At 42.5% G+C, this 60,948-nt stretch overlaps 2 protein-coding genes and 1 pseudogene across 4 annotated transcripts in view; 2 read left to right on the top strand and 1 right to left on the bottom strand.

Annotated features, from left to right (window-relative positions):
- Positions 1–541: 541 nt before the first annotated feature.
- LOC100719528 (large ribosomal subunit protein uL30-like) lies at positions 542–2,194 on the bottom strand (annotated as a pseudogene).
- Positions 2,195–12,354: 10,160 nt separating this feature from the next.
- On the top strand, positions 12,355–44,430 carry Smo (smoothened, frizzled class receptor). 2 transcript variants are annotated; one of them, XM_003475187.4, is made up of 12 exons: positions 12,355–13,211; positions 35,187–35,392; positions 37,258–37,467; positions 37,623–37,795; positions 38,068–38,287; positions 38,376–38,499; positions 39,783–39,875; positions 40,229–40,337; positions 41,385–41,570; positions 42,074–42,222; positions 42,580–42,714; positions 42,987–44,430. In XM_003475187.4, exons 1-12 carry the CDS (start codon positions 12,884–12,886, stop codon positions 43,421–43,423), a joined length of 2,370 nt encoding a protein of 789 aa, XP_003475235.2. In that variant the 5' UTR covers positions 12,355–12,883; the 3' UTR covers positions 43,424–44,430. The 2 variants fall into 2 exon arrangements, with proteins under 2 accessions (XP_003475235.2, XP_013013842.1); XM_013158388.3 differs by lacking the exon at positions 12,355–13,211 and adding an exon at positions 32,723–34,358.
- A 6,247-nt stretch (positions 44,431–50,677) lies between these two features.
- The window catches only part of Ahcyl2 (adenosylhomocysteinase like 2), a 208,659-nt gene continuing 198,388 nt past the window's right edge, over positions 50,678–60,948 (top strand). For both annotated transcript variants that reach the window (XM_063240862.1, XM_063240860.1), the window contains exon 1: positions 50,678–51,117. In XM_063240862.1, the coding sequence (XP_063096932.1) occupies positions 50,755–51,117 (363 nt within the window). In that variant the 5' untranslated portion in view covers positions 50,678–50,754. The remainder of the gene's footprint in view (positions 51,118–60,948) is intronic.

The raw sequence follows: 60,948 nt of genomic DNA, 5'->3' as shown, positions 1-60,948 counted from the left end.
ACCATTGTTGATTTTGCATTGTTTTGAAGTCCTGTATCACACTGGTTTGTTTTGATTGGCTTTGTTCTGTTTTATTTTGCTTGATTTTATTTTATTTAAAATAAAATAAATCAATAAAGCAAAACAAAATAAAACAGAACAGCTGGGAATGATGGCTTACACCTGTAATCCCAGCACTCGGGAGGCTGAGGCAGAAGGATTGTTGCAAGTTCAAGACCAGCCTGGGCTACAAAGTAAGCTCAAGGCCAGGCTGAACTGCATAATGAGACCTTGTCTCAAAAAGACAAAAATAAATAAATAAATAAGTTTAAAAAACAGAACAAATATCTTCTAGCATGTAATTTCTCATTTCATTCTTTTAATGGTATCATTTGCAGAGCAAAAGTTTTTTATTCTGATTAGGTCCAACTTATCAGCTTTCTCTCTTCTGGTTGTGCTTTTGAAGTCAAATCTAAGTATGTTGCCCACTATAAGTCTAAAGATTTTCTCCTGTGCATTTTTCCGTGAGAATGGGGGGAGCAAGCACTTTCTGTTGACCAGATTAGTTCACCCTCCTTACAAGCCTATTGATCTGGTCTTCTCTATTTCCAGTGTCTCCACCTGCTACAAAATGGGTGATCCTTTTCTTAATTCTGCCTCAAGGGGAAGATAATTTGAAGGGCCACAGGAAGTTATTTTCCTCTTTGAAGCATTTTCCAACTGTATCAATCTCATGAATCAGCTCCCCATGCAGAAGATGCCATATTTCCCAAGGGATCACATAATCACTGAGTCACCCACCCAGACAGTTCAATTCTTATTGATTTCACCATAGTCACACTGGTAGATTAGTTTGTTTGCTGACTTCAGGTTTGGGCACCCCATACAATATACATATAGTTCCATATTCTTCAGCATGCTAAGGCCTTATTGAGCTTAACAAAGGTGCCATTGAGGATCTGGTGGAGGCAAGTGATAGGATTTTTGGTGTGGTAAAGGAGAGAATATAAAGTAAAAATGGCCTTTATTCTAAGAATGTGGAGAGAACCCCATGGCCACTGTGGCGGTCTGGCTTTTTATGCTGGAAACGTGGCGTGGGAATAATCATCTCTTATAACTTCACTCCTCCTAACCCCACACTTGCTTTTCAGAATTCTACCTCACCATGGTAATGATTCTACCTTACCGTGGTCCTATCTAAATCAAAGGCATCTTTCCTTCTACCTCACCTGGGTCCTTAAATATGATAGTGGCCTGCCTCCTCATAGCACCTTGTCTCTTTGTTTTCCAGTCTAATGTGCAGGCATTCACCAATGATAAAGTTGTCCTGGCTAAAACACCTGGCACCAGCTTCAGCATGGGCATCAACCGTCACCCCGTCAACCTTCCTAAACCCAATACAATGCCCCCTTTCAGCAGGAAGTAGTAAGAGATAGACTTCACCCTTTTCCTAACAATGAAAAGATGGGAATGAAAGGATTTGCCCTAGATAGGATATTACGACAGTGGGAGGTGGAGCCAGGAGGACATTTACCTTGGGCAACTTACATGTGGCGCGAAGAGTCCCAATCAGCTACTCACGCAATAGCAATGCCAACCTTTAAGCACCACCCCACTCGAAAACTACATGTGTGCCTCACACACCATGTTTCCAGCAGAAAATGCCAGGCCCCCAGTGGCCATGGGATTCTCTCCGTGTTCTTAGAATAAAGACCATTTTTACTTCATATTCTCTCTTTTACTGTGCCAAAAATCCCATCAGCAAGAAAGCTGCAAGTCTTTGCAGACCTTCTGGGCTCAGGTCATGATGTTCCTGGTTCTCATGACAAACACCACTATGGGCTCTGCAGGTACAGACAGAAGCAGCCAGCTTGGGACTGGGGATTTAGCTCAATGGCATATGCACCTGCCTTGCAAGTGTTTGGTCATGAGTCCAATCCCTGGTACCGATAAAAAAAGAAGACCAAAAAAAAAAAAGAAGCAGCCAGCTTTTCTCATCATCCCTAGCATTTGAGTTCAGTGCTGTGTATCTGTCTATATTTCTTGAGACAGCACCTAACTTTTTCACAGATGAGCTTTCTCCTCATCTTTCAAAGTATCTTGGGCAAACTTCCTTCCCAAATACTCTACCTTAAGCTCTGTGAAATGTCTTCATTTTGTCTTAAGGGTTTCTGGCAGAGCAGGAGCCTTTTTTTTTCTCTTTGTTACCCTCCATGGTTCCAGTTGGAAATTAGTTTTAAATTTGCACTTAAATCCATGATTTTTTACTTTTTTTTTTCAAGATCTTTTTACAAGATCTTGCTATGTCGTACAGGTTGCTCTTGAACTCACTATGTAGTCCAGAATGCTTCAAATTCATGGTGATCCACCTGTCTCAGCCTCCCAAATGCTGAGATTACAGGGAAGCACCACCACACCCAGCTATGTTTTTCATTGTTTTTGTTTGAAATATGAGATTTAGAATGATTTTTTTTTTCCTGCTGCTCCAGGAGCATTTAGTAAAGATTGTCCTTCTACCACTGTTTTTGCTATTTCGGCAAAAACTAATTAGCATATTTGTGGGTATTTTTATGAGTTCTCTATTTTTTGTTTTCATTTTTGTTTTTCAGACAAGGTCTCACTATGTAGTCTAAGTTGGCTTTGAACTTGCAACCTTCCTACCTCAGTGTTTTGTTGTTGTTTTGTTTTGTTTTTGTTTGTCTTTTTGAGATAGGGTCTGGCTATGCAGTGCAGGCTGGCCTTGAGCTCACATAGTATTCCAGGCTGGACCCAAATTTGCAATGATCCTCCTGCCTCCCACATGCTGTTATTACAGATGTGTGCCACCACCACTGTCTTAATTACTATAACTACCTAGTCAGTCTTAATACTGGAAAGCAATTCCTCTTCAATTAAAAATTGTTTAGATTATTCCTTTCCATACAAATTTTAGACAAACTTGTCTATGTCTACAGAGCAATTTGCTAAAATTTTAGTTTTGTTTTTGTTTTTTGAGACAGGGTTCATTAGTAAGTTCAGGTTGTCCTTAAACTTATTATATAACCCAGGCTAGGCTCAAACTTATGGGGCTCTTCCTGCCTCAGCCTCGTGAGTGCTAGAATTACAGGTGTGCACTGTCACACCCAGCCAATTTTTTTTTTGTCTTTTTCATTTTTATCAGTACCAGGGATGGAACTCACAACCGCCTGCTTGCAAGGCAAGTGCTTATACCGCTGAGCTAAATCCCCAGCCCCTAGCCAATTTTTTTTTAATGGAGAACAATCTGTCATTAAAAAAATCTATTTACAAGAATATCATTAGAGTTGGGGATGTAGCTCAGTGGCACAGCACCTGCCTGGCAAGTGCAAGGCCCTGAGTTCGATTTCTAGTACCAAAAAAAGAATATCTACTTGCAATATCTTGACTTTTTTTTACTGGTACCAGGGATTGAACTCATGACCACACGCTTGCAAGGCAGGCACTTATGCCGCTAAGCTAAATCCCCAGCCCCAATATCTTGATTTTTTGCAGTAAATCGAAATAGGTCCTGGTTTTGCAACTTTGGACAGACTCCGATTTTCTAAATTTGTATCCATCATAAATGCTTACCTGAGATACAATTCATCCTCCTGAGCACCGTGGTCTTCTGATGACATTAAATTATCTGGTGAACTATTACTAACAAGCAAAGGAAAGGATATTATCCCTGCAGGCTGGATTTCAGTTCAGCTTGGACTTTGTGCAAATCCTATTCATTTTGCACCCAGTGGAGCTGAACTACTGATGCTGGATAAGAGCTGATCTGCGAGATTCACCCTCAGTATGCTGTGAATTCCGCCATTGCCACACACTAGAGACACCAAGCTCAGCCACCCCTGGAGCTGTCATCTCCTTGCTAAGAATTCTGATAGGAGCTGTGTTAAAATGTGAGGTTTGGGCAACCAGTTTAGGGGAAGTTGACATCTTTGTTACACTGAATTTTCTGGACCACAGTGTGTCTCCCCAGGGATTTAGGTTGCCTTTGATCTCTTTCATCAGTGTTTCTAAGTATTTTTTTTTTTTTTGTCTTTTTCATTTTTATCGGTACCGGGGATCGAACTCACGACCACCTGCTTGCAAGGCAGGTACTTATGCCGCTGAGCTAAACCCCCAGCTCCAGTGTTTATAAGTTTTTCATCATAGAGATCTTGCATATGTAATAATGGATTTATGTCTAAGTATTTTTCCTTTGGAACAATTTGAAAGGAATACCTTTTTGAGGAAGGCTTTTGAATGGACCCCAGAGAAGTGAGAATGTAAGAGGAAGCATGGGTGCCAAGGTCTTGGGAAAAGTGTTTGCTTAGTAGTTGCAAGGCCAATGAAAATACTTGTCTGGTGGCCTGTGACAGACAGACAGACACACACACACACATACACACCCCACACAAGAGCAGCAAGATCCAGGCAGTTATCAAGAGCCAGTAGTGCTGTGGTAAAGTTCTGATAGTGAAATTGGAATTTTACTCTAAGTATGATGAGATGCTATCAGAGCACAAGAATGATGTGAGCCTTTTAAAAAGATGACCCTGGTGCCTGGGTGGAGACCTGGCAGGTTGTAGGACATTAAGGAGGAATAGGACGTTCTGCCATGAAGCCCCAAGTGACAGCGATAGTAGCTAAGGTGAGGTGGCTGTTGTGGAGGAGATGAGGAGCACAGTCCAAAGTATATTTTGAAGATAGGCCTGTCAACACTTGCTGGTGACTGGTTGTGGGATGGTAAAGAGGTCAAGGATGACATCAAGATTGTTGGCCTATGCACCTGGGTGAATGGTGGTGCCATTTAAGAAAAGATGTAGCTACATTATTAAAACCAGAACTGTCAGCTGTGTGTAGCGGTGCATGCCTATAATCCTAGCACTCGGGAGGCTGAGGCAGGAGGACTGCCATGAGTTTGAGGCCAGTCTGAAGTACATAGAGGAACCTTATCTCAAAAAAACAAAACAAAATAACAGTGAAATAGAATTGTCCCTATCCAGAAAAGACCTGAAATTTGATACAGTGTGCAGTCACAGTCTGGCATGAGGTAAGATTACCCTTCCTCAAACCCATCACGCTTCTAGCATGTTCATGACTAGTCAGTCTCCCAGAAACCATTGAAGTGGCTCCAGAAGGATGCCAGAGATTAAAGAGAGAGAGAGAGAGAGAGAGAGAGAGAGAGAGAGAGAGACAGAGAGAGAGACAGAGACAGAGACAGAGAGACAGAGAGACAGAGACAGAGACAGAGACAGAGACAGAGGAAACCAACAGTGTAAAAGGATCAAGCTTTCCCATATCACTTTGTTTAATCTCATTAGATTCCTTACAGCTTTTTCATTTTTCTTTTCAACTGTAGTTATACATAGTTTTTAAACAATTTGTACATTTAAAATCCAATGACACCAAGTATGTAACGTTGTATAGCCATCAGCACTATATATACCCAAAAGTCTTTTATTGTACCCATTAAACTCCTTTTTCCACCCCCCTACCACCAGCCCTGGAAACCTCTATTCTACTTTCTCGGTCTGTGGATTTGCCTATTTTGGTGCCTCACATGAGTGGAGGCATACAGTGCCCATTTGTATCTGTCTTTTTTGTTTGTTTGTGTTTTTTTTCCTGTATTTGTCTTATTTCACTAAACATAATGTTTTCATGTCCATGCTATACCATTATATCTTTTGCTTTCTGTGAGATAAATTTTGTTCCTTCCTGAATCCATCAGTGAATGTCTGTGGATTATCTCTACCTTTTGGCCACTGTGAGTAATGCTGCTATGAATAATTTTGTATAAATATCTGTTCGAGTCCATGTTTTTATTTCTTGCAGATTATATATCTTGGAGTGGAAATGCTAGGCTATATGTTAATTCTCTGTTTCCATAGGACCTACACTATTTTACATATTCATTGCAGTGCACTGCAGTTCCAGTTTTCTACACCTTTGCCAATATTAGTTATTTTCTCTTTATTTGTTTGAATTATGGTCAATATAATGGATATGAACAGGTATCTCACTGTAGTTTTGACCTGTATTTTCCTGATGGCTAATGACATCGAGCTCCTTTTAATGTGCTTAGTGACTGTCTGTGTTATCTTTGGAGATGCATCCATTCAAGTCTTTGCCTTCTTTTTAATTAGGGTGTTTGATTGACATTATTGAGTTTTAGGAGTTTTTTTTAATATGTTCTGAATATTAGTACCTTATCAGATGTCAGTTTTGAAAATATTTTCTCCCATTCTATTGGTTGTCTTTTGCTTTACTGACACAAAATTAATATTTTAAAAACGTTTGTGTTCTTGGTACTAGGGATTGAGTCTAGGACCTTGTACACACTAAGCAAACACTCCACAACTGAGATACACTCCCAGCACTGAAAGTTTTTATTTTTGATGAACCCATTTATCTGGGTTTTTTTATTGCTTACACTTTTAGTATCATATCCATGAAACCCAATGTCATGCAAACTTTTTCCAATATTTTTGTTTAAGCATGTTACAGTTTTAGCTCTCAAGTTTAGATCTTTGATCTATTTTGAGTTAATGTTTGTATACTGTGTGTTTTCATTTGTTTTGTGTTGCTATAAAAAAGACTTGAGGCTGGGAAAGTCATAAAGAACAGAAATTTATCTTGGCGGATAGCTCTGTCCATGATCCGGTCACTGCACCGTGCTGCACCGTGACGTAGTGGGTGGCATCACATGGCAGGAGCACTTGCCAGATGGAGAAGGGCAGTGTCGCATGATGATGTGACGAGAGCGAAAGCAAGAGAGCAAGCTGAGGAAGCAGAACTTGTTTTATAACAGCCTTCTCAATCCAGTTCCACAATACCTCATCCAAGCTCAGAGAACTAACCCAGCCTGAAAACAACTATTTATTAATCTATTGCTGAGGGTGGATCACACACGTCCTTGAATGCCACTTCAGGGTCCAAATACCTGAATACTGGTAGGTTAAAGAATGAAGTCTCAACAAGAGTTTTGGTAGGGACAAAACACGAAACTATAGCATCCTGTAAGGTAACAGTCTAATTTCACTTCTTTGCTTGTGGATAGTTTTCCCAGCATGACTTGTTGAAGACTGTTTTCCTTCCTTAAATGGTATTGGCACCTTTGTTGAAAACTCACTGGTTACTGGGTGTGGTGCCACAGGCCTGTAATCCCAGCTACTTGGGAAGCTGAGGCAAGAGGATTACAAGTTTCACCCAGCCTGGGCAGTTTAATGAAATTCTGTCTTTAAAAAGGGGAGAACTTGAAGAGTTAGGGGTTGTAGCTCAGTGGTAAAGCACTTGCCTAGCATGTTAGGCCCTGAGTCCAATCCCCAGGATCACAAAAGAAAAATGAAAAAAAAAAAAAAACCAATTGATCATATATATGAGATTTTCTAGGCATTCTATTCTGTTCCATTCTATTATACTCTATCTTCCTATAGTCTATCCTTGGGTCAGTACCATAGTATTTTAATTACTATGGCTTTATGGCACATTGTGAAGTTAAATGTGAATCTTCCAATTTTATTCTTCCTTTTCAAGATTTTGATTATTCAGGGCTCCTTATAATCCTGTATGAATTGGAGGATTGGTCTTTCCCCTTTATGTAAAAGAGACTATTGGATTTTTGATAGGGATTACGTTGAATCTGTAGTTCTATTTATGTGGTATTGACATGTTTTTAAGGAAAGGTACTGGAAATGAAACCCAGAGGTACTGTGCCACTGATCACATCCTCAGCCCCTTTTATTTTTTATTTTGAGCGAGGTCTTGCTAGGTTTCCCAGGCAGTATCTGAATTTGTGATCCTACTGCCTCAGTCTCTCAAACTGCTGGCATTATAGATAGTCATCACCATGCCCAGTTTTGATAACTTTACAATGTTTTTTTTTAATCAGTCCTGTTATCCTGGCACTCAGGAGACTGAGATAAGAGGATCACTGTGAGTTCAAGGGAAATCCTATATCAAAAAAATTAATTAGAAATTAAATAAAAATTTAATGCTATTTTTAACAGGAATGTCTTTTTATTGATTTAGACGTTTAATTTCAGCAACATTTTATAGTTTTCAGCATACAAAATCTTTAATCTTTCTAGGTTAAATTTATTCCTAAGTATTTAATTCTATCTTAATTTCCTTTTTTGGATTCTTCATTGATGATGTATAGAAACATAAGCAAGGGGGCTGGGGATTTAGCTCAGCGGCATAAGCGCCTGCCTTGCAAGCAGGCAGTCGCGAGTTCGATCCCCGGTACCGATAAAAAGACAAAAAAAAAAAAAGAAAAAGAAACACAAGCGATAATTTCTTCACTTTTGGAAAGGAAGAAATGGAAGCTTAACCTACATTGCTCAGTGATGCTGGGCGACTATGGCTACAGTCTCTTAACTCCAAATCTATCCTGCTGCCTCTCTGTGGCTGCTAATCTAGTTCCTTCCCCATTTTCTTTTTCCCTTTGGCTCAACACTCTTAGTTGCAAAGCAAGAAATACATAAAAATGAAAGCACTACAGCATTGCCACAGTTGTTCGTTAGATTCTGGCCAGTGCAGCGTTGAACCATTAGAAGGTACCAGAGTCTCAAGAATACTCATGGAGCTCCAGTAGTTAGTCGTCTTGAAGTAGAGGGCTCAAAGGCAAATAACAGAGTCAACAGTGAGTATGTGACCTCAAAATGCTAAGATGTTTGATGAGAATGACTCAGAAATCAAGAAGCTACTTGTAGCAAATCAAGTACAGTAATGCCTTGTCAACATAGGATGCGTTCTCATGGTCCTGACAAAGGACTGTGTTATGACATGTAGATAGGGTTAGGATTCTTCAGGAACTGTGCAGAGGCTGGCTCATACTCAGAAGAGGAACATTTGTAACCTACCACCAGCTTGGAGGCTAGAGGTATGTCAGGTCACACTGAGAAGTCTCTGACAGATGTTGACAGGGACCAGCAGGAAAGTCTCTCCTCTAGTTCCACTGACTACTATCCTCCCAAACCTGCTGTCAGACAGGATTCTTAAACTTCTTTCTACTTCCTTCTGCATCCAGGGAACAGCACGGTTGTATTTCTATCTCTGAGGAGAATCTGGGCTGGTAATGGTGGACAACACTCTGAGAAATTTCTCAGCCTGCCTTCCTGCAGTCCCCTGCTAGGCCAGTGGAATCCCTGAAACAGGATAGTGAAGGGCTGGTGAATAGGACTACATGGGCGCCCATGCACTCACACATGCATGCACACACATGCAACTGAGAAATTAGAATGCATTACCCTTTGTAGACTGCCTCCTCCCCACAAGAAAAGAGTGCTCTGGCTGAAGAACCATTTCAGGATCTTTTAAATTCCCCTGCCCTTCCATCTCCAATGTAAAGGAGTATACTATATCCCAACAATATGACTCTTCCTCATACCTTTTAAGAAATCCTAGACAAGGAAGAAATTACCAGCTGATATTTTTTTAGGCAGAGACCAAGGGCTGCCTCATCACATGCATAGGCTTCTCCCTAGTATGTGGAATACTGGGTACTCTGTGACAAGGTGCCACAGTAGCTACCAGGGAGAAAAAAAGGTGGAAAAAGTTTACAAAAGACAGTGTCAGTATGATTTCAGGTTCCAAAGCAACTTTCTCTATGGCTCAGACATGGGCATGTTAAAACAGCCATTTCATTTCTATTGCAGAAGGAAAATCTACAGTAGGTTATGATGTTTAAAACTATTTTTTCCCCAGGGGGATTATTATGCCCTGATGATATAATCTATTTCTACTTCTTCCATATATACCAGCAACTTCCCTCAAAACAGTGCCTTGCCTCCAGCCTCTTGCTCTTCATATCATTTTTTTATTTTATTAAAAAAATTAAAAGAAAGAAGGAGATTAAGATAAAAGAGGATATAACAACATAATAACACAGGTCAGAACAGAACAATTTAAGCAATATAGTGTTTCACCACAAGATAACCCAACGTAACAGCTACCATAGTGTCTCTTTCTTTGAAATATTTGAGTATAACTTCATATATTATAGCACCAAATGCAACATGACAGTGTAAAACCATTCAAGATAATGAAAGTATTACAGGGTATTTAGAACCAACTAACAGAAAATGAACAATGGTTTCTATATTATCCCCTTGTTTATAAAAAATTTTGTTTATACTATCACATATAATAAAATCCAATAAGATACAACATGATAAATCGATGGAGACAGAACAAAACCTCCATGGGACTTCAAAATAAGATAATATTATATCAGTACTAGCTATTATATTATCTTGTTTTCTTCAAAATAACTGTTCATACCATCACAGACAATAGAACCAAACAACCCAGAATAGAATCATTCCAATTAATGAAAACATTATAAGGCTTAAAAGCAATATAATGGGGAATCATGTTTACCGCATACTTTTATGTATTCTTAACATTTCTTACACTAGGGAAACTATTCAGTATTTATACATGTGAGTTTGATTTATTTTGCTTATGAGTATGATCTCAAGCTGCCCCCATTTATTTATAAATATCTCAATGTGATCATTCTTTATAGCTGAGTAGTACTCCATTGTATAAAAGTACCACAACTTTTTTAATCCTCAGCTGATGGACACTTCCAAGATCTGGCTATTACTCTTCATATCATTTTTACATCACCTTGTTACTTATGAATGAGTAACATCACTCCCATGATGAAAAACTTTCCTACTGCAAGTAGACTTAAACTTTAAACTGGGCATGGTGGCACACACCCGTAATCCCAGCATTCGGGACATGAGGCAGAGAATTGTTGCAAGTTGGAGACCAGCCTGAACTGTACAATGAAACTCTGTCTCCAAAAAAAAGACTTTAGCTTTAAGGTCTCTGTATGTCATTTGCAGCTTCTTTCCAATCAATTTCCTTCCTTATTTTACCATGTAATATGTCCTGATTGCCAGGCTAGAGCTGTGTGTCATGATTAAAGATCTCCACATGTAGGTCTTTTTTTTTCACCAGGGATCGAGTTTTTGACTTTGTGCTTGCCAGGGAGGCCCTTACACCACCAAGTTAAATCCCTGGTCCAGTTTTACTCCTTTTTCACTTTTCTGACTCCCATTTTCAGTCCAGGTTCAAATCGTAGTTCCTTTGCTTCTATGCACACTGATGTCCTTTGGTGAATATTGGACAAAGTCATAAAGTTCCTGGTTTGGTGCAAATGCTGAAGGATGCTAAAAATTACAAGAGCACACCCACAGTATATCTCATTTTGATAGCTAATCAAATGATTAATCTGCATATCTAATTGAATTAGATGCTTTGTGGATACAAAGGGAATAAAGTCTATGCCTTGGAGGAGAAAATTTTGCTGCTTTGTCTTAATCTATGTTTCTTGAAGACAAGCCTTGCCTCCACAGTAAAATGCAAATTCTCAGGGGATGTTGCTACAATAAGTGCATCCTATGATTTCACACTCTCCTCTGGAGCTCAGGTACCAATTAACAAGGTGGTTGAAGTGTAACAGCTAATTTGCTCCTAAACGATCAAAGGTTTCAGAAATACTGGTTTCAGAAATACTGTAGTCCACTTTTGCAAAGCTACGAACTAGTCTTCCAAGAGAAAAGAAATGCCACTTCAAGGAGCTCTTTAGTAACATAGTAGAAGTTACTGGAGGATATTGTAGTCCATTCTCCTGTCTAGAACCAGGTGCATAAAGGAGTGAGGAAAGCAAAAGGCGTGGAACGAGGAAGGAAGCAGCAGAACTTTCTTCCAGCATACAAGCCATAAGTGCCATTGAAGGTGGATTGGCTTCCTTCAGACTTACAGCCAAAGATGCACCCGAGCCAGTCGGTGAAAATTACAGTTCAGACTTCACATGTTTGTTGTAATACAGGCTGATGTTGAGACTCTGGGTTCCAGACACCTGTTCTCACAGGTGACAGCAGCTGGGAAAGCTGCCTTGAGTGACTCTGAGGTTATCTTCAGTTAGGTCCCAAGATGGGAGGATTTGGAGTGGCAACCCCACACCTACATTCCTCTGTATGGCGCTCCGGGATAACCGAAAGATCTAACCCAAAGCAGAAAAGACTGGCCGGTGCTAGGGAAGTGGGCAGGTATGGCGTGGAACTCTCAATGACTTTAGGCATCCTTTGTATCTCCCTCGGTAAACCGGAGAACAGTCTTCTCCTGTAAATGAGGAGGTCGAACACCCTCACATCCGTCACGGCGCCCACTAACTGGTCGCGGCTCTGGGCCACCACTTTCCCCGCCTCTTCCCGGGCTGCGGGCCGGTGTCCCGCCCCCGCCCCCAGCCCGGCCCTCCGGGCGCCTGGGCCGTCTAAGCTCGCGCTCCTCCTCTCCGGCCTCCACTCCCCTCCTTCTCTCCCCAGCCCAGTCCCTCCCCTAGCCTCGGCGGAGGGGGGCCGGGCTTGGCTCCGCACGGCTTGTGCATTCCAGAGAGCCGGGCCAGCCCGAGCAACAAAGGAGCCGGGCCGTCGGCCGGGAGAGCGCTCCGGGCTGCGCCGCTCGCTGGCGCGGAGGTGGCTGCGGAGTCGCTGGCTGGCGCGGGGGCGGAGCCGGGTCCCGTAACCCCCGCGGGCATCTGGCCTCGTCTGCGGGCCGGGACCTGGTTTTAGTAGTGGGAGAGGGGATGGGGCCAGGGCTTGGGGGCCAAGAGGACTCCCGGGGCTGAAGACAACTCGGATTGTCAGAGGAGCGAGTGGGGAGCTGCGCATCCCGGCCCCGGCCTCCGCCGCCCATCATGGGCCCCGGGTCCCAAAGTTTGCAAAGTTGGGAGCCGAGGCCCCGGGGCGCGCGGAGCGTCCGGGGGAAGCCGGCCCCCGACCCGCGGGTCGCACAGGTCGCCTGAGCCGCTCCGGCGCCCCCGGGGTTGAGAGCACGGCAGGGGCTCCGGGGGACTGGCGGGGGCGCCCCGGCGTCTGCTGAGTTGGCGGGTTTAGCCATGGCCGCTGCCCGCCCTGCGCGGGGGCCCGAGCTGCCGTTCCTGGGGTTGTTGCTGCTCGTGCTAGGGGTCCCGGGCCGGGGGGCGGCCTTGAGCGGGAACGCGACGGGGCCTGGGCCGCGAGGCGCAGGCGGGAACGCCAGAAGGAGCGCGGCGGGGACCGGCCCTCCTCCGCTGCTGAGCCACTGCGGCCGCGCTGCCCCGTGCGAGCCGCTGCGCTACAACGTGTGTCTGGGCTCGGCGCTGCCCTACGGCGCCACCTCCACGCTGCTGGCGGGGGACTCGGACTCCCAGGAGGAAGCGCACGGCAAGCTCGTGCTGTGGTCCGGTAAGAGGGCTCGAGCCGGGTCTGGGGGTGTGGGCTGGTGGTGTGGGGGCACTGTCGTAAGGGTTAGGCCCAGGCTGAGCTTCGGAGAGGCTGTGGCCGCACCCGGGAGGGGTGGAGAATTGAGTCTGAACTTTGGGGGTCAGGTTACGTGCTGGAAGGGGACACTTGGTAATAGGACAGGAGGGTGAGGAAATTGAGGAAGCCAGTCACAAAGGGCCTGAGCAGGGGTGAGCAAGACGTGGGGGGTGGGAGGGAGGGATGAGGGGCTCTGAGGACGGGGCTGTGAGGCACGGGAAAGGACTTTTGCAGGGAGAGGATCTGCTCTTTCTGCTCTGGAAGCTGGATTCGGGAATTCAATGGTTTTCAGATGTCTGGGAAATCGGATTTGGAGAGAAAAAAGGGATGGATGGGGTAGAAGGGATTTAGGCATTTGGAGAGAAAAGGTGGGAGCAAATTTGTGAAGCAAAAGAAACCCTCTGGTGATGAATAATTAAAAAGCAACCAGAACTATCAGGAAATCTTGATTTAGGAGATAAGTAGCCCAGAGTACTATGATTTTTGTCTTTCACAGTTCTCTTACCTGGAAAATGAGAACTCAGATCCACACTGAGGGGCTTAGAAGGAAAGCGATGATTCTAACAATTACTTGTGTATTCTTGGAAATTTGGATCCTCAGGCTGATCAGGATAGAGGAAGAACACTGACCTCTGGAATGTTAAGAGCCTGTGGGTTCTTCCATGTGATTTGAAGCTCCAGAGCCCTCTCCTTGGGGATGGTGACAGAGCCTGAAAACTGGAGACTGAACTCAAGTCTTTCCTTGACAGTGTAGAGGGGATAATCTCCCATCTGGCACACTTCTAAGCCAGAGCCCTATAGGCTGCCAGGGAAGGAACTGGTCTTGTCACCCCTTGCTTCCCTGAAGTATGATTCGAAAACTGTCTTTAACTGGAAAAGAAAAGAAAATCAGGAGCCAAGAGCAGACTTGAGAACACCCTTCTTTGACAGACCTGAGGAGTTCCATCTCTTAACTCTGCTCCCCATCCTAATGAGGGCAGTGTTTGAAGGCTGACTGTCATTGTCAACCTGGCCACTGGAGCTCTTAGCTTTTACTGCATGTTGGACAAGGCCATAGGGTTCCTGCCTCCGCGCAGATGCTGGAGGAGGAACTTGGAAGATGGTGTCCCTGAGATGGAGCTGCATCCTATGTAGGGATCCAGCTGTAAGTCAGTACAGAAGACAGAAGCCATGTGTAGCCAACAGCAGCTCTGAAAAGTCCATATTACTATAATGCAGTGATGGTGAACCTTCTAGAGACCAACTGCCCAAATTGCAACCCAAAACCCACTTATTTATTGCAAAATACCAACACTGTAATTAAACTTGAATACTGAGGTTTTAGTCTTAAAAAAACCCCAAACAAACAGCTGTTTTCCAATGCTTGGCTTGAGTGCCAGCAGAGAAGGCTGTATGTACCTGCTCCGTTATGTGTGCCATAGGTTTGCCTCCACTGTTGGTTAGTTACCATCAGATTAAGGAGGAAGGGGATGACCTTTTTCTAGCCATTACTCACTCTTGTGAGCAGTTACTGAGCTAACAAAAGTGGTTTTGGCGGGAATTTAGCTCAGTGGCACAAGTGCTTGCCTGGCAAGCGCGAGGTCATGAGTTTGATCTCTGGTACTCCCCCCCCCCAAAAAAAAAGTGGTTTTGGCAGGAGGGTGCATGAGTTAGAACCATCTGTTGGTTTTGCAGGTTCAAATCTCACAAGATGGCAGGGCAGCGTACAGAAGAGCTGTGAGTGCTGAGCCCAGGACTACTCTTACTGTGGACTATATGTGCCAATCACATAGAGCTCACATTATAGTAACTTAGGGGTTTTCTAGAGCCGGTTACACATGGCTTCTGTCTTATGTACTGACTTTAGAACCTGATCCCTACAGGATGCAGCTGTGTCTCATTGATAGCATCTTCCAAGTTCCTCCTCCTGCACTCTGAGCTCTTTTTACTGTCTGCCATCTCTGACTTAGTCCTGTACCCTTGTGTGTCTGGTCACACACTCTGCTTTGGGCTTGCTACTTGATGTTCTGTGAAGTGTTGGTGTGAGCTGGATCAGTAGGTGGGAAGACTGAACACAGGTCACTTAGAATCACAGGTGGGTGGGAGAATCACATTAGTGGGAGCCTCTGACTAGTGGTTTTGTTTTTGTTTCTGTTTTTTTCCTGAGTTGATGGTTTTGATTTGGTGTTAGATATGGCCGTTGTCACTTGGCTCTTGAAGATGATTTTGTTGGTGAAAGGTGAAGATGATTTAGGTTATGTTTCTTATAAACTTTGGAGAATAGAAACTTGGTCTTCATTTTTTTTTCCCCAGAGCCTCGGTGTTGAGTATACAGTGAACTCACTCATTCATTCAGTTAGTGCTTCTGTATGTCGTATCTTGGAACAGATTCTGGGGCACATAAAAATAAGAATACAAACATCCATCAAGAGGAACACAGACAATTTAGCAAGCTTTCGCAAAACTTGTGACAAGTATTGTGACACTGTAGGTGCTGCAGGAATGCAAAGGGTTTTTGGGGAGCAAGGGACGATCCCCAGAGGAACTGACATTTGACCCATGACTTGAGAAGTAAGCAGGAATTACCAAGGGAGAGTTGGGGCAGAGAGGAATAGAAAGAGCAAATAAACAACATGTATAAAGGTTTGGAGGGAAGAGGACTTGTTACTTAAATACAATAAGCCCTGCATGGTGGTATGTATATGCCTTTGATCTCAGCATTGTGGGAGGCTGAGGCAACAAGTTTGTGAGTTTAAGCCCAGCCTGGATCTTACCTCAAAATAAAAATTAAATTAAAAAGAAAAAAAGGAAAAAAGGCTGGGATATAGCTCATTGGGAAGGCCCTGGGTTCAAGCCCCAATATACCAAATATGAAAATAAATAAAAATAATTTTAAAATAAAAAGAAATATAATATTTGCAGTAGAACTGAATCAAATCATGTGAAGGGTGGAATTGTGACAGACAATATGTGAATTATAAAGTAAAGGAATTCATACCTTGTATTAAGTAAGGAGCCAATAAAGGCTTTTAAGCAAGGAAGAGATTATATGCCTTTTTGCATTTTTGAAAGATCTCTAGATGTGGTATGAAGAAACTACTGGTGTAGGGAAAGCTTGGAACTTGGTTGCTTGATCAGGGCCTGATTGAAGTAGTCCAGGTGGCAGCTCACGGTAGTCAGGACTAGGATGCAGGGTTGGACACATCCTCAAGCATTAAAGGAAGAAGCAACAGGATTTACTGATGAGTTGAAAGTGGAGTGTGAATGAGCAGGAGGCCCCAGGCTTGAGGCTTGAAGGTGGTACCATTTCTTTCTACTGGGACAGAGAATGCTAGTGGAGGAATGGGTTTAAGAGAAAGCAATGGGGCTAGAGATTTAGCTCAGTGGCATAAGCACCTGCCTTGCAAGCAGGTGGTCATGAGTTCAATTCCCGGTACTGGAAAAAAGAAGAAGAAAGAAAAAAAGACGAAAAAAGAAAGCATTACTTCAGTTTTGGCTATGTGAATTTGAAACACTCATTGGACACCTATGTGGAAATTCCTAGCAGATCTAGAAGTAGGAGTTTCTGTAGAGAGGTGGCCACTGTGTGCTTCCTTGGCCTGGGTTGCTGAGGCTTTGGTAGGATGCCATGAGTGAGGAAGTATATAGCTTAGGTTGATCCAATTTCTAGGTCTGTATAAAACTCAGGTTTTTCTTATGGTTTTCATCTTTTTGGACTTGGGCTTCTTTAGTCACTTAGCATTTCTCCCCATTACACCTGGAAATGTCTCCTAGCAGGCATTCCAGGCTGACCAGACAAACATAATGTCCAGGCCATGGTACACCTTAGGCCAAATCTGGTTTAGTAAATAGGATGAGAAAGCAAGAAAGAGAGGCCGCAGCTGGCAAAAGCATAGGTCCCTGAGAGCCAGCACGTAACCCCCTGGGCCACTGTTTTGCTGTCTGTGTGTACATGTCACCCTGTGGGGACACAGCCAGCGGGAAAGAGACAGGAAAGCTAGGAGGAATTTCTCATTTGCTTTTTTTTTTTTTTTGTCTTTTTCGTTTTTATCGATACCAGGGATCGAACTCATGACCACCTGCTTGGAAGGCAGGTGCTTATGCCGCTGAGCTAAATCCAAAGGTGCATAAAACACACAGGTACCAAATAACAAATAATTACAAAGTGACACCTGGGTCAAAAACTTCCTGGGTTATCTCTCTCCACTTTCTTGTAGAAAGTCTCTATGCTGATGCTTTTGGTCATCATTTCTTTTTTCTTTTTTGCCCCATACAGTTTTGCAGCCTACCTTTGGAATGCCTAAAGAATACATTTTTTAAAAAAAGTATAATTTAGTTTTGCAGATTTTTGAATTAAATACAAATGTAATCACTTACCTGTATGCTTTTGTGTCTTGTCTTTTACACTACTTTTGGTTGGTAAAATGTATCCAAATGTATACATTTTTTTTGCATTACTAAATAGTACACATTGTATGTGCATATTATAACTTGTTTATCCATTCTGTTTTTGTTAAATCTTTAAGTTGTCACCAGTTTTTGCCCACTGTGAATAATGTTACTATGAGTATTCTTTGGGAATATGCCCAGAAGTGGAATAGCTGGGTCAAATGGGATTTCCAATCCCAGCTTTTGAGGAACCTCCATACTGGTTGCACCAGTCTGTACTCCCACCAACTGCAGAAGAGTTCCTTTTCCCCCATAGCCTCTCCAGCATTTGTTGTTGGTAATTTTCTTGATCCTGGCCATTCCTTCTGGAGTGAGATGGAATCTCGGGGTTGTTTTAATTTGCATTTCTCTAATGACCAATGATGCTGAACATTTTTTCACGTATTTATTTGTCATTTGTATTTCTTCACCTGACAACTGTGTATTCATATCAGACGCCCATTTTTAGAATGGGTCTTTGAATTTCGGGGATCTGATATTTTGTAGTTCTTTATATGTTCTAGACAGAAGTCCTTTGTGGGACAATTCACTAAGATTTTTTTCCCAATTTGTGGGTTTTCTTTTCACTATGCTGGAGATTTCTTTCAACATGGAAAAACTCTTTAATAAGATGTGATCCCAGTTATTGATTCTGTGAAGTATTTTGCGTGTGGTTTGATTCTTGTTCATGAGTTCTCTACCTACCCCTATGCCTTTAAGATTTCTACCTACTTTGTCTTCTAACAAATTTAGTGTTTCTGTTTTAATATTTAGATCATTGATCTATTTAGACTTTAGTACATGGTGACAGGCATAGGTCTAGTTTTAGTTTGTGGCATGTGGAGAGCCTATTTTTCCAGCACCATTTAAAGAGACTATCTTTCTTCCAGTGAGGTATTTGGCCCCTTTATCAAAGATAAAGTAGTTGAGTGTGTTTGTCGTTGTAGTTGTATCTTTTAATCTGTTCCATTGGTCTTCAGGTCTGTTTTTATCCCATTACCATGTTGATTTTATTACAGTAGCTTTGTAGTATAACTTCAAGTCAGGGATTGAGATGTCTTCTACCTTGCCTTTGTTGCTTAGAATTGTCTTTGCTATTCTACTAGGTCTCTTCTGGTTCCAGATGAAATTTTTTTTTTTTTTGTCTTTTTCTTTTTTATCAGTACCGGGGATCGAACTCACGACTGCCTGCTTGCAAGGCAGGCGCTTATGCTGCTGAGCTAAATCCCCAGCCCGGTTCCAGATGAATTTTAGGAGTGATTTTTCTAGATCTGTGAGGTATGGTAGTAGTATTTTTCTTGGAATTGTATTAAATCTGTATAAAAATTTTGGGAGAATGGCCATTTTTATAATGTTTGTTCTTTCTATCCACGAACAAGGGATGTCTTTCCATTTTCTGAGATCTTCTTCGATTTCTTTTTCAGGGCGTTATAATTTTCCCTGGACAGATCTTTTACTTCTTTTGTTAGATTGATTCCTAAGTATTTCATTTTTTTGGATGCTATTGTAAAGGGTGTGGCTTCTCTTTTCTCTCAGTGATTTTGCTGTTAGTGTATAGGAATGCTATTGATTTTTGAATATTGACTTTGTATCCAGCTACATTGCTGAATTTATTTATTTTTTTTTTTTGTCTTTTTCTTTTTTTTTTTTTTTTTTATCGGTACCGGGGATCGAACTCACGACTGCCTGCTTGCAAGGCAAGCGCTTATGCCGCTGAGCTAAATCCCCAGCCCCTTTTGCTGAATTTATTATACCTAGGTTTCTTTCAGTGGAGTTTTGGAGTCTTTACGTAGAGTATCATGTCATCTGCAAATAATGATAATTTACCGTCTTCTTTTCTTATCCTTACTCCTTTTATTTCTCTCTTGTCTAATTGCTCTGGCTAGTATTTCCAGCACTATATTGAATAGGAGTGTTAATAACAATGGAGATCCTTGTCTTGTTCCTGATTTTAGAGTAAAGGCTTTCAGCTTTTGGCCATTTAGTATGATGCTGGCTATTAGTTTGTCATAAATGGCTTTTATCATATTGAGGTAAAGACCATCTATTCTAATTTTCTGTAAGGCTCTTATCATAAATAAATGTTGGACCTTATCAAAAGCTTTTTCTGCATCTATAGAAATGATCATGTGGTTCTTATTTTTGGTTCTGTTGATATGGTAGATAACATGTATTGATTTGCATATGTTGAAGCATACCTGCATTCTTGAGATGAATCCCACTTGGTCATGGTGAATAATCTTGATGATTTGCTGCATTCTTGATGATTTGTTTGCCAATATTTTTTTGAGAATTTTTACATCTATGCTCATTAGGGAGATTGGCCTGTAGTTCTCTTTTTTGACTGGGTCTTTCTCAGGTGTTGATATTAGAGTAATATTTGCTTCCAGGAATGAGTTATGGAGAAATGCTTCCCTTTCAGTTTCTTTGAAGAGTCTGAGGAATGTCGGCCTTAAGTCTTTGGATTTCTTGTAGAATTCCACAGTGAATCCATCTGGACCTGGGCTTTTCTTTGTTAGTAAGGATTTAATTACATTTTCTATTTCATTATTTGAAATTGGGTTATTAGCAGATTTACATCTTCTTGACCCAGCTTTGGTAATTCATATGTTTTTAAGAATCTGTCCATTTCTTCTGTGTTATCAAGCCTATGAGAGTAGAGGGTTTCGAAATAAGTATTGATGATCTTCTCTATTTCCACAGGGTCTGTAGTGATTTCACCCTTTTCATTCCTTGTTGCATGAATTTGAATTTTTTCTTTCTTTTTCTTAATAAGGTTGGCTAGCGGCTTATCAATTTTATTTATGCTTTCAAAGAACCAACACTTTGATTCATTGATTCTTTGTATTGTTTTCTTAAGTCTCTATTGCATTGATTTTTGCTCTGACCTTTATAATTTCCTCCCTTCTTTTGGCTTTGGGATTGACTTGCTCTTCTTTTTCTAGATGTTTGAGATGTAGCATCAGGTTGTTTATTTGTGTTTGTTCTGTTTTCCTGATGTGGGAACTCACTGTGATAAATTTTCCTCTGAGGGCTGCTTTTATTGTGTCCCACAGTTTCCGGTAAGATGTATTTGTATTTTTGTTTGCTTGTAGATATTGTCTACTTTCTTCTTTAGTTTCCTCTATGACCCACTGATTGCTCAGGAGTGTATTGTTCAACTTCCATGTGTTTGTGGGGTTTTTGCAGTTTCTTTCATCTTTAATTTCTAGTTTCATGGCGCTGTGATCTGATAACATGCATGGGATAATTTCAGTTCTTTTCAATTTACTTAAGCATGTTCTTGGCTCATATGGTCTATTTTAGAGAATGTCACATGTGCAGCTGATAAGAAATTATATTCTGATGTTGGGTGGAAAACTGTATACGTCCAACAAGTCCATTTATTCATAAGTGTGATTCAGTTCTGTTATTTCTTTGCTGATTTTCTGTCTAGTTGATCTGTCCCTTTGTGTCAATGGCATGTTAAGGTCTCCTGTTATAATTGTGTTACTGCTTATTTGAGTTTTCATTTCTGTTAATATTAGTTTTGTATAGCTGGGTGCTCCCAAATTTGGTGCATATATATTTAAGATTGTTATCTCTTCCTCTTGAAGTTTTCCCCTAACTAGTTTGTAGTGACCTTCTTTATCTCTTTGGATCATTCTTGGTTTGAAGTTCACATTGTCTGCAAACAGAATAGCTACCCCTGCTTTTTTTTGGGGGGGGTCCTGTTGTATAGAGTATTGTTTTCCATCATTTTACTTTCAGTCTATGAGTTTCCTTTTGGGTTAGATGGGTTTCTTGTATACAGCATATGGTTGGATGTTGTTTCTTGATCTATTCTGCCAATGTGTTTCTTTTAATTGGTGAATTGAAGCCATTTACATTAATGGTTATAATTGATATATATTGGTTACTTTTGACATGTTATCTTTCTGCTGTTGATTCTTTACCTTTCTACTCTGTTTGTTTGCCTTAGTGTTTTTTTTCTATGTCTATCTAGAGTATCTTTCAGTATTCTTTGCAGGATTGGTTTGGTGGTCATGAAGTTCTTCAGCTGTTCTTTGTCATGGAAGTATCTTGTTTCTCCATTCATTTTGAAGGACAGTTTTGCAGGGTACATCAGTCTGGGTTGGAATTTGTTTTCCTTTAGGATCTGAAATATTTCACTCCATACTCTTCTTGACTTCATTGTTTGTGTTGAGAAGTCTGCTGTGTTCTGATAGGCCTTCCTTTATAGGTGATCTGTCTCTTCTGGCAGCTTTTAATATTCTGTTCTTATGTTGGATATCTGGGATGTTGATTACTATATGTCTGGGCATAGTTTTATTTTGGTTATGGTTATTTGGAATTCTATATGCTTCACTGATCTGTATGTTGGTTTCCATTCTCATGTTTGGGAAATTTTCAGCTATTCTGTAAATAGCCTTTTGATATCATTTGTGCTATCATCTTTTTCATTTATACCTATCTTTTTTTTTTTTTTTTTTTTGTCTTTTTTGAGATGGGGTCTCGCTATGCAGTTCAGGCTGGCCTTGAGCTCACTTTGTAGCCCAGGCTGGTCTCGAACTCGCAACAATCCTCCCCCCTCAGCCTCCCGAGTGCTGGGATTATACGCATGAGCCACCACGCCTGGCCAGTAATACCTATCTTATGTTGTTTTTCTTTGCATCATCTTGCAGCTGTTGAATTGTTATTTCCTGATTTCTTGTTATTTTTTAAAAGATCTTTCCTTTCTTGTTCACTAGCTGCAATCTTGTCTTCAAGTCCGAAATTCTATCTTCACTTTCATTGAGGCAGTTTTGCCAACTTTTGATGGAATTTTTGATTTCCTGTATATCTCTTTGAATTTGCTTCATGCATTCTGTTTCTTACATTATTCATTCAGTTTTTGCATTGTTTCTCTATTTTTTTTTTTTTTTTTTTTTTTTTTTTTGTCTTTTTCTTGTTATCGGTACCTGGGATCGAACTCACAACCGCCCGCTTGCAAGGCAGGTACTTATGCCGCTAAGCTAAATCCCCAGCCCCAGTTCCTCTAACTTTTTAACTATATCTTCTTTAGATATGTTCAGCATTTCTTTCATTACATTTATGATTTCTTCTTTTACCTGGAAGGTTACTTCTGATCTGAGTTCTTTTATAGCTTCCCAGAGTTGTTTCTTTATTTCAGTTGTTATCATTTCAGGAATTTCAGGTGTATGGCTTGCATTTTCTTCTGTGTCCATGTCTCCTAGGCTTGCTTGGTTTGGGGTGGAAGTTTGAGATTGCATTTTGCTCTTTCTTTTTGTCATTTTCCTATATTTCCCGATTTTGAGTGATGTTCCAAAGCTTCCCCCATGTGTTGGAAATCACCTAGCCCACTTTTGGTTCCCAGGGCAGACTGCAGGCAATTGCTAGCTACTTGGAGGTTACTGGGCATGGTCTAGTTAGTCCTGAGGGGACCTCCCATGTATCCTCAGGTGATTTGGGATGCAGGGTGTGGTCTTACGGGCTGGCAGCAACAATCCAAAGCTTCTCTGTGCACTGGGATTCAACTCAGGCACGTTTGGCTCCCAGGACTGAACTCAGGCCCCTTCAAGCAGCTTGGAAGTGTCTGCGGCCCAGTTAGGCCTCGGGGGACCTCCCGTGTGTTCTCAGTGATTTGGGATGCTGGGTGTAGTCTTGCTGGTTGGGAGCATCAACTAGCACGAGCACGTTCAGTTCTGAGTTCAGGCCCCTGCTAGCCACTTGGAGGTCGCTGGGCGTGGCCTAGCATTTGTTATGTAATTTGTGATGATACCCATTCTTCCTGCACTAAGATGGAATCTCAGTGTTGTTTGGATTTATATGTAAAGAAAGGCCAGAGATGTTGAAACTTTTTTCCCCTCCTTATTGGCCATTTGTATATCTTCTGTCTATTTTAGTTGCTCATTCTTTTTTTTGTCTTTGTCTTTTTCTTTTTTATTGGTTCCGGGGATCGAACTCACGACTGCCTGCTTGCGAGGCAGGTGCTTATGCCGATGAGCTAAATCTCCAACCCCTGAGTTGCTCATTCTTGACTGGATCTTTTATTTAAGGTGGCCTAATTTTTTCATTCTTTGTATATTTTAGATATTAGTCCTTTGTCCAAGAAGTAGCAGCCCAATTTTTTTCCCATTCTATAGGTTGTCTCTTGACTCTGATGGTTGTTTACTGTGCAGAAGCTCTCATTTGTTGATTTTGATGTTATTTCTTGTGCAATTGGGATCTGTTCAGAAAGTTCTTGCCTATGCCTGTGTCTTCAAGAGTGTTACCTATTTTATCATCAAGCAGATTATTTCTGGTGTTTTGCTTGTTTGCTTTGATTTCTTGCAACAGGTCTTGCTGGATAGTCTAGGCTGGCCTTGAACTTGTGCCTCAGCCTGCCAAGGGCTGGGATTGCAGGATGGGCACCACACTGGACTTCTTCCTGTTTTATTTTACTTATTCTTTGTCTTTTTGAGGCAAGAGTTTCACTGGCCATGACCTCACTTTGTAGCTTAGGCTGTCATCAAACTCACAGTGATCCTCCTGCCTCTGCCTCCAGAGTGCTGGGATTACAAGCATGCGCCTAGACTGGACTTCTTTCTGTTTTAATATTTAAATCTGTGATCTACTTTGTTTTTAGTTTAGTACACAGTGAGAGATATGGGTCTAGATTCAGTTTCTGCCTGTGGGTAGCCAGTTCTCCAAGTACCATTTGTTAAAAAAGCTATCTTTCCTTCAACACATGTTTTAGGTTCCTTTGTCAAAGATCAGATAGTGGAATGTGTCCAGAAAGTGCCCAGGTTTGTTTCTGCATTCTCCATTTTTTCCATTGATCCCTGTGCCTGTTTTTATGTCAATACCTTGTGTTTTCTTTCTGTGACTTTGTAATACAACTTGAAATTCAGGATTGTGATGCCTCCTGCTTTGTTCCTGTTGCCCAGGATTGCTTTTACTATTCTGAGTCTCTTCTGCTTCCATATAGATTTTAGGATTGTTTTCTCTATAGTTCTGCGAGGAATGATGTTGGTATTTTGATTAGGATTGCATTAAACCTGCATATCAGTTTTGGAAGATGGCTAATTTGACAATATTGGTTCTGCCTGTCCAGTAACAGAGAATCTGTCCATTTTCTATTTTTTTGTTTTTTGTACTGGAGATCGAACTCACAACCTCGTGCTTGTTACCAGGTAAGTAAGCACTTGAGCTGCTGAGCTAAATCCCTGGCCCATATCTTTCCATTTTCTGATGTCCTCTTCCATCTTCTTTTTCAGAATATTATTTTATTATAGAGGACTTTCACATCCTTTGTTAGGTTAACTCCTAAGTATTCAATTTTTCTTGAGCCTCTTGTGAATTGTGTTATTTTCTTATTTTCTTTCTTGGTGAGTTCATCGTTGATTTTTTCATTGTTGATTTTTATATATTGATTTTATATTCTGCCATCTTGCTGAATGTATTAGTTTTAGAAGTCTTTTGGTAGAATTTTTTGGGTCTTCCATATAGAGGATTATGTTTAATTTTTTCCTTTGCTGTATGTATCTCTGGTATATCTTTCTCTTGAGTGATTGCTCTGACTTCAGTACTGTATTGAACAGCAATAGTGATAGTGGCTTTTTTTTTTTTGTACCAGGGATTGAACTCATGACCTTACACTTGACAGGCAGGTGCTTATGCCACTGAGCTAAATCCCTGGCATAAGTGGCTTTTATCGGGTTGAGAGATGGTCCTTCTATACCTATTTTCTTTAGGGGTTTTTGTTTTGTTTTGTTTTGTTTTGTTTTTGTCATGAATGGATGTTGGACTTTTGTCAAAGGATTTTGTGTATATATTGATGTTCATAAGATTTTTATTGCATTTGTATGATTTTAAATTTATTGATTTATATATATTGAACCATCCTTGCATCCTTGGGATGAAGCCTTCTTGATCATGATGTGTGATCGTGATGTATGGTCTGTTTTAATATTTTTTTTTTTAATTGGTACCGGGGATCGAACTTGCGACCATGCGCTTGCAAGGCAGCGCTTATGCCACTGAGCTAAATCTCCAGCCCCTGTTTTAATAATTTGTTCCATTCTATTTGCTAGTATCCTGTTGAATATCTTCACATCTATGTTTATTAAGGAAATTGGCCTGTAGTTTTCTTTTTTAGTTGAGTCCTTTTCTGGTTTTGGAATCAAAAAGTGAGTTTGGTAGTTCTCTTTTCTTTTATTTCATTAAAGAGTTTGAGAAGTATTGACATTAAATCTTCTCTGAAGTTCTACAATTCAGTGGTGAATCCTTCAAGTCCTGGGCTTTTCTTAGTTGATAAGTGTTTTTATTACTGTCTTAATGTCATTGCTTGTTATTGATCTATTTAAGTTTTTGTATCTTCTTGGTTCAGTTTTGGTAATTCATATATATCTAATATATTTATATCTAAATATATCTATATTTATATATCTGTATCTATGTATATGAATCTGTTTCTTTTGGATCTCCAATTGGAGTTAGGTTTTTTAAATAGTTACTAATACCTTCTGGATTTTGGCAGTGTCAACTGTGATTTCTTGGCACAAGTTTTTCTGGATACATATTAAAGGAGTAGAATTGCTCAATACTGTAATAGGACATGAATGTACACTGTCATAACAGACTCTCTCTCCTAGCCTTTTTATTTTATTTTCAAACAGAGTCTTGCTCAATTGCCCAGGCTGACCTCAAACTTTTGATCCTCCTGTTTCAGCCTCCCAGAGTGTTGATTATGCTACCATATCTAGTACCAAACTGTTTTCAAAGCTGTGGTACCAATTTATATTCCTGCTTGCCCTGCAAGAAATTCTCATTGGTCCACATGATTCCCAATAGTTGGCGTTGTCAGCTTCTAAAATTTTTGCCAATCTTGTGGATATGTTGTGGTACGTATTTGTTCTTTTGATTTTGCCTTTTTCTTCTCTTCAGTACTGGGGATCAAACCCAGGATCTATGCATGCTAGGCAAACACATTATCTCTGCACTATATCTCTAGCCTCTGTGGCTTATTTTGTCTTTTTGAGACAAGAGTCTCACTGTGCAGTTCAGGCTGGCCTTGAGCTCGCTTTGTAGCCTAGGCTGGTCTCGAATTTGCAGTGATCCTCTTGCCTCAGCTTCCCAAATGCTAGGATTACAGGAGTGTACTACCATGTCTGGCTAGGCTCTGTGGCTTTAATTTGATTTTTCTGAAGCTAGTAAGATTACACATCTTTGCAAATGTTTATTGATAATTTGGATTTCTTCTCTTGTGAAGTATCTGTGCAAACCTTTGGTCCATTTTTCTATAGGGCTGGGATTTTTATTTTTTTTCTTTTTGTGGATACTGAGAATCAGACTCAGGACCTCAAGCTTGCCAGGCAAGCACTGTGCCACTGAGGTATATCCCTGGCCCCTACGGCTGTTATTTTTACAAGATTTGTGGGAGTTTTTATATTTGCTGGCAATGTCCTATATTGGTTACATGTGTGAAAGGTATTTTTCTCTGTGACTTGCCCTCAGTTTTCTTTGTCTTTTGAACAGAAGTTCTGAACTTTAATGTATAGTAGTTATTTATCAAATGTCTTATGTGCTTACTGTGTCTTATCTTTTAAAGCTTTATAGGTTTTCTGGTCATTTAAGGCATATAATTTCCTGAAGTTCATTTTTTTCTTATACCAGGGATGGAACTTAGGGCTTGCATCTCAGGCAAATGCCTCACACTGAGCTACCTCCCCAGCCCTGGAGTGGACTTTTTTTATTAGTATGTTTTTGCTATACATATTAATTACATTCATCCTGGCGAATAGGGATGTACACATACTTCATCTTGCCCAGTTTTACCGCCTCTTCTTCCCCTTTCCTCTTCCTCCTCCTCAGGTCCCCTTCCCGTCTGCAGAACTTACCTCCCTGTTCCTACCATCTCTCCTTTATTTTGCTTTTTAAGTAATTCGTATTTATTAGAGAAATCATGTAATATTTAACCTTCTGTGTCTGATTTATTTCACTTAGTATTATGGTCTGGGTGGGATTGATCTTGTCTTCTGTAGTACCAGGGATTGAACACAGGACAAGGCTTCATACATGCCAGTGAGTGCTCTGCCACTCACTACATCCCCAGCCCTGGAGTGAATTGATTTTTGTAGAACTCCAGTTTCACATCATCATATTTGTTAAAAAGAATATCTCAGGAGAAGCACGGTGGGTGGATGGGGAAGGGAATTGAAAATAATCAAGATATGTTCTATATATGCACCAGTCCCCCAAAACGAATATAAATATTATGTATCACAAATACAAGTGAATTTTTAAAAATCTCTTCTCCCTGTCTCCCTCAGTCATAAATCAAATATATTAAGGAATTCTGAAAACTCAATAGTAAAAAACCAAATAACCTGGTTTAAAAATGGGCAATATATCTAAATGGATATCTCTCAAAAGAAGATATACAGAGAGGGTGGTGCACGCCTGTAATCCCAGCAGGAGGTGCACCATTAATTCAAGGTCAAGCTGGAGCTACATAGTGAGGTCAAGGTCAGCCCAAACTACAAAGTGAGACCCTTTCTTTAAAAAACAAATAAAGAAAAAGGAAAGAAAGAAAGAAAAATGGCTAAATGGCTAACAGATATATGAAAAAGCTTGATATCACTATCAGAGGAATGCAAATCAAAATTACAAGATAGGGGCCGGGGATTTAGCTTAGCAGCATAAGCTAAGATAGTACCTCATCCCTATAAGAATGGTGAATATTAAAAGGACTAAAGATGATAAATGCTGGCAAGGAAGGATGTGGAGAAGAGGGAACCTTTGCACATTGTTGGTGGAAATGTAAATTATGCAGCTGTTGTGGAAAACGGAATGCAAGTTCCTTAAAAAGTTAAAAATAAGGCTACCGCAGTACCCAGCGGTTTCATTATATATAAAAGGTAAGGAAGAAATTGGTATGCCGAAGGGCTGTCTGCGCCACAGTGTTTATGGCAGCACTATTCACAGCAGTCAATAATTGGAAACTACTAAAGCGTTCATTAATAGATGGGTGTATAAAGTGTGGTACATATACGCAAAGGAATACTACTCAGCCATAAAAAGAACGAAATCCTCTGTCTAAGCAAGTACTACTTGATGTCACTTGTGTATGGAGTTTTCTGTTGTTGCTGTTACTGTTGTTGCTTGTGCACTGGAGATGAACCAAGAGCCTTTGCACTGAGCTACATCCTGAGACTGTTTTGTTTTCTTTGATTTTTTGAGGCAGGTCTTGCTATGTAGTTCAAACTGGCTCTCTATATAACCCAGACTGACCTTAAATTTATGTTGATCCTTCTGACTCAGCCTTCTTAGTATTGAAATTACAGGTGTGCACCACCATGCCCAGCTGAGCACGTTTTATTTTGAGACAGGCTTAGGCTAAATCACTAAATTGGCCAAACTGGGTTTGAATTTGCAGTCTTTCTGCCTCAGCCTCCCAGAGTACTAGGATTACAGGAATGCACATCCTTGCCTCACTGAAACTAATTGATGTTGTAGAAGCTGAGGGTGGAATGGTGATTATGCCAGAGGCTGGACATAGTGGGTGAGGAGCATGACAAGGAAGAAGATGCATCAGTGGATATTTAGTTACCGTGAGATAGGAGCCCAAGCTCTAGGTGCTATATTGTTCAGTATGATGACTGCAGATAATTATTTACTGTGTATTTCAAAGAGCTGGGGGAGATTTTGAAACTTTTCACCAGCCTGGCATAGTGGTGCACTTGGGAGGCTAAGGCAGGAGGATAGATGGACATAAGTTCGAGCTCAATCTGGGCTACATAGTGGGGATACTGTTTTTTTAAAAAAAGAAAAACAAAGCTTTCACTACAAATGATAAATATTTGAGACAAATATCTGTAATGGATTCAGGCATTAGGCAATGTATACATGCATCAAATATTGTATGGCACCTGTATGTAACTTGGGTGTTTTTGTGTATCAGTTAAAATATTCATTAAAAATGTGAAAAAGCATATTGGATCATAAAGGAAACAAATTACATTCAAGTACAGAGCTGGGGATATAGCTCAGTGATAGTGTATGCCACCAAAAGGAAAAAGAGAAAAAGACATAAAGGTATCAATACAAAGAAACAAGTTTGTGATCTAATAATGTGTCTCCATTAAAACACTAAACAAGATGTAACCACTATAATATCCAACTGTGATAGCATTTTGAGCTGTCTGCAACAAATATGTTGGATTCCGTAGTGATACAGTCACAGGTACAAGGACATTTAAAAAAAGTCCAGGTGAAATTGTGACAAATGTTATTTTAACTTGATTCTTTTCCCCTCATCCCTTACCCTCCCTTTAACTTCTCTTCCTCTTTTTACAGATGCCTTTTTTCCATTTTTTTTCTTCTTTTCTCATTTTTTTAAAGCTTTTCTCTTTCTTCCTGTTTCCCCACTCCCTTATTCTCTTTCCCAGTTGAATATTTTCTTCCTATTTCCCATTATCTCTTACACATTTTGGTATATATTATTCGGTACATATTATTTACACTTTTTATTTCTCATACCAAAGAAACATCACAGTATTTACACAGGTGTCCAGTTTCTTTCACTTTAGAGTATGGTCTCAAAGTGCATCCATGTAGCTAAAAATGTCTCAACTTTATCCTTGTTTATGGCAGAGAAGTACTCCATTGTATACAAAATAAACCCCATCTTCTTTATCCACCCACCAGTTGATGGGCAAATGGGCTGTTTTCAAGATTTGGCTATTGACTGTGCATCTATAAACACGCGTATGCATATATCTCTGTGGTGTGATGCTTTTAATTCTTTAAGGAAGATACAGAGGAGGAAAGTAAAACTTAGTCAAATGGGACTTGTAGTCCTAGTTTTTTGAGGAATCTCCACACTGATTTCCATAGTGGTTGGCAAATGTTATTTTATTTATTTATTTAGTACCAGAATTGAACTTATGACCTCACACTTGCCAGGCAGGCGCTTACACTGCTGAGCTAAATCCCCAGCCGGCAAATGTTATTTTAAAAAGCTGTGAATATTTAAAAAGTGCAAAGACTAATACTAGTATAAGACTTGCATTCTTATTTTGTTGTTTCATATTTTACTAAAGTAAGAGAAATAAAACAATACAGATAAACTAACATCCTCTTTCTTCCCCTGTACTCCGAGTCCAGAGCACTGTTACACATCTTTCTTCCCCCTTTTCAGTTTTATTCCCTTCCTTTTTTCTCTGAGGAATTTTCCTCCATTCTAGTTTGTGTATGTCTTTATTTCATCTTTAAGGTTGTTTTGTTTTGTTTTGTTTTTGCGGCAATGTCTCACTATGTGCAGGCTGGTCTTGAACTCACTTTATAGTCCAGGCTGACCTTGAACTTACAGTGATCTTCCTGCCTCAGCCTCTCTTGAGTGCTAGGATTATAGTTGTGTGTCCACCATGCCGGCTTCTTTTTAAATTTAATTGTTTAAAGAATAGGTGATACATGCACATGTTATAAAATTCAAAAGGAGCATGCCAGGAAAGTGGCCCAAACAACTGTAAGCCCAGCACTGGGCAAACGGAGGTAGGAGGATCACCACAGGTTGGAGGCCAGGCTGGAATATCTAGTGAATTTAAGGCCAACCTGAACTATATATTGTGAAGACCTTGTCATAGGGAAAAAACTTTTTTCAAAAGAAGTAGAAGGGGCTGGGGTTTTAGCTCAGCGGCGTAAGTACCTGCCTTGCAAGTGCTCGGTTGTGAATTTGTTCTGCGGTACCGATAAAGAAAATAAAAGGAAAGGAATAGAAGCTCTATTTTTGCTTCTGACTACTTATTTTCCTTCTTCAGAGCAACCACAAACGCTGATTTTTATATGTCCTTTTAGAGCTCTCTGACGGGTGTCCAGATGTCTCATCAGGCCATGGTGTTGGTGCTGTTTACCTGACTGTTCACATAACAGTGCATATTGAGCATTTTCAACTTCAATGCTAAGTCATGTTCTATTATTTTGTGTTTTGGGGCAGGAATTTTGGTGCTGGGGATTGAACCCAGGGCCTTGTGCATGCTAAACCCTTGCCTTACCACTGAGCTACACCTCTGATGCTGCCGTGTGTTATTTTATTTAGCTGACTTATGATGGATATAGACTCAAGCTGTTTCTGTTCTTTTGCCATTATAAACAGTGTTGCAATAAATAATCTTACATGTGATTTTTGGGAACAAGTGAAGTGGAATTGCTACTATAAAATTTTGATAAGCCTCCACGGAGGCTAATTTCTATTCTGACCAACAACATATAAAAATCCCCCCATATTCCTCACAGTGCAGTATTTTCACACATTTTAATTTTCACCAGTCTAAAGGTTAAAGAATTCTATCTTCCTATGATTTTATTTTGCATTCATTTTATTAAAAGTGAGGTTGAGGTCTTTTTGTTTTTTTGTTTTTTTTTTTTTTTTTGTCTTTTTCCTTTTTATCGGTACCAGGGATCGAACTCACGACTGCCTGCTTGCAAGGCAGGTGCTTACGCCACTGAGCTAAACCCCCAGCCCCGGTCTTTTTGTTTTTAAAGGCCCTCTATTTTCTCTGTGTGATCTATTGTTTGTCTTTTGCCATACACCTACAGGGTTACGCATTTCCTACTGGTTTGGAAAAGTTTTATGTGTATAAAGCAATTAACTCTTTACTTATGTCTTGTATAGAAATACATATCTCAATGTGTTGCTTCTCTCTTGCTCGATTTGATTATTTTTACCCTACAGAACTTATCTATTTTTCTGAAACTTTGAAATTTTTTATTTCATATCTTCTAGATTTTGTGTTATGCTTCAAAAGCCCTTCCTCAGTCCAAGGTTTAAAAAACCATTTTCCATCTTTTCTCCTGCTACTATAAGCTTATTTTTTTCTTGCTTTTCTTTTTTTGTTTTGTTTTGGCTTTTTGAGACAAGATCTCACTGTGCAGTTCAGGTTGGCCCTGACCTCACTTTGTAGCCCAGGCTGGTGTCGAACCCAACAATCCTCCTGCTTCCTGAGTCCTGAGATTATAGGCGTGCACCCCCACATCTGGCTTCAATATAAGATTCTTTCTTTTTTTTTTTTTTTTTTTTTTTTGGTACCAGGGATCAAACTCACAACCTCATGTTTGCTAGGCAGGGGCTTATGCTGCTGAGCTAAATTCTCAGCCCTATAAGGTTATGTTTTATACCATCTGAAATTGTCTTACATGTAAGAAGCAGCATTAAGAACCCCACTTACTTTTCCCATAGATGATTCCTTGACCGTCCTTTAAGATTAATAAACCACCTTTTCCATGGAGAGTTTGTTTTCGATGAGAAAAAAAAAAGAACAAGAAAAATTATATTACAAAGTCCAGCAAAATAACATATTTTTATTAACTGAGTGATGCTCTTAATACATTTTACCCAAGAGCCTCCCCCTCATTTAAATATATATTTAAATAAACATTCAGGAAAATGTACCTTGTCCTTCTTGGATGCACAGTTGGATAAGCAGCCACCATGCCCAAGATAGCAGCCCCATCGTCTTTCTCAACAGATGCCCCACTTAGTGGTTCACTGTGCAGCTTTTCATCTTGAGGGTGATGCACAGGAAATACACGCTCAGTAGGAATTGTGCCTCACATTTCAACTTTGGATCTTTTCCTGGACCAGTGATAAGCAATCAGCCCTCTCTCCAGATGTGGAGCAACCATGCGACTTGAGCCACAGCACCCAGCCCACCATGATATAATCACAAGGGGCAACGGCCAGAGCTTGACAGCGCTGTGCTGCTGAGCTGAGCTGTTAGCAGCTGAAGTGTTTAAAATGCAGTTTTCGCACTGTGATATTTTCACCTCACGATGGCTTGGTGGGAACATAGCCCTCTCATAAGCCAACAGATATCTCTGTCTTCTCTGCCCTGCCCTCTGCGGAGTATACCCTCCCCATACCCACTGCTGTTTCCTGCCCATACCTTCCCACTTAAAATTCCTGGGAATGGTCGTAAGTGTTAAAGGCTCCCCAGGAGACCCTAATTTGAGCCATGGGAGCCATTGCTAAAGGGTATTGCTTCATAATTGGCAGGAACTTGCTTTGTACCAGAGGATTCTGAGTTGTGAGCTGCAGGGGGCCTCGGGTCAGACTAATAATAGTGACAGTCTTGCGACAGACAGGTACCAGGCTGGGCCGGCTCTCTCACTCTTCACAGCAGTTGCATGGAGTGAGTCTGTCAGCCCTTCTGAGATTGAAGTTAGAGATTGCATACTTCGCCTGAAATAGATAGCAAGTGCACAGTGCAGCCAAGACTTGGGTCCCACAGGCTAATTGCTCCTTGGCTGGATACTCTTGCCTCCTGCCCCACAAAGTGGGATAACCTGCCTCCACCATACCAGCCTGCAGTGAGAATCCTCATCCTCTCACATCCTCAGAAAGTTCCTAGTACAGCTTCTCACTTGGGACATAAATATCCCTAAACTTTGGGGATGATTTGGTGGAGACCTCAGGTCAGTGAGTAGAGCAAGCCCAGTGCCTGGGGTGGGCTGGGTCAGGCTGGGTGTGCCGAAGTCCTCTGTTTCTGTTTGCTGATGACATCTTTCCTCCCTCAACGCTGGATGGAGCCTCCTCTGTTTCTCCCCATCTGATCTCCTGTTTCTTCCTCTGGCTCTGGAGTTCCTGGCTCCTCTGACTACCTCTCTCCTAAAGTCTCCACCTCTCCCCTCTCTCACCTCAGCTTGGTAAGGAAACAAGTTTTGGGGGGCTGGACAAAGGGAAGCATCTTCTTATTCTGGTGAATGGGCCGTGGGAGGGGTGGATGCATAGAAGAGACCTGTAACTGGTTTTTAAATACCCTGAAATGCATGGCAGCACATGCCTATAATCCCAGAACTCTGGGAGGCTGAGGCAGGAGAATGGTAAGATCAAGCCCAGCCTCAGAAACTTAAAACCCTGTCTTACAATGAGACATCAAAAGGACTGGTGATACAGCTCAGTGTGAAGGTCCTGGGTTTAGTCCCCAGTACCATGAATAAATAACCCTGCATTTCTCAACCAGGGCACTACCACTGCCTAGGGTGGGAATTTGGAAATGGGCACTTTTTGAAACTTTTTGAAGCTGAATTATAGTACACGTATAGAAGAGTGCATAGATCATATGCTGATTTTCATAAGATAAATACATTTATTCATGTAGCCAGCACCAGATCAAGAAATACAGCATTTTCTCCATCCCAGAAGCACCTCTCAGGCCTCTTCCAGCCACCACTCCTGGAGTGGGGGGTGGGGGGGAGTGGGCATTTGTGGCAGGTGTTGTCACAGTCACTTAAGGGTTCTGCTGGCATTTAATGGGCAGGGTCTTAGGATGCTAGATGTCCTAAGGCATGGGCCTGCCCTACAACATAAACAATTGCTCCTCCCAGACGTCCCATTGAGAAACACTGCCTGACAGTTCTGAGCAGTGATAGCCTGCAGTGTGGCAAACCCTGTGGTCAGAAGGTGCACCTGGGTCAGTGGGTCAGAACAAGGAGGGGTCTTCCCACAATGTGCCCCACTGTCACCACCCTCAGGCCTCCGGAATGCCCCCCGCTGCTGGGCAGTGATCCAGCCCCTACTCTGTGCCGTGTACATGCCCAAGTGTGAGAATGACCGAGTGGAGCTACCCAGCCGCACCCTGTGCCAGGCCACGCGAGGCCCATGTGCCATTGTGGAGCGGGAGCGGGGCTGGCCTGACTTCCTGCGCTGTACCCCCGACCACTTCCCTGAAGGCTGCCCGGTGAGTCCTCTAGGGGGTAGAATGCGGCCTATCTGACCTGGCATGAGGCAGGATCCCAAGATGCAGGGGAGATCTTGTGACTATACCAGTGGGATCTACAAAGCACAAACCCAAACTGCAACTCATGAACCAATCCATCATCACACTTTGTTTGATCCAAGATAACATATTTGGTAGTAGAGTGTGGTACTGTAATCCCAGCACTCAGGAGGCTAAGGCAGGAGGATTACCCCAAATTCAAGGCCAGTGTGGGCTACATAGTGTGTTCAAGGCCAGCCTGAACTATGTAGTAAGACCCTGTCTCATAAAACACAAGAAGCAAAAACAGCAAAAACCCAAGATAATATGTTGTTCAACAAATACTTGAGTCCCTACACTGGTAGAGGTGGGATCATACAGAAGTCATAAATAACAAGAGGCTGTCCTTAGGGAGTTTATCACATGTGTAAGAATCAAAATGTGCACATATTATTTCAGTTACTATCCCCACAGAAATTGAGAGAAATTGCTATGACTGGAAGGTTTTCAAGTCCTAATTAAAATTTGATTTATGACAGTATTCATAATTATCCTGAAATGCATTCTACAGTAACTTCTGAGTTTTTGTAATATTTTAGACTTTTTATGTGCAGCAGCTTACATGTCTGAAGTTACTTGAAGGCACCACTTTTAACAGAGCTTACAATTGGGCCCTGTACCACCCCAAATCTTCATAACTCTTCTTGGATAGTTTTGCTGTAATTATAAAAGGGTAGTTGAATAAACAGCATCACCATTTCATTGCTGGTTGTAAACTTAAGGGAAGTTTACCTGCAGCATCAAATGTTTCAGCTTTAAAAAAAAAAAGTAGGGCACAAGTTACATGCTTACTTTGGAAAATGTGTGCAATATATTCATAACTGATGGCTGTGGTTGACACAAAGTGCCTTATTTACCTTTAAATACTGTTAATGTGTCATGCATGCAGATGGAAGGGGCGAAGCTGTGCACTCAAGTGGGGGCTTTAACTGTAGTATTTGGCAGAGTTGCCTTCTAGCTACCAGTTCAGAAGTTCAATCTGTTTATGCAGTGTGTATGTGTGTGTATATATATGTAAATTTTCAATCTGTTAAACAGCCTACCCTCAGCTATTCTTGTGCAGCAGTGGCTCAGTGTGTAAACACTGTGCACTGAGGACACACACATATACACATGCACAAAAAAATGAAGTGTACAGAATAATGCCTCATACCAGTCAGATGTCCATGTGCTACTGTATTTGTTAACAAAGAACCATTTTATCTCTTAGTGTTATAAATTCCACTTAAAACTTATTAAAGTCTCATTCTTATAAAAAAAGAAAAGAAAAAGAAAACATGGGCACAAGTCATAGATGGAAACACCAAAATGGGTATGCATCTAGTCTGGGTGGGAAAGGAGAGGTCTGAAATGATAATAATGACAGTAATAATACTAATTACTATCACTCATTATGGATGTCAGATACCATTAGAGCACTTTACATGTATATATTCATTTAACTGTTACATCTCAATACACGTCTCACTACTGAAGGACACGTGCCAGGCATAGGTGAGGACCAGGACCCAGACCACACCAGCCAGCGGGCCTGTATACATGACCCAGGACAGGGTCTTGTAGTACCATGTATGTTATATAGTAGTACTTTATGGGTGCTATTATTTTATGGCTGGGGAAACTGAGGCACAGAGAGGCCACATAGCCCAAGGCTGCACAGCCATTCAGTGGCAGGGCCAGAATTTGAATCCTGGAGTCCCACCTCAGCCACCCTGTGTGCTGCCCTCAGGGCCATTTCCTAAGCTAGAGGCTCACCCTGAGCTGCCTCTCTCCTTGGCTGGTGCCAGAATGAGGTGCAGAACATCAAGTTCAACAGCTCAGGGCAGTGCGAGGCGCCCTTGGTGCGGACCGACAACCCCAAGAGCTGGTATGAAGATGTGGAGGGCTGCGGGGTCCAGTGCCAGAACCCGCTGTTCACCGAGGCGGAGCACCAGGACATGCACAGCTACATCGCCACCTTCGGCGCCGTCACGGGGCTCTGCACACTCTTCACCCTGGTCAGTAGCGGGGAGGGCAGGCTGCCGCGTGAGCTGGGCTCCGGATGGGGTGGACTCGGTGGGGGTCCCAGGGACGGGCGGGGTTCGGGGTGGGGGTGGGGGGAGGCAGTAGCAGAATGAGCCTCACCTTGCAGAGCTGCTGTTTGTGTCTCCAGGCCACCTTCCTGGCTGACTGGCGGAACTCCAACCGCTACCCCGCGGTTATTCTCTTCTACGTCAATGCGTGTTTCTTCGTGGGCAGCATTGGCTGGCTGGCCCAGTTCATGGATGGTGCCCGCCGAGAGATCGTCTGCCGAGCGGATGGCACCATGAGGCTTGGGGAGCCCACGTAAGTGTCTTGGGGACCCAGAAGAGGGGGAGGGGAGTTGCAGTGTGCACTTGCCACAAGAGAAGGATGAGACTTGAAAGCCTGAGATTTGGTTGTTGGCATCTATTAATCTATTAAAGGGGCATCTTCTGGAGCCACTTTCAGGCTGTTTTAGGCACTGTCTCCAAACTCCTGGGAACCCTCCAAACCTTAGCAGCTCAGACTCTGGAGACAAGGTGGTGAGACCCGAGGGAGCACAGAGTGACCTCAGATGATCCCGTGTGTCTGCACAGCTCCAACGAGACCCTGTCCTGTGTCATCATCTTTGTTATTGTATACTATGCCCTGATGGCTGGTGTCGTCTGGTTCGTGGTCCTCACCTACGCCTGGCACACGTCCTTCAAAGCCCTGGGCACCACCTACCAGCCCCTCTCGGGCAAGACCTCCTACTTTCACCTGCTCACCTGGTCACTCCCCTTTGTCCTCACTGTGGCAATCCTCGCAGTGGCCCAGGTACAGTGACTGATCAGGGGCTGGGGACCTAAGTGGAGTAGGCTTGGAGGCTGTGACTGACCATCCCTCCCATGCCTTCCTGCCTCAGGTGGATGGGGACTCAGTGAGTGGCATCTGTTTTGTGGGCTACAAGAACTACCGATACCGTGCTGGCTTTGTACTGGCCCCAATTGGCCTGGTACTCATCATGGGGGGCTATTTCCTTATCCGAGGTGAGTGTGGGCCGGGCTGGAGTGATGAGGAAGTAGGAGTAAAGTGGTCAGCTCTGCTGCCTGCCCGCTTAGACCACAGCCAACTCATCCAGGGCCTTAGTGCAGAGTAGAACAAATGACCCTTGGTGATGAATCTATGGCACACATGCCATGGCTGGCTGCTTATCATTAAAAGCTCTGAAAGGTTCTATGGTGGCTCTGAGAAAAAAAAAAAAAAAAAAAAAAAAAAAAAGCTCTGAAAGGTTTGTCATCTCTGTTCTAGGCAGATGCTGGAGCATGAATTCTTGCTACAAGATAGTACATCTGTTGGCAAGAAAAGTGCACCCCTTCCTTCAGAGCTTGGGGTTGGGTTCTGGCCACTATTCCCTCTTGGCAGGGTGCAGTTATGTGATGAACATCTGGGTGATCTACCCTGACTACATGGACCAATGTGTTCCATTTTTTGTAGCTTGGTTTCCATCTCGTTCATACCCACAACATAGTTTTCATAGCATGAACTGGTCCCTAACTTCCCAGATCCAATCTGCTACTCCTCAATAAGCCTTCTTAACTTACTCATTCTCTTTGGGTTTTCTTTTGTTGGTTTCAGTTTTCTCCTACGGAACTGTCAGTTGTTCAGCCTTCTTTCCTCCCTTTCTGGCAGTGTCTTGACATCTGACTAATTTTTGTACTGTACAGCAGTCCTGTACAGTAACCACTGCCTGCATGCACTGAAACTAGTCCAGATTGAGATGTGTCACAAGTGTTACATGCTGCCTTTCAAGGACTTAGCACCAAAATAATAATAAGTAAAAGACCTTATTAACACGGAGATATTTCTCATTGTTACATGGATTATGTGTTCTAACAATTATATTTTGGGTAAATTACGTTTATAAAACATTTAGCTTCATTTTTTTTTTTTTTTACTATGTCTACTAGAAAATAAGAAATTCTGTTTGAAGCTCTCATTATATTTCTGTTAGGCAGTGCCTTTCTTGAGTCTGTGTCAGAATGCTTTATGCTTTAAGCTGTCAGAACAGCTTTGACTTGGCCATCTTCCTTGGGGCAGCTGGCCCAAGACTGAGACTTCCCCTCTGTGTTCTCTGCTTTGTGCTCTACCCCAGTCATTCCAGTCCAGGACAAAATTAGCACCAGCCACTCTCCCATTCTCTGGTGTCTCTAGTTCACCAGGCTCTACGTCAGCCCAGCCATGATTAAACCTAGGATTGCAGGGCCGTCTTGCTTCCCTCTGAAAAGAGTGGCCTCCCTTGCTAACATCTGAGGTTCCCCCTTGTGTTCAGGAGTCATGACTCTCTTCTCCATCAAGAGCAACCACCCTGGACTGCTGAGTGAGAAGGCTGCCAGTAAAATCAATGAGACCATGCTGCGCCTGGGTGAGTGGCCCCCAGGGGACCTTAGATCCGAAGTCCTGGTCAGTCCTGGTCAGATCCTCCATGACGAAGTCGTTTGTTGAGATGCAGTAGCACGGGACAGGTTCTGTGTGTGGCAGTGGTAGTGGTGCAGCTCAGAAGAAGGGCTTTCTCAGGTGAAGAATCCAAGTTCATGCCCAGCAGGACTGCTTCCCCTGGCCCCTCTCCTGTTTGGGAGGATGCAGTTCTTGACCTGAGCCCCAGTGCGAATTCACCACAGACTTGGCTGTCTTTAGCCCTCAATGGGGCAGCCATCCCGACCTCAGCTGCATGATGTCTGTGCTTGGCAATGTTCCAACTGCCCCTGTCTTCTACAGGGATTTTTGGCTTCCTGGCCTTTGGCTTTGTGCTGATCACCTTCAGCTGCCATTTTTATGACTTCTTCAACCAGGCTGAGTGGGAGCGCAGCTTCCGGGACTACGTGCTGTGAGTGAGGGGCCTGGGCTTGGGGGCAGCAATGATGGGAGCTGGAGGCCTGGCTGGAGGGACAGAAGCCTCTCCATTGTGCACCAGGGGTCTGCCAGGCCCCTGCTCAGATGAGACTGATAGCATCTGGGTACCATGATAGGACCTGCTCTGTATTTGGCCAGACACGGCAAACAGCCGTCTTATCCCTGCTCAGCTCTGCATTCCATCTTCCCCTCATGGCTGTCTGGCTGATGCCTTTGCATGTATTAAGCCATTTTCATACTTCGACGACTCTGACCAGCTCTGGGCTGGCCACAGAAGTTGGATTCTCTGTGTGCCTTCTACGGAGCTCTCTGTAGATCCCTGCATCTGTAGGCTAATTTGACAACCCTTTCATGTTCGCTAGTTTTCCTGATTCTTCTGTACCTTCCAGTGAGGATGAAAGGAGAGTGAGCATATTCAGTGCCAAAAGAAGTGCAGCATCTGCTGTTACGAGCACAGCAGTTAAAATGCTCAAGAAAATAGATACTGCCCTGACTGCTTCAAGCTCACCCCCCACCCCATTTCAGTACTGGGGATAGATCCAGGGCCTTCACACTGTGCTCTATCCTCAGCCTTTTAAAAATTCTTAAGACAGTGTCTAGCTAAGTTGCTGAGTTGCCCAGGGCTCTAGTTATGATCCTTCTGCCTCAGCTTCCCAGAGTATTGGGATTAAAGGCATGTACCACCATGCCCAGCTAAAGCTCCATTTAAAAGGTGCCAGATTTCAACCTGGGCTGCTTTAACCCACAGTAATTTCTGGGCCCTTGCCCCAGAAGTTTGATGTAATTGCCTGGGGCGGGGCCCAGACAGCAATAGTTTGTCAAAGCTCCCTGGGTGGTAACAAAGAGCACCTTGAGGGTCTGAAGATGTAGCTCAGTGGTAGAGGACTTGCCTACCACATATGAGGCCCTGGTTCCATCCCAGCACCAAACCAAGGAACCAGTGCAAGGGGCTCAGCTCTCTCCAGTCTTTGGATTGATAGTCTGGGTACCTAACCACTGGACTGATCCTCCCTCACCACAGATGCCAGGCCAATGTGACCATTGGGCTGCCCACCAAGAAGCCCATTCCTGACTGTGAGATCAAGAATCGCCCCAGCCTCCTGGTAGAGAAGATTAACCTATTTGCTATGTTCGGGACCGGCATTGCCATGAGCACCTGGGTTTGGACTAAAGCCACTCTGCTCATCTGGAGGCGCACCTGGTGCAGGTAGAGTCAGTAGCCAGCCCATCCTACTGCTCCAGTCTTACAGGGCCGGAGATGTAGCACAGCAGCGCATTTCTTGCCTGGCAAACTCAAGCAAGTTAGTGAGTTTGATTCGCTGTACCAAAAAAACCTGCCAATCTTACTGTCAGCCTCAGCACCCCACCCCTGTTTAGGTTTAGCAGTCCTTTTCCTGCACTAATCTGTGGCAGCAATTTTTCAGGCCTTCTCTGTGGCTCGCCACTGCCCCCTGGTGACACCTAGGCCTGGCTCAGTGTTTCATCAGCGTTCTCTTCTGTGAATGAGTGATTTGAGGGCCAGGCACACAGGAGCCTCACATGCCAGGCTCACTTCATCACAGGGCAGGTTTGTCCTCCTCAGAAGCCACGAGGGGCCTGAGGCCTTGCGTTGTCTCCTTCTCTGAAAGGAATGGCATCACTGGTCTTTGACAAGATTTGAGGGGAAGCGGCTACTCTTCCACTTCCTGGTGTCACTCTTTCTGCTCTTAGGCTGACTGGGCAGAGTGATGACGAGCCTAAAAGGATCAAGAAGAGTAAGATGATTGCCAAGGCTTTCTCCAAGCGGCGTGAGCTACTGCAGAACCCAGGCCAAGAACTGTCCTTCAGCATGCACACGGTCTCCCACGACGGGCCAGTGGGTGAGGCTCGGCTCTGTCCTCCTGCCCAGCCCTGGGTCCTCCAGGACACATGGGTTGTTTGGCAGAATCTGCCGCTCCCTCATGCTTTCTCTTCTCCAGCCTCCCATCTGCTTTCCCTCTGATGGGCCTGCATGCCAGGGTTCTGTGAGGTTCTCATCCCTCTGTCTTCCTGTCTGCCTTCTCCAAGTGCTCTCCTTTGGTCAGAGCAAGCCAGGCTTCTGAGGCTGCTCCCCTGAGATTCTGAGTGGGTAGAGATCACTGCAGGTGGTGTGGGGAAAATGAGTGATGCTTCCTAAGGGAGGAGTCACCAACAAGGACTAGCAAGTCATGGTTCCTTCTTTCCTTATGTCTCCAAAGCGGGTTTGGCTTTCGACCTCAATGAGCCCTCTGCTGATGTCTCATCTGCCTGGGCCCAGCATGTCACCAAGATGGTGGCTCGAAGAGGAGCCATACTGCCCCAGGATGTTTCTGTCACCCCAGTGGCAACTCCAGGTAAGAGGGTTCTGTAGAGAGGTAGGGGTGCACAGGGACTAGACCTCTCTGGGCTGAAGTATCAGGGGCTGCCAGAGGGGGAGGGTGGAGAGGCCTAGAGCGATGTCAGATCCTATGTGCTATGGGAGTTGGTTTGTTATCACTGAGAGCTCTAAAAGGTTTGCCCTAAGGGATCCAGAGTCTAGAGCAGTGGGTCCCACAACTCAAGCATAGGTGGGGAGAGAGAAGCATGGTAGGGACAGATCTGAGTGCCAGGCTGTTTCTCCTCTCAGTACCACCAGAGGAACAAGCCAACCTGTGGCTGGTTGAGGCAGAGATCTCCCCTGAGCTGGAGAAGCGACTGGGCCGGAAGAAGCGGAGGAAGAGGAAAAAGGAAGTGTGCCCCCTGGGCACAGCCCCTGATCGTCACCATGCTGCCCCCAGCCCTGCACCTGCCACCAGTGCCATTCCTCGGCTGCCTCAGCTGCCCCGGCAGAAGTGTCTAGTGGCTGCAGGTGCCTGGGGAGCTGGGGAATCCTGCCGCCAGGGAGCCTGGACCCTGGTCTCCAACCCCTTCTGCCCAGAGCCCAGTCCCCATCAGGATCCATTTCTCCCCAGTGCCCCAGCCACTATGGCCTGGGCTCATGGCCGCCGCCAAGGTCTGGGGCCCATTCACTCCCGCACTAACCTGATGGACGCGGAGCTTATGGATGCAGACTCAGACTTCTGAGCCTGCAGAGCAGGACCTGAAACAGAAAAGAGCAAAAAACATCACCGAGGCTCTGCTTCCTCTGAGTGCTTCCCTGAGATCGTGTCTTCCACAGAACCTATGGACCCTCCCCTGAGAGTTCTGTGTGTCCTGCTCAAAGCAGCAGGACCGTAGGAAAGAGCTGAGCGTTTCCATGGGTGACCTCACCCAGGGGTAGGGCCCTGGGGCTCAGGATTGTCCATTCTGCCCCACTAGCCAGAGTCTGGCTGGCAACATTGTCTCCAGCAGAGCTTATGGTGGGGCAATAATAGCAGAGCCTCAGTTGACAGTACCCAGAGTGGACTATGGTGGGCAAGGAGACACCAAGCCCATGTCTGGCAGATGAGGGATACCTGCCCTTCTCTGTGCCAATGGGTATACTTTCCTGGCACTCTCAGACCAAAAGTTTATTGTGTCCCTTGTCTAAAGTGGGGTATATGAGGTCAGAAGTGCCATCTCTGTAAAGGCCATAATCCTGCCAAACATTTGACCCTACCCCAAACTTGTTCTTGTTCTCCAGCAGCCTCCCCTCCTTTCCCTATCTATGGTTGTTTGGGACGCAGAACTGAAGTACACACATGTGCGTGTGCATGCATCCCTTTTGCCACTGAGCTCCGTCTCCAGGTGAGAGACTGGATCAGCTGTAGAGCCTTAGCCTGGCATGGGACAGAAGCAAGGCATCACAGGCACCACCAAGCCCCCGAGAGAGGTGTCATCCCTTCTTCATGTCCATCCACTGGGGATGGTCCCTTGGACTAGAAGGGTTACCCTGGGAAGCTGCTGTAGCTACAACCAGGGAAAAAACCTTTTTTCAACTTCCGTGACAGCTGAAGAGGAGATTCCCAGCTTTCCTGATCTCCAACCATGTCCCTAGCACCCTGTATTCAAGACCAGACAACAGGAAGTCTTAGAAGCTGGTTGGGTTCCACATTGGGGATAGGGCTGGGAAGAAGAAATATAAACAGTAAATAAAAAGGTTTTTGTATAAACTGGGGTGTGCTTCTTTTTCTTAACCCGGTCCTGAGCAAGTTATTTACTGGGTCTCTTGCCTTCCATGTCCTCAGGGGCTATTGAAGACTGAGCTTGGTGCTGTTGGGGTCAGGCTGGTGTCAGCTGAACATGCTGGCAGTGTTGGTTCTGTGTGGACAAAAGCTGCCTTGCCTGCATTGAGTGCAGTCTGCCATTTGCCCCTGGGTCTCTGACACTCCTGTAGGTGGGCATGGGTTCTGGTACTGACCTGGTGGACCCCACTCCCGAGGTCCTCATGCTTTCTACAAAGGACCCCAATCAGGCCAGCAGCATTCTGACCTGCAGCTTCCTCCCTGACCAGGCCGAAATCCAGTCAAGGCAGCCTGCTAGTCTCACGTCCTCCAAAAGTACCATAGGAGACTGGGAACTGGATTAGAGAGACTCAGCATTATGTGGCCACAAAGTCTGGAGGAGAAGAACAGGAGCAACATTGTGGAGTGTTGGCCAGGCCTTTTGGAGAGGCCTCTCCATTGCTGCTTGTGTCACAGGGACACGCTTTGGCCAGAGTCAGATTCCAGGAGAAATTTCCCTAAGAACACACTGATTCTGTCCTTGGTTTTTAGCACATGCATTATACTAATAACAGCTAGTTCTCTGAATGTTAGGTACGCTCCTGAGCATTAGCTATCAACTCTCACGGCAAACCTATAAGGCTCTCACACTCATTAAGACACGGGGGGGGGGGGACCACTGAGGAACACTGCTGGGCGTGGTGGCACACACATGTAATCCCAGCACTTGGGAGGCTGAGGCAAGAGGATCCTTGTGAGTTCAAGATCAGCCTGGGTTATGTAGTGAATTAAAGGCCAGTCTGAACTATGTAGTGAGACTGCCATCCCTCTGCCACAAAAAACAGACAGGCACAGAGGTTCAATAGCTTGCCCCAGACCCCACAGCAAAAGGTAATGCTGTTATTCAATCTAAGCGCTAGGCTTCACAGTTCTTGGCCACTGGATGCTGGCTTGGGTCCAGGAACTGGTTTTACAAGCTCAGCAAAGCAGAATGACTTGCACACATCCTCAAACCTAGTAATGATAAGACACTGGGCCCAGTATCTTCCTAACTTCCTGAGTCCGGGTCTTTCTATTTTCAGTTCTGACCTTCAAATGTTCCTATCCATATTTTTTGCATTGTGGCCCTCTGGCTGTGGCCCTCTCCCTTGTGCTTGCTCATCTTGTTCACTGTTAGGGTTATTTTTCTCAAAAATATGATTGTTGCTTTTTAGCTCTTATCAATGACAGTAAAATAAAACACATCAGTGTTACCTAATGACTTTTTCAAGGAATAAGGGAAAGGGCTGGGATTTACCTCAGTGGCATAAGTACCTGCCTTGCAAGTAGGCAGTCGTGAGTTTGATCCCCGTTACCCACCTAAAAAAAAAAGGGGGGGGGGAGTAGTAGATTTTCTTTTCTTCATCTCTAAGGCATTCAACTACCAGTCTCTCCCTCTGTCTGTCTCTAGGACGTCTACTTGTGTAAAGCTTCGTCGGGTTTTACCTTGGCCTTAAACCGCGGTGCAAATTTTCTCAGTGTGATCGCAGGAGCAGACCGTGACCACCAGAGGGCAGCGGAGTCCGGCTTTCACGAATGCCGGCGTTAGGCTGCGGTCGGACGGACCCCAGACCTGCCCCTCGACCAAAAAATCTTGCAGGATTTTTCAGAGGCGCCCCAGACGATTGAGCAACAGCGGTCACTTTTACCCAAAACTTCTCTAGATTCCTGAAGAAATCCCTCGGGGCCAAGAGAAGCTTGGTTTGAGGCTTCCCCGTGGCCACTGCCTTGAGATTTTCCTCTGGGGCGGGCTCTGCCCTCAGGGCTGCCTTGGGGCCTCCTTTCTACTCCGGAAGTCGGGCGTTCCGTGCTCCAGGTTCTGAGCCGATCTCTGCTGGTTTCGGCTTTCTTAAAGCCGTCTGTACACCGTCCTTCCCCTGCTGCTTTTGTTAAGAAAATGGAAAACAAAGAGAAAAACGAAAACCGGTCAAATGAACACCTATATTCCCAACACTCAGAACTGACTTTTTTTTCAGAATTGACTTTTAAAAATCATTTATCAAATTTCCTTCCAGCTTTTTTTTTTTAATGAAATGTAATCTATTTTGACTAGCACCCCTTCCTATTTATACTCTCCCTCTCCCACTTTCCCATTCCTTGAAAGCAAAACAATTGTTTCCTTCTCTTCTTTTGCGGGGGTGAAGGTAGGGATGGGGAATTGAACTCAGGACCTTGCATTGTCCAGGCAGGTGCTGTGCCACTGAGCTACATCCCTGGCTCTCATCTGTTTTTATATTTTCTTATATGCACATGCAGCCATCAATCCATAAACAGGGGAGGCAGGAGATCATGTCTCAAAAGGAATAAATAAATAAATAGTCCAGGCTGCCTTTGAACTCATAATCTTGTCTTGGTCTTCTGCAATGTTAGGGCTACAGGTGTGCCCCACCATATCCAGCATAAGGTTTCATTTTCATCTAAATTATGCATGATACAATTTTAAAGTCAAAATAATTCTACAAACGTCCTGCCCACACACACACCCCACACCGTGCTGCGGATTGAACCTAGGGCTTTATGGTAAGCATGAACTCTGCCACAGAACTATATGCTGCTCCTGTTGTGTAGGTCATCTTATGTGAAACAACTGTTTCCTGCACTGAGCACCAACCTCTGTAGATGATCCTTATGGTATTTATTTCCGTCCAAATCACATGATTATAATGGCCTCTTCCTTTTTTTTTTTTTTTTTTTTTTTTTTTTTTTAGTACTGAGGATCAAACTCACAACCTTGTGCTTGCCAGATAGGCACTTATGTCACTGAGTTAAATCCCTGGACCCCCTAAAATGGTATCCCTTGAGTGTTTGGTATTATCATTTGACAAATTCAGCTGAAATCCCTTTTGATCAGCAGCCAAACCCACAAAGAATATGGATTTAGTTTTTTGGAGATTTTTTGGTTTTGTTTTGTTTTCATATTGGAAACTGAATCCCTGGCCTTTGCACTGAGCTACATCCTCAGGCCTTTTATTTTTTATTGTGGGATAGGGTCTTATTGTGTCCCTAAAGTTTCCCAGGCTGGACTGTGCTTGAACTCAGGATCCTCCTGCCTCAGCCTTTCAGAGTGTTGGGATTACAGGTACTCACCACCACAATAGTTTAGCTTTTTTAAAATCTGCCTACAATACAGGGATGGGATGGTGGGATTAGCTAAAGGAGGAATTAAACTGTTAAGTTTTGGAAGCTGGAAAGCAAATGAGCTGTCATTTAGCAGACTTGTGAAAGCTGAAGTTTTAGTTAGTGGCAGGGAACGTTTTCATGGTAGCACTCCTGAAAGGTTCTGCATTGGAGGCAACCAGAACTTCAGAGGTGGAGCCCAGAGCAGGACTGATCCCCTACCCACTGCACAGTAGATGGCTGCTCCTGGTCAACTCTAATGGTCACTTTGTTCTCTGAAGAAAGTAGAGGTCTGTAGTATTTAGAGACATTGTCTTCTGTTACTATTCAAATATCTTTTTGACTGTAGCTTTAAAAAGAAAAGAAATCATCTCTTGGGTTAGGGTTAGGGTTAGGGCAGGCGCTTATGCCGCTGAGCTAAATCCCCAGCCCCGGAAGATTTACTCTTGCTTGCCACAATTCTGGAAACTGAGTGAACTAGATAAAGGGAAAAGGCGTATAGTTTAAATTTCAACAATAGTTTATAAACTTGTATTTAATCATCTGTTTCCATTAATTTTGTCATCAACTATACCTGTGGCCCTGGGCAACAAATCAGAAGTAGGATGGAGCTGAAAATGGGGGAACTGTATGACTTGAAAAACACTTTGACCCAGACAGTGTTGGTACTGGGATAAATATGGAATATGAATATCCATCTCTTTGTAGTGTTCCTGATGTTCCTATTTAAGAATTCATTCATCCTCAGTAATCAATTCTAAAGGCAGTTCAGGTAGGCAGCTGCTGCCCACAAGGTCCTACCCATGCCAGGTGGCTGTACTGCAGCTCCTTTATGAATTAATAGGAAGAATGAAATCAGTTATAGAACTGTTACTCTCTGCCCCAGCAGCTGGAGGATGAAGCACCTGTTTGTTTCTTTTCAACAGAAAGGAAATTCTGAAAGCCAAAAATGTGAAGAGAAAGCTTAAGAAGCTCTCGGTCTGGTGGACTTGGTGGCCTTGTAAAAATGATCAGATGCCTTCTAACACATATAGTGAGGCAGAAATTTGGAGATAGAAAAGAAAAGCCTCCATTCAAGGTAGGGTAACTCCACCAAGTGTCCAGATTTCCAAGTTTGTACTAACGTAGGAAAGGAGATGGAGGCAGGTGGTTTCTCCCTTTCTCCTCTTGGTGGGGGCGCTGGTGCTCCAATGACTCATATGGGTCCAGAGGCCCATATGAGTTGTCAGAGCTGTCACTCTCTGAACAGTTATAAAATATAAGATTCCTTGTCTCATTTTTTCTAAGACTAGAGAAAGAAAAATCCTGTCAAAAGCCAACTGAATTTTAATGTATGTTTATGGTTTTTCCTTGATTATTATTTACAAAAAATCTTATGGGCTGGGCATGGTGGCACATGTCTGTAAGCCCAATCAATTGGGAAGCTGAGGCAGGAGGATAACAAGTCCGAGGCCAGTTTGGGCAAGTCAGTTAGAACCTGTCTCAAAATAAAAAGGGTTGGGGACATAGCTCATGGGTCCCAAGTTCTATTCTTAATAATAAAACAAAATCCTTAAAAAAACCTACAACTTTGCTTCTTGCCTTTTAGCTCTATTTTAAAAATCATATGTATTTATTCTTCCTTATTACTAATAAAAGTTGTTGGAAAACAAAATTTGTTTTGAGAAGTGGGTCTTGGTATGTTGCCCAGATTGGCCTTCAACCCCTTCACTCAAGAGATCCCGGCCTCAGTTTCCAAGGAGTACATGCAGATGAGCTTACTCCTGACTGGAAAACAATTTTTGCACTGGGGACTGCACTCATGACCTTGACCATGCCAGGCAAGTGCTTGTGTCACTGAGCTAAATCACCGGCCCTCACAATATTTTTTTAATTAATTAATTAATTAATTTTCCTTTTTATCGGTACCGGGGATCGAACTGAGGACCGCCTGCTTGCAAGGCAGGTACTTATGCCGCTGAGCTAAATCCCCAGGCCCTCAACAATATTTTTTTTAAAAAAAAATTTTTTAAAGGTTCTAACCAATCTGGTTGTTGGACTTCAGTTACAGATCTACCTTTTTGTGATTAAAAATAAAAGCTACCACCCATGTATTTGAGCTTGCACCTTCTAAAACAAATGTAAAATTTAAAAATTAGAACGTTACAAAGAAAGCAAAATCACCTAAATCGTAGCATTTATTGAATTTTAGTTCACATTCTTCTATGCTACATATGAATCTGAATTTTTGAGTATTTCCCTAAATGAATTGATACGTCAAAAGATTTGGCCTCGTTTCAGGTAACGTGTTAACTTTATTTATTTTTTGTGTGTGTTAACTTTAAGAATTGATTTTTAGCTTTAGAAGTCTAAACTCAGAATATACCAGAATAAACTCAGAATCGCCATAGCACAAAAGGCCTTACTTTATCCCTTTAAAAAAAAAAAAAAAAAAAAAAAGCCACTTAAGTTTGGAAGCCAGTTAGGGTTGCAGTTCAGAGAGAAAACCCCAAGCCTTCAGCCTGGAGCAGATATTCTCCTCACGTGACGCGCCCCTTTTCCTTTAAAAGCGGCCCGCCCACGTGATCGCAGGCGAGCGCACAGAGGAAAGGCATTTTATCAGGGAAATCATTCCTCCCCCGCTTTCCCTAGAGTTTCTGGCGTTCCCTCTCTGCAAGCCACAACTCTTGTGGAGACGTGGTCTTTCTCCTCCTCTCCGTCGCATCGCCCACCCTCACTCCTCTCCCTTACTCGCTGGCCACAGAGCTGCCTCTCTGCAACAGATCCCCACTTATCGGAGGAACGCCAAGGGGACTACAACTCCCAGGGGCCCTCACGCCAGCCCCTCACGCGCAGTGCACGTCGGGGCCTGAGGTCCCACGGTCCTCGCGCGGCCTCCCGCCTGGAGCAAGCGCACTACAGGTTCCGTGGCGCCTCGCGTGTGGGCGGGGCGGGGCTGGGGGGACTGGGCAGGCAGGCTGGCGGGCGGGCGAGCTGAGGAAGAGGGTGGGAGCGGAGGCGATGGAGGGGAGGAGTGGGGGAATGGGGGAGGGAAGGGGAAGGGAGGTGGGAGGCGGGGCCGAGCCGGAGCCGGAGCTAGACCTGGAGTCTGAGCCGGCGGTTTCAGTGGAGACGGTGATGTCGGTGCAGGTTGTGTCAGCAGCGGCTGCCGCCAAGGTGCCTAACGTGGAGCTGAAGGACCTGAGTCCCTCCGAGGCGGAGCCGCAGCTGGGACTGAGCACCACGGCTGTGGGCGCCATGCCCCCCCCGGCGGGCGGCGGGGACCCCGAGGCTCCAGCTCCGGCTGCCGAGCGGCCCCCAGTCCCCGGCCCGGGCTCGGGCCCCGCTGTGGCTCTCAGCCCTGCCGCCGGGAAGGTGCCGCAGGCGTCGGCCATGAAGCGGAGCGACCCACATCACCAGCACCAGCGGCACCGCGACGGCGGCGAGGCCCTCGTCAGCCCCGACGGTACCGTCACCGAGGCGCCGCGCACCGTCAAGAAGGTATTGGGGCCGGGCTGACTCTCGGAGAGAGGAGGGAGGGGAACCGCGGATCCTCTCAGCACGGCGGCATCACCCTCCACGCCTTCCCTTCCGATCGTAGAAGCAGAGACCCCTTTTCCCCAGACCCACCCTCAGCGCTGCCCCCACCCAGCCGCCCTGCTGGACGCAGAGACTCCAGGTGGCACGGCCACTTCGCTAGGATAACATGGAGGTAGCGCTCTGTCCTACTCCTCAGCACGGGCATGGAGAGGAGAGGCACCTAGTACTACGAGCCCTCCGCCCCTCAGTACACACTCGCGTGTGGTTTTCTGGACTATGCGGGGAAGAGCCCCCCATGACGTGTAACAAAACCTTACCGCTTTTGGGTTTTTATCCAGCAATGAAGGTAGAAAGATCTTCTCTGCTTGGAAGAGTAAGCTCTCATGAAATTCTCCTAGTTTCCTTGCTTCTGTGCCAATGATGACTTTCTGCCTTCCTGTGGTCAGCCGCAGAAAGAAAGTGCTCCATAGAGCAGTACTGTTACTGTGTCCTTTCCAGTTACTGTGGTACCCTGGCATCTTCTTTGATTGTAGAGGGCTAATGGAGGGGTTCTTCATTCTTTTAAGAAGTTTGTCCTCCCTACTCAGTAGTTGGCCAGCAGGATTGTTAAAAGAGAATGCTTTGTTTCTTTATTGTGACCTGAGTGGATAAAAGCAAACATTGTGGGGCTATCAGCTGTCAACTTCTTTCATACACAGTTTTGGGGAAACCCGAGAACGTCAAGGAGTAAGCGCTCCTAGATGTAATAATATCTCTGTATCATCTGCACAGTGACTATCCAGGCTGTCCATTCCCAAGCTAAAACAGCACAGGAAACAAAAAAAGACTAATATTGGGAAAGTCAGAGATGTGGCTCATACAAAAAAGGGGTATAGCTCTGATTTCCTAGACACGTAGGAGCACATTGATTTACTTTTTAGTTGCTCTGGATGATTTTTAATTGTCAGGACAACAATAAAATAATTTATGAGGTCTGCATGGGTTTTACTGTATAGGACTCAGCCGAATTTAAATCTTCAATCCTGCCAAATATTTTGTTGTCATTGTCTCATGAGTAAGGTATAGCAGCCAATCCTTTTATTTATTTTTTTTTTTCAGTACCGAGGATCGAACTCATGACCTCATGCTCGGCAGGCACTTATGCCACTGAGCTAAATCCCTAGCCAATCCTTTTATTCTAACTACACAAATATAACAATAAATTATATCAGAGGCAAGACCGAAGGAATTAATAATGCCTTAGGATGATGCCCTTGTCATAAGCAGTATTGAAACTGGGAGGAATTATAGTAAAAGCAGCAGCAGGGACAGCGGTACTGGAAGTACTGTACCTGGATATGAGTTAGGAACTCTTTTACTAGTTTGAGATGCTTTATAACTTTGGCCAAGTATTTTTCTTATGATTAAGAGTGAGGCAGAAGTCTAAAATGTGTAATTAGGTTAGATCTTTGGAAAGTATAAGTGTTTAACAAACGGCTTTTAGAACATGGAGTTTATAGTGAGAAGACACTTGGGTTTGAATCCTAGTATCTTTCCCAAGTGCAACTAGCTTCTGGGTAAACTTTAGATACTACAAATCAGATTCCTCTTCACTAAAATAAAGATATTATGATTAAGTATCAGAATTAAGTATTAAATATTTGATAACCCTTTTTTTGAATCAGGGAATTGAACTCAGGACCTTGTGCTTGCCAGGCAGGTGAGCTGTATCCCTGGCCCTGTATCACTTTTATAGGTTTTGGCGTTGAACCTGACCCATAGTGTAGGGTCTTAAGAAATGACAACTATTATTAATATGAACAGTGACTTTTATTCTTATCACGGGTTAAGTACATGCTACCATGATTGCCTCTGAAACACACACACACTTCAGTAGATTACATATAAAGAAGTTAAAAAAAATCAGTGGGCAACATACCTATTTTTCTTAATTCTAGATGTGCTTGTTGAACATTTTTCTTGATACTGAACCACCTTCTTCCTGTTTTATCATTACCAAAATTTCTGTCCATGATTCTAGATTTACTCAGGAACCTTAAGGCTATAGAAGACAGGGCTGAGCTTGCCTTCCAATGTTAATTGCACCCAAAAAACACTTCTCTGTTGAAAGTTAAGCTGATGAAGTTCTGGGCAAGGATACAGCTGTATGACACAAGTAAAGGCATTGCTGAACTTTTTTTTTTCTTCAGAATCTTTAACTTTATGTTGGCTAAATGGAAGGGTGTGAGATGGTTCTTTCTTCAAGTGGAAAGTCATCTCATTACATTGTGATATTTTGATTTATTGAGCCTTTTGATTCTTAGATTTTCTATTTAATCATTCTGATCTTGACTCTCTTCTGCTTTATTATGGAGGAACCGGGAACACTAGGATTGAAATAGCCTTTGGCTATGTACCTGGTGACTTTTATTTCATAATTGTCATGTACAAACTTATTTATGTTGAGTCATATTTCCATTGATGGTTTTCCTTATTCCATTCATGTGTCATCAGTTTTCTTAGTTCTGTTACTCTGCACAGCCAGCCATACAAGGGAAATAAACTTTTTGTAACAGCCAGAATTCTCAAGTGCAGTAGTTAATAAGAATGAACATAGAGTGTGCAGGTTACTTTCAGTCATATTTTATCTTTGGAACTTGGCGCTATCCTGTAACTTGGAGAGCAGATCGTGTCATTGGGAGTATGATATATTTCTGAATAATGTTCTTCATGAGTTCACATTAAGTGAACTCAGAAATAAGTTATGAAAAGCGAAGATATCTTCCACAATGAATATGATAGCACTTGAGAGGATTTCTTTCCTGTGCTCTTAGAAATTGACATTAGAATTTAAGCAGCAGAGAAAACAAGGCAGGAGAGGGTTCATTTTAGAAAAGTTAAAACTTTCTGACAATAAAGCTGCAAGCCCAAAAACCTCAACTAACTTGTATTTACATCATTATCAGTAATGACTGTGTTCAGACAGACTCCGTTTTGGCAACCATGCCTGTCTTGCCTTGGCTTTGTTGCTGTCAGGAGAGAATGAGTTGAACCATGTTAGTGCATTCTTGCCTTGAATTGTTTAAGCTTTTGATTTGGTTAATTATAGATCACAAAATGGAATGTTTTGGATATAAGCATGGGAATGTGGGAACAGTGTGACTCTTTTGCTAGTTAAAAATGTACAGCCTGGCAAAATGTTCAGTGTGGCAGTTGGCAGTTGTACCCTAATATTAGTTACTGTTAATTGGCCTTTTATGTGCCAACAATTGTCATAGGAATTTCTGTAATCCTGATGAGTACACTGTGTGATATAGGGGTATTATATCCATTTTACAGAGGAGAAAATGTGGCCTGGAAAGGTTTTAAATGCCTTGCCCAAGGTTGTATGTCTAGAAAGTATTAGTGGTACAACTTAAACCCATGTGTGTCTGTTTCCATTGTCCACGTCCTTTCGTTATGCCACATGGATTCTTTCTAAACTAAACCCTGGCTTCTGGCCTTCTCTAAGAAGTCATTTTATTTATTTATTTATTTTCTTTTTTTTAAAGTCTTTTTCTTTTTTTATCGGTACCGAGGATTGAACTCACAACCACACACTTTCAAGGCAGGCAGTTACGCCGCTGAACTAAATCCCCAGCCCCTATTTATTTATTTTTCTAAGAAGTCTTTGAAATACAAAATGGACACTAACATGTGTCTGTCTGGCTAAGGTCATCCCAGGACCAAAGTAAGGAGAATGTGAATTAGGACTTTTAGGAAGAGAGTGGAAGAAATTATATGAACATGGAACTTCAAAGAATTGTGTAGGAAGAGAAGAACATCCATAGATACAGTGTTACATTTATAATTAACTGATAATTTGAGAAATTTGTTCTCTCCCTTTTTTTTTCTCATTTTTAAAGTAAAATAAGTTAAGTAACTCATGAATATATTCTTCTTTACTGTTCAGCTATTTGTCCTGTTCCTTGAATTTCACATTCTCTGAATCAGTCTGGTTAAACCTTTTGAAAATTGGCACGCTGCTGTGTGCTAGACACTGTGCTTAGAGATTTTTTTTAATATACTAGCTTAATTCCTTTATGAGCCTTTAAAGATAGTGTTCTTGTTTTATTGAGAGAACAGAAGTGTAGGAAAAAAGGAATTTGTCTCAAGGTTACACAGTAGTATGAGGGAGCTAACAGAATCCTAATTTGTTTGATTCTAAAACCCAAATTCTGTAGCTTTTCAATTCAAATATTTCTTTGTTCAAAATCCAGGACTGAATCTTCTAAATCTTGTATTATTTTTCCTGCAGATTTTTGTTACTGTAAAATAAGCAGTTTCTTTTTATGTACTGAGTTAGTTACAGGACTTAACCATATATTTTTCTGTACATTTTTGAATTTTCTGAGAAAACAGTCCTTATTTTATATGTGAATTCTGTTTTCTTTAAATTTAGGAAAGATTAAACATTAAGAGTGTTTTTGTTTTCTGAGATAGGGTCTAACTGTGTCTAGGCTAACCTTGAACACACTATGTAGCCCAATCTGGCCTTAAACTCTTGGGAGAACCTGCCTTAGCCTCCTAATTGCTGGGATTATAGGCCTATGTCACCACACTTTTTTCTCTTTTTTTGTCTCTTTTGAGACAGGGCCTTGCTATGCAGTTCAGGTTGGCCTTGAGCTCACTTTGCAGCCCAGGCTGGTCTTGAACTTGCAGTGATCCTCCTGCCTGCGATTATAGGTATATGTCATCACATCTGGTTTTGTGTCACCACTTGAAATTTTTTTTTAAAGGTATTCCACACTCAATTTAAGAACAATTTTAGGAGATTGCTCTGGGCTGAAGCTGTAGTTGGGTGTTTGATATTTGGGGGAAGACACTTAGGTCTATAGTGTCTATAGAGTTAGTTAAATGAATTGTGTTTGGAAAAAGATTTTTTTTTTTTTTTTTTTGTCTTTTTCGTTTTTATCGGTACCAGGGATAGAACTCACGACTGCCTGCTTGCAAGGCAGGCACTTAATGCTGCTGAGCTAAATCCCCAGCCCCCGGAAAAAGAATTTATAATTCCCTTTAAAATGGTTCCCTTTCTCTCAGAGAAAGAAAACATTTGTTGTAGTCTTTGTTTAGACCTTTTGTTAAGTCTATAAAGAGTATGTTGTTTCTTTCATGGTGGGTCTTGTTTAAATATTCAGAGGAGGCTGCCTGTGGTGGTGTATGCTTATAATCCTAGCATTCAGGAGGCTGAGGCAGGAGGATCACTTCAAGTTTGAGGCTAGCCTATGCTACATAGTGAGTTTAACGCCAGTCTAAAATTATATAGTGAGACTTAATCTCAAGAGAAAAACAAAACAAAAGGGTCAGAGCTATAGCTTAGTGACACAGCGTCTGACTGGCAAGTGCGAGGTCCTGAGTTTGATTGTGGTACAAAAAAAGAAAAGAAAAGAAAAATCAGAGGTCCAACTGAGAGAGATGGGAAAAGGTCTTGCAGTTGCCCAGGTCCTCCACCCTGCCATTGTGTTCAGGTGTAGACACCATAGGAGAATCTAAAATTCACTCACTTAATAAGAGATTCAGTAAGCTTGATCCGAGTTCAGTGGCATTTTTGTGAGTTTTTTTATAGTGTTAATAACTTATCCTCAGGGATTGGTGAGAACAGAACAAAGGAGGATGTTTACTCCATAACAGTTCTGAATATAAAATTATTTCAATTAAGTTAAATAACCAGACTTTATCACTTTCTCTCTATTCCATAGCTATATTTTGTAACAAATTCAAACAAACATATTTTCTCTGGGACATTTTTAATAGCTGGTAACCCCTTCCCCAAGGGTCTGTCAGTAGAAATACATCAGTTTGGGGCATCTGGTTTTTGGCTGAGAGCCTGTATTATTTTTTTCCAAATCCATTTTATTCAAGGACAAAAAGAAAAAAAAAACGCAACAAAATTTCAAACATGTCAATCACGGGGCAACAATGGTACATATGTTTTGTACTGTCATCCTCAAATCATTCACCCAGAGCACAAGACATTTGCATTCAGTTGTCTAAACAATACCAGCACAAATCTTTCTCTTCAGCAGACTCAGAGAAATCAGTAGTATAACCATCTTAACTACTTTTTAATATACATGTACATGTTTTTTCTTTCAGCTTGTCACACTAATGAAACAATATAATGTGTACAAACATGTGTCTTTATTTCACTAATGAGTGTGGAGAACCTATATTAAATAAGAGTATACTGGCATTTCTAGTTGAGTTTCCTTAAAATCTTTTTTCTACATTGCATACCAGATACCAAAACTGGCTTCATTTTCTCTGTAAACTTATCTCCTGCAAATATTCAACATGACCCTTTTGATCACTTTAAAAAGTCTTGATAATGTTTGACTGCCTGTTCTTAGAAACTGTCCTCTTGGCTTCAGTGATTCTTATGGTGTTAGACCACTTACTTGGGCCAGATATCTATCTCATCTGTTAATCCTTGCAGCAACTTTATCATGAGTAGCATTATTTTTATTTTACAGATGAGAAAATGTAGGCTAAAAGAGAGTAATTAACTTCCCAAGGTTTTGCCAATCTATGATGCCTTTGGGATCAGTGAGATGGAACATTGCCCATAGCAGCAATGGGAGGCTGATACATTGTCAGACCCCCCATCTGACCAAACTCCCATGTGATGTGAAATCTGTTTAAGCTTGTGCTAAGGTCATTCTGTGCAATCTTTCAGAAGTCAGGATCTACCCTCTTCTACAAGGAGGCCTAAAGCACCATGCCTTATTATCTTGTTTACTTTAGTTACTACTTGACATCAGTCATCCCTTGCTTTCCTAACCCACAGTTCTTTTACTAGTCACTTCATCTTTTCAGCTGATTCAGTCCCCCAAACTCTTCTGCTATATTCTTTCTAATATCTCCATTGTCATCTTAACCTTCTGTAGTGTCAGCCTCTTGTGAGATCAAGCCATAGAGGTGATAGGAGCAGTGCTGTTATTTTTAGCACCTGATAGCTACAATTGTAATGGTGCAGACCAAACCACAACATCTCTTGCTGAACATTACCTCATGATCTCTTTGCCAAACCATTTCTGTAATTTGGAGTGGTGTTTTAGCTATCCCTAAAGCAGGTTCTTCCCCTTAACTACCTCATCATATCCTTTCTGTAAATCATTTTTTCTGTTGACTTCAGTTAGAATTGGCTTTGTGGTTTGTAGAACTCTGAATTATGCATTGGTTGAACCTAACCATCGACATTAGTTGTCTGGACCTGCAGGTTACAGGTGTGTGCCATCATGCCCAGCTTAGACATTTTTCTATGACTTTACATTCATAATGATATAAAGATAGTTTTAGAATAACATATGTATTAATATATAAATCTTTCTTTTTAATTGCTGAACTGATTTCCAAAATTTGTTTATGAAAGCATTGTTTTCTTTTGTGATAAACAGTGCTATAGTATGCATTCTTTTTGTGTTCATGTAGAAGTATTTTTATACAATAGATATGTAAGAGTAGAATTTTGAGCTTGAAAGATATCCATATTTTAAATGTAATACATAATACTATGTAGCTTCCGAAACTGTAGTATCGTCTTATATGTGAGCTGTCTACAAGATGACCCTTTCTCCATATCTTTGCCAATACTGGGTATTATTTATTTTATTGCTGCTATTATTGTTATTGATGGTACTGGGGATTGAGCCCAGGCACTTCATATTAAGGTGTGCGCCCTGGCAATTTTTTTTTTTTTTTGGTACTGGGAATTGAACTCATGACTTCGCATTTGCCAAGCACGCACTTACACCGCTGAGCTAAATCCCCAGCTCCTCCGTGTAAAATATGTAATTTTTATTTTTTTAGGTTAGTAAATTGTTCAGGCTGGGCTTAAATTTGCAATCGATCTGCCTCAGGCCCTCTCAGGCTGGGATTACAGGTGTGTGCCACTACTCTGGCTATATTTTTATGTCTTTGTTGGGCAGCATTTTTTTTTAACCTTTCTTTTGATTTTATTCTCCTGCTTATGAGGCTGCTGTCAATTTATTGTCTTTGTCTCATAATTGGTTGTTCATATCAACCAATTCAGACTGACTTACAGACTGACTTACTTACAGACTGACTACTAGGTACCAAGTCCTAAGAATATAACAGTGAATATAACAGGGAGAAATCTCACTCTTGGGGCCAGGGATTTAGCTTAGAGGTGTAGCACCTACCTGGTAAGCGCAAGATCGTGAGTTCGATCTCCAGTACCAAAACCAAACCAAAAAAACCCCAAAAACCCTGAAAAACAAAAACTCCCCAAACTCAGTCTTTGTATTGGATTGTCCTTTTCATATTAGTTTGTAGGAATTCTTTAAATATTCTGAACATTAATTCATATATATTGCAAATATTTTTCCTACTCATTTCTTATTGACTTATAACTTGATGACTTTTAAAGTTTTTATATAGACAGATTTATGTGTTTGTTCCTTTTGGACTTGAAAACTTTGTATCTTGGATGGCCTTTCCAACTCCCAAGTTTTTAAACAAATTCTACATTTTCATCTATTTTTATGATTGTGTTTGTTATATTTTGGTTTTCTATCCATTTGGTATTTTTTGTAAAACAGGGACTATTTGTAATATAAAAGAGCTCTGTTGGTCCCCAAATAAAATGTAATTTTTTACCTTTTTCTGGTTTGTTCTGATTATTTTCCTTTAAATTGTCCTTCTTACCTGTTTTTTTCCCTTTTAACTATACATGTATGAGTAACTTTTGAAGAGTACGCATTTATTAATTTAAGAACGATACTAAAAATTATATTGATACTAATTAATGATTATACTGTAATGAGTTATTCATAAAATATTTGGAATTTTAACAAACTTTATTATTTAAGTAATATAGTTTATGTTTTGATAGAAGATGAAGTCTCAATAGCATCTCAAATACAAATGCTATGAAACAATAGTCCCTGAGAATCTTACCTGTTGCAGTTCTACTAACTTAGAAAACTATAATACCATGTGGTCCTTTTCCAAAATGACACTTTTTTTTGTTGTTTTTTGAGATAGGTTTTTATTTAGTCCAGGCTGGCCTTGAGCTTATGGTAATCCTCCTGCCTCTGCCTCCTAAGTACTGGGATTACTCCTAAATCCTGGTGTGTGCTACCAGTCCAGGCAGATTTTTTGTTTTGTTTGTTTTGGCATTTTCAGGAGCTAATTATGTGTGGTGAAGGTGAAGAAAGAAAAATTTTTGTCCTGGTTAGGTAATAGTGTGTATATATCCCTTTCAAAATTGACATTGTCTGCTGCAGATTAAATAAAAGAGTTCTTTTCCAAGAAGGTAAGTAAACATTCTTCAACAAAGCATTGTTGGATATACTTAACCAAACCTTGGGTTACTCTGCGTTTGGGGACAGAAAGGAAATCAGACTTTTTTGTTTTTTACTCTCAAATTGTTTTGTTTTGTTTTTTTTTGTTTTGTTGTTTTTTGGTATCCTGAGTTGAACTCATAAACTCAGAGCTTGCATACAGGTGCTTATGCTGCTGAGACAAATCCCCAGCCCTGTTTTTTTTTTGTTGTTATTTTGTTTTGTTTTTTGAGATAGAGCCTTGCTAAGTAGTTCAGGCTGGTCTTGAACTTGTGGTGATCCTCCTGTGTCTCAGTGTCCCATGTGTGGGGATTACAGGTGTGCATCACCATGCTCCACTGGAGATAGCAATTTTTACTACATTAATTCAGATCCTTTATTTTTGTAAGGGATAAAAGATGACTGGTCTCAGGCTATGTCCTTTTTAGGGGCTACAGTGGCCAATATCATAGTAGTAATTTTACTGCTT

This window comes from Cavia porcellus, unplaced genomic scaffold, assembly GCF_034190915.1.
Source record: "Cavia porcellus strain 051 isolate PalLab524CR breed Dunkin Hartley unplaced genomic scaffold, mCavPor4.1 scaffold_2, whole genome shotgun sequence".
In the NCBI taxonomy this organism is placed as follows: Eukaryota; Metazoa; Chordata; class Mammalia; order Rodentia; family Caviidae; genus Cavia; species Cavia porcellus.
The sequence above is the reverse complement of the archived record's forward strand: the minus strand, read 5'-3'. Positions and strand labels throughout refer to the sequence as shown.

What these genes read in the sequence shown, in the direction of transcription:
- Smo (XM_003475187.4), top strand. Translation starts at nt 12,884, where the DNA reads ATGGCCGCTGCCCGCCCTGCGCGGGGGCCCGAGCTGCCGTTCCTGGGG. An exon ending in ATGAGGCTTGGGGAGCCCAC is followed by an intron (nt 37,796 to 38,067) that starts GTAAGTGTCTTG and finishes GTGTCTGCACAG; the next exon opens with CTCCAACGAGACCCTGTCCT. An exon ending in TGGAGGCGCACCTGGTGCAG is followed by an intron (nt 41,571 to 42,073) that starts GTAGAGTCAGTA and finishes TTCTGCTCTTAG; the next exon opens with GCTGACTGGGCAGAGTGATG.